Below are 72089 nucleotides of genomic sequence, written 5' to 3'. Positions count from 1 at the left end.
CAATGTTGTGAGTACCTACTATGAAGCTAGACCTGGTTTGGGACAATATTTTTCCTTGGAAAAAAATATGATAAATCATTTTTCGGCATCAACATTTTTTTGATTTTTTTTTTCTAGGTTTTTGATACAGAACCAAAAACATTAGTTTTGGGGTTTTGATCGCAATGGAAATTTTTGTGAAAATGAAGGAAACAGTCTGTGACAGGATGTATCAGTAGCATTCTGATCACTGACATTGTTGTACCCTGGGGAAGGCTGCAGAATAGCAACAGAGGCACCTCTAGTATTTTATGCCCTTATTAGAGAGCGCTAATAATAAATTTTTGAAGCCTTCTCCTCAGACTCAAAATAGGCTTTGGAAATCAAAAAGCAAATAACCTGCTGCTAAGGTGGCAGCCTGAGACTGTGGCTTCTTTCCTGCAAGAGTTCACATCTTGGACAGTAACAAACGAAAGTTTTATAAGAATAAAATAACCACAGCCACTCTATTCTGCCATTTATCTTTTCCCCATATGTATGGAGCTCTGGGAAGTCTGTCAGAGCAGTGGCAGAGCCAGATTTTGCAACCAGGGGAGAGATGAGTTATTGGTAGAGTTTTCCTATTCAGTGGGTGCTCGCCTCCACCGTTACCATCTCTATCGCCTCCTTTTTGCCGTGCCAAGAGGGCACCGACCACCCTCAGCAGCGCCCTCCACAACCCTAATCCCAGCCCCGTACAGAGGGGAGACCCTGGGGTGTGAGTGGGAGGCAAGAGAGCAACACTCCTCTCCCTCACTTGGCATCAGCAGCTCCTGTCCTGTGGGGCTGGGCCTGGCTCCCCACTCAGGGTGTTGTGACCTGCTGCAAGGGGTTGTAATGTCATTCAGGTTTGACCTGCCCCTCCCCCCATCATGACAGAGGAGCAGCAATGCCCAATTTGAGTGCATGGCCATGGCACATGGGATCACAGTGCCACGTGACCCCATGCACCCTGTTGCAATGCCCAGAGTGGGGAGCCAGGCCTAGTCCTAGCCCTACAGGACAGGAGCTGCCACTATTGGGTGAGTGTGGGCTGAGCTTACTTTTCAGCCCTGTGTAAAAATGCACGTTATATATCTCCTTTGGTCAATTGCATAATGTGCTTGAAAAGGTGCCACATGTACACCTAAAGGGCACCGGGGAGAGGTAGTTGCCCCCCTATTATCTCCACCACAATGTCAGAGTGTATGAATCCAAGGCTCGTGCAGTCTACACTCAGCCAGTCCACTGACTTCTCTTATCCTTACTGGTGACTTCAGTGTGAGTTTGCCTGAAGGAGTACGGCTGTATTGGGACCAAAATATAGAAACAGGAAAGGGACAATGACAATCTATTTATGCTACCAAATTTATCAATAAATCCCAGGCAGCATCTCTGTGAATGGATTTTACTACTTTACTGTAAACAAGCAATATATAGGCACCATTTAATGAAAAATATTGTTTAGGTCCAATCCTCATCCATAACAGTGTGTATGTGTGTGATTTCTCCCTGTTGTATTTATTCTATTCTCTTTCTCTGTCTCTAGTTTCCGCTTTCCTTGTGGGAGGGGGAGCGGAATTGCAGGGCAGGACTTGAACAACCCTACTGTTGCAGTCTGGAACAGACTGTCACTCATACTTTGTGCCAGATAGTTTGGAGGTTTTATGATCCTCAAAGGACTACATTTGATCAAATCAATGTTCACTTATCACCTGAGATGGTATTTAAACCCAGATTAATTTAAATGTTCTGTTTCTAGCCTCATAAAGTAATCTAACTCTCTCAGACCAAACTACTGCCTTTAAAACCATACTCTGAGCAGTGAGATATAGCTGTTCATTCACCCTTCTGTGGCACACAGCTGGAAGGGAGTGAGAAGGTTTGGTGTGCATGTGTATCATCACCTTTCCCTTAGTCGCCCACTAAGCAGCTTTACACTAGCATGGGGTTGTTTGAATTTACAATACTCCTTAGGAAACCTTTAGCTTGCATCACCAATTCATTGCTCTATCACTGTCCCATATACCCTCTCTCTTTCAAGCTATGCTACATTTTCAGATTCTGCCCATCCCCTTTGCCTACCTCTCTAACATTAGTAATCCTCACCTGAACATCCATTGGATTCTCTACAGGTGCAAGTTGCACCTTATGCATTAATAATTATTTTTACTGTACTTCAAAGTGTGCTAGGTGCCTTACAAAACAACAGAGACCTGGCCCATGCCCTGAACAGCCTGCAATCTAATCTGATGTGACACAAGGAATGAGGGTAACAGAGTAGAAGGGGAAGGGTTATAGCAGTGCAGATGATCGTGCAGTTACTCAGGCATGTGCTGAGGCTCAGTAAAAAGGTTTCATTATTAACTTGTTTCTTGCCAGCCTGGCAGATGAATTGAGTCTTAAGCAGAGATTTGAAAACAGGGCAGTTGCTTGGCAGTCTATACTTGGGAGGGGATCCATAGATGGGAAGTGGCATGGAAAAGGGCAGAGAGGGCTGTGGGAGAATAGATGAATGGGGCATTCTGTTCCTCTGAACATCACTTTAGTCAAGGATTTCTCTTCTCCTTCTACATCACTCCCAGATATGACAGATGGGAGGTGGCATCAGAGACCCTGCCTCTGAAGGAGCAGAGTGGCTATGTGACAGCTGTGATGGGTGTCCGTCCTGTTTTGGGATGCCATTTCTTCTCCGCAGCTGACTGCTAAGCTCAGCTAGACTCTAGAGGTCCTGAGGGTTTCATTCTGTAGAGGTGTTATGGGCAGGTTAATGTTCTATATCTCCTGAAGATAATTTTCTTTGTTATTCTTATTTTCCAGCTTTCCATCCTAAAAATGGTTCTTTTTCTGCAGGAAGCTGACTTTTCATCAAAAAAAATCAAGTTTTTGGTTTTTCAATGAAAAGCCATTTTTTCTTGTGGACAGAAGGCACCTTCTGCAGAAGTTTTACCTGAATCAAACCCCCAATTTTCCAATAAAAAACAGTTTTGATGGAAAATTTTCATCCAGCCCTACTGTGTATGCAGTAGGGGGCAGGGCTGGTTTCTTTTAACACAACTGGTCTATCTCTTCAAAACCTTCTGCAGTCCATCATGCTCCTTTACATTTATACATTACATAACCATTGTCAGTTATGCTAATAATTTTAAATATTCATTCTTAATGCTGATAATACTGTAATATTCATATTCTAATCCTGTCATATCCATATCTTGATTGATTGGTTTCATATTTTGTCATCCTCCAGTCTTTCTAAACCATGAATCCCTTTCCACACTTCCTTTTCTTTTGGGATTTTCCTGTGCTAAATCATGTGATGTGAGTACATCTTGACCTAGTTCTGTATATCTCTAACAGGTGTATTTCTTCTGTGGTTAGCTGCCCTGCTTGCTCCCTGGTGTCCCTTCCTTTTGCTTGTTGTTGTCTATATTCTTGTCTAGATCACTGCATTTATAAATCCTATTTTAAAAATGTTTTATTTACTAAGTGTTGTTTATGCTTATAGTTCAAGGAAATTGTTTCCTCTGACAGAGGCTACCCTACACAATACAGCCAGGCAACAATTTAACAAGCCATTTCACTATCGGTAGAAACTTGTTATATGCCACTTTGTTGATATTTCAAACAGAACTGTGAGAATAACTTATTTTGGTTCTCTGGCCAAACTGAAAAATCAGAAGGGAGAAAAAAAACCTGTTGGGTTGTCCCAAAACAATTTTTTTAAAATTTCAGTGAACTAAAAAGTCAAAATATTTCATTTTGGGTTGAAAAACATTTAATTTAACTCAAACCAAAACATGAGTTTTTTGAGATTTTGTAAACTTTTCCTTTTCTTAAATTAATTAAAATAAATTCTAAACAAATAGTTGTTGGATTGAAAAATCAAAGTCTCATTTTGATAATGTTAAAACAAATTGTTTGCATTTTTTGGATTTTTTTTTAAACAAAACAGTTTGGTGAATTTGAAACAAATTCACAAAATGTTTAGAACAACCTGAATCTGCATTTGTTTGGCAAAAAAAAAGTTTCATCTAAAAAACTCCACTCACCTCTAATTTAAGACTTGGACAATAGATTATGAAGGACTAGAAGCATAAAGGGAATTTAGGCTCAGCATTGTCACCCCCGTTTAGATATCCTGACTCTCAGTGGACTCCACAGCCCTGAGTTTGGTGCCCAAGCTCCCTATTCCATGCATGGGGAGAGTTAGGTGCCCAAAAGTGAGATTCCTAAAAGCTGGCATGCTGAGGTGGAAACTGCCTGATGGCAATATACTGTGGAGAGGGGTGACTTAAGGCCCCCTCAGGGACTTAGGCACCTCCATTATTCATGATTCACAGCTGGGAACTCTCTCCTGGAGTTAGGCACCTATACCAGGTCAGTCCTTTCCCACAGAAACCTGGGGAAGTGGAGGAGCCCCCTTCCCCAGCACTTTACAAAATTACCCAGCAGTTATCTGGGATTTGAGACACCCAGGTTCAAATCCCTCCTCTGCCCAATTTGGAGTAGGGACCTGGACCCAGTTCTTCTGTATCCCAGATGAGTGCCCTAACTAACCATTGGACAAGAGGGCAGTCTGTATGGGCCTTTCTCAGTCTCTCCTGTTGGAGCTGTTCCACTTTGCATAAATAATTAAAAATGAATTGGAACAGCAACTGGAATACAGGTCACCCCCTTCCCAGGCGGGTCCCTAACCATCTCTCTCTCTCTCTCTCTGACCTTATGAATATTTAATTATTTATACAAAGTGGAACAGCCTGATCCTGCTAAGTGCTGTGCATCTGCTGTTAGATGCTGCTGAATACCTTCAACTCCCATTGAAGTCCATGTTTGTTCCAGGAGCTCAGCACCTGGCAATTTGTCCTCTACATTTCCACCGTGTCTGAGATGCTCAAATGTATGGGCACTTTTAAAGACAATAATAAGCCATTTTAAATAGCCCTAATCTGATTCCAAAGTTGCATCATCTAAATGGTTTGTTCTGACAGACATTTCTCCTAATTGTAGCATATTGTCATTTACTATCTTTTATTTGGAAACAGTACCAGTATGTGACAAGTGATAAGAAACATTTACTTCCATAAAACCTTTCCACCATAAACTCTACAAATGTCTCTTTCCCTTTTGCCAGCAGACCTCATTATATTTGTCTTTTGTCAAGCTCGGCAGAGAATCTGCTATTTTTTTTCCTGCTGCATTGTACGGTGCTTCATTATGTATACAGTATGCTACCCATGCCTCTGCTGAATAACCTTGTGTACTGGATGTATAAAGTCATCTAAGGAATTCTGGACCACTTAAGAAGTTTGAACAAAATGTGTTTTTCAGATGAAACTGTCATAGAACAGCTACTCTGATTCTTTATCATCCTCTACCTAGTTCTAATGTGTGAACTCTTATTCCTTTTTTCTTATCTAAATTTAGGTATTTAATTGTTTACATCAAAAAAGTTCATACTTCATTTTAAAGCAGGAGTGGGTACAAATGAATTGTAGAACTAATGTGACAATGAGAATATTTGAGAACTGAGCATGAACAGAATAATTATAAAAAGTACTCGCTTCTTTGCCTTTAGCAAATGTAGTTGGCTGAGAACTTCAAGGGATGGAAAAAATATGCTGAGAGTGGAAGGCCCATAGGCAGCACATTTGTCTGTTGATTTCATTCCATAGGGGCTCTCTTATTGATTTTTTTTTTGTCTGTTTATGTCTTTGGAAACAGAAACTATGGATTTTGACTTATTTAAATGTTATACGGTATATTTCTACCAATGCGTTTTAAGAATAGTAACAAAAAGGGAAAAACCTAATATAATCCATAGTTACTCAGTGTAGCTCTTCGTCCCTTTTCAGATGCTGGAACACACAGATGTTTAGAGTCTGCTACAGCCTTTGACCTCATAGGGTAGCAAAGGCTCATGGTTTTAGATCCCTACTGTTGACAATCCATGTAGGAGTATTCCATTACCCTAAGATTGAGTCTGATTCTGCTCCTATTGGAGTAGGTTGTCCCAGTACTTTCTTAGATGTTTAGGGGAGTAAGACTTCTCATGCCTATTTGTTTGTGGATGTAATGGGGAGAGCGTCGGCTACTTCCCCAATGCTCAGCATTGAAGCTCCTGGATGGGGAGGAGGTAAAGAGGGGCAGGGAGTGAGAAAAGCCATAGCTCTTTCCCCACCATGCCAGCCAGACTTCAGTGGGATTTCTCATGTGCTGAAAGTTGAGCACATGCATAAGTATTTACAGGATCAGGGCCTAATTTATGATATAAGAATGTAGTTCTGTTCAGTGATAACATGAGAGCCAAAAACGACAGTTTAGCAATTTTCACCAAGACAGCACTTTTATATCCTATGGTATTCCCCCACCACTGGGAACACATTTTTTATTCTATTGATTTAAAATAAATTATAGATTCTTTTCCTTTGGCATATGCATTCTAGTTATTTTATATAATATATCTTTTCTAAACACAGTGAGAGCATCTTGTGATGGAGCATTCTACCAGGAAATAAAAGCTAAGCAACCAACCAATTAGGATTTCACAGCATTCTGAAAACTGCTCTAGCTGATGTGCTGAACAAAACTATATTCTGCCATTTCCACACGTGAGGTAGGGCTTTGCACACTGGGGGCTTGAGCCAAAGCTCATTGATATCAATGGGAATCTTCAACTTCAGGCCCCTGTAGTGGTGCATCTGCTTCTGCACTATGCAGTTTGATTGGGGATCAGTCCTCTTATGTGCTGTGCAGCTAAGTTATTGAACTCTTAACATTTGTAATACCTGACTTTTGATGTACAGATATGCTACCTTAACTTTGAATTAACCGAGGTTTTTACAATTTAACAATATAGCATCTGTACACTATACACTACATAGAGAATTATTTTGTGGTCTAGAGGTAATTGAGCCAATCCATCATTTTAATGCACCCAGCAATATTCCTTTCAGCATATTATTACATCCATTTGGTAGGTATTGATAACTTCAACCACTCATTTCCTTCATTTCCCCCCCTCGTTTCCCCCCTCCATATTTAGCTTCAAGATTCCACAAATCACTGGTGGTGGTTATAAAATATATTGGAGTATCACACTGGAATAATGTGACTACTCTAATTACTTGGGGGGGGTTACATCTATATACTGTACATGCAGTTCATAGAAACTGCAGCAAATCACCCAGTTGCCTCCATGAAAATGTTACCACATCAATATTTTTTTATTATTATTAAAGGACTCAGGCTGTTTTTGTCTCTTCATATTGTATTATACAGCAATATGTTTAGCATTTTGCTGTCTGATGTTTAGTCAGCAAATAATTTCTCCTAAAATAAGCAGCAAGTTAGCTATCTGTTGAAGACAGGCAGCAAACATTTTGTTCTTTGAGACATGAGAATTTAACAGAAAATTCTCAATATTTCCATATCCGTCCTCACCTTTTTTGTTGTGAGTGTTCTGCTCATGAAAGGTGCTGGATTGGCAACAGTGGCCTCGAAGAAGTCATTTTCATCCATCCACAGAACAGGTACAGCATGGGTAATGGCAGTACAGGCTTTCCTGCCAGTCTGCCCAATACCACATTCTTTGCACATCCAAAACCGCTATCTGTTTCAATGGAAAATTTTGGGAGCAGAAAGAAAGCAGATGCATGACAAACCTGCTTCAGTCCTGACCTAGAGAAGCCACCTTTAGCAGTGGGACAGCAGGGTTGAAGCAAATGACCACCCCACTTTGGGGTGTACTAATTAACCCTGACAGCAGGTTTTAGCAGAGAGGCCCCATAACAAAGCAGAATCTTGACCTCTCTGCTAAGGCTTGTCATCAAGGCTACTAATTAGAATATGCAGTAGTAGTCATTTTGTTATGTAGATCTCTGTCTAGCAGTACCATCAACTCATTTCACATGGCCTGTCAAAGAACTGTGGAACAGTGACAGTTCTTGGTTATCATCATCCCGGGCCAAACTGAAACAAGTACTGAAAGATTCTATATCCCATTACAAAGTTCCTGAGCTGGCTATTGACTCAAAGGTGTAGCTAATTGTTTGACTATAGTCACAGTTCATTCTTAAAAATGTTCAAAAAGACCAAATAACCAAACTTAGCCTAATTTATTGTCTAATGACAAAGCAATATAATAAGAAAAGAAAACATACATATCCTCCTTCCAGAAAGCAAATTCTCACAGCGTGTTCACCTTACACAGAAGGTGTGCTTCAGAGATATGCATTTCAGCTAGTAATATTTATAGTATGATTTTACAAATTCACTTACTTGTCACTAAAACCCAACTCACCAGTTTGTAACAGTTCCTTAACTTCTTGGTTTGTTCTGTACTTTTCTTATCTTTGTTTTGGATACTACATTCCAAATCAGTTGGCCATAGAGGTATATCCCAACCTGTGCTGGGACATACCCTTCATGTATCTTGGCTTTGACAGGCTTCCTATTTTGTGACCTCAGCTTTGCAAAGTGTTATGGGATACTTGACCTGGATGAACAATATTGTGGAGAGAGCATAATATATTCAGTTAACATAACTTCCCAACACTTATTTATATTTAATGTATATTTTTAATACCATGCACACAAAACCCATTGATGTGGTAGATGCTACACATAACATAAATGATGTCCCCCACTTGTCACTTTGATAATTATATCAGGGCACATCTTAGCCAAATTTATGAAGCAGAGGTAAGAGCATTTATGTGAGATTTATACTGTTTTAGCAAACTGCATTAGTAGCCACATGTAATTAATACAATTAAAACTATTATTCCTTACATTACAATAGGCATCAGCAGAGAGTGACCCACTACATGAGAAGTAAAAACAGAAATTTGGACTAATGACATCATAAGTGAGGTATCCAGACATAAATGTCTTATAGCTACCAAAAATGATTAGGGGTCTGGAGCACATGACTTATGAGGAGAGGCTGAGGGAACTGGGATTGTTTAGTCTCCAGAAGAGAAGAATGAGGGGGGATTTGATAGCTGCTTTCAACTACCTGAGGGGGGGTTCCAAAGAGGATGGAGCTCGGCTGTTCTCAGTGGTGGCAGGTGACAGAACAAGGAGCAATGGTCTCAAGTTGCAGTGAGGGAGGTCTAGGTTGGATATTAAGAAACACTATTTCACTAGGAGGATGGTGAAGCACTGGAATGCTTTACCTAGGGAGGTGGTGGAATCTCCTTCCTTGGAGGTTTTTAAGGCCCAGCTTGACAAAGCCCTGGCTGGGATGATTTAGTTGGGAATTGGTCCTGCTTTGAGCAGGGGGTTGGACTAGATGACCTCCTGAGGTCCCTTCCAACCCTGATATTCTATGATTCTACCACACATATTGTCCCTTCATGTTATAGGTCACCCTTACTGGTCATTGCCACTTGGTGAGCTTCATGAGGCAGGAGCAGACAGCATCTCTGTCTCATTATAATGGTCCAAGTCATCACAGCCACACACTGAAGTCACTATGTCAAAACATAATATTTACACACATCTTAATATCCTTTAATGGAACAGTGTGCAGTGCCCTTCATATTTGCATGGCTGAGTGATGAGCCAGTAGCTGAGGTAGCTTCAGATGTTCCTTGTAGATGTAGTATTCCAGGTAACCTGATGAATGGACAATTGCCAACTTATCAAATATTGTAGTGTCAGAATCCAATGTCGGTAAAGATACCATAAAGGAACTGAACCTTGTATCTAACATTGACCACAATTGTTTTAAATAACCTTGTACCTTGATTATGATGCAGTGTCACTGATCCCAAATTATGAATTTGCTATGTAGAATTTGCCTGCATAATTTAATACATTGCAAATTCACAATATCCTTTGTTATGCACTGAGGACAATACCATTTAGACAATTGCTTATCATTAATAAAATTAGGCAATTTCCTTTTTCTGATATTTCCTAATAAACAAGTTATAATAGTTAACACAGAAGTCCCATAAGCTGTGCAAATACTTTCTCTAGCTACATGATTTTCCTTGCTTTTTTATTGTTTGTTATGATTAACCAAACAAGTAAAAATGTATGTTAAACAATTTAGCAATGTTGTCTTGTTCAGTTATTGGCCTTTATGCACATTCCTAATAAGATGCTATTCTTTGTTAATTAATAGAAGTATACCACAATGATACATTTACTTTTACACTGTAACCAATTTTGGCTATATTCCAAGAAGAGAGATTTATTTTAAGACTGTACAGTTTACATAACAGTTAGACCTGACGTGGCTACGGGTCTTAATAATATTTCTGTAGTCAACTGCATATTCAGTTGTCCATATATGACAGGTTGAAGTGTAGTTGACCACTCAGTTAGTTATTAAAGCACTTTGTCTTTTCTTCTTCTGATACTCGAGGGCTCCTTCACTATGCACTGATATATTGTGGTTCTCCAGTCTGTGGGATGCACCCTTAATTAGCTTAAACTGGTTAGCTTCTTCAATTTTTTTTGTTTTGTTTCCAGTAACCCATATTTATACACAAATGAGCTCACTTTCTTCACAGTGTGATGGGGACCAAGCCATTACAACACAAGTTAAGTTTTGGTACAACAGCTTATAACAAACACAAACTGGTTTTCTACTCTTTAATTATTTTTCTTTTATTCCCTTGTTAAAATACATTTTTGTTTTTTTGTTTTGAATTTCCCAGTTCTTTAATACAAATGTACCTGTTTTAGATGCTTGTCCAATTTTTTCATGAAGACATTCATTTTTATTTCCTTAACATGTAAATTACTAGTTTACGATAATAAATATAGTGCTTGACTTCTAAGAGGGGTGCTCACAATCTTCTGAGAGAAGATTTATTACTCTGTTTCTCCCCTACCTCCCAAGCAGGAGAGCAACGGAATTTTTACCCAAGCTTTTTAGAGTTAATTTTTTATTGAATATTTGAAAGCACAAACTCTAATAACAATTTTTTTAACATAGGACAAAAGAGAGAGTATAAAAATTAAAGCAAAATGAACTTTAAATGCAGGTTTTATGCAAACACATAGAGGGTATTAAACTTTTGACAGTTTGTGTTTGGGAGACGGATAAAAATCTGTTTGTTTTGTTCTAGCATTTTGCTACAGAATCAGTCATAATATTTATTATATTTTAAATATTTTGGCTAATTATATATATATATATATATATATATATATATATATATATATATATATATATAATTAGCCAAAATATTTAAAATTACATATTTTATGTAAATATATATATATATTTAATAAAGGTGCAAGCAAGATTATAAACCCTAAAAAGCTTATGATTTTATTAATATAACCTTTGCTTTAAAGTTGATGTTTTTCCCCTATATTTTTTTCCTTTGGAAAAAAAAGGTTTTAATTAATGAAATTAATTAATTAATGGGAAAAAAACTTCTTTGTTTGCAGTTGAATGGTTTATTGAGGAAGAAACCTATGTACATGATACCTTCTTGAGTTTTGCAAAAAAAATTGAATTGGTATTGTGAAATATATTATAAAAATAGTATTGTACCACTGTTATTTTTATATCTTTTTATAATGATTTTTATTATATGAAGTAAAAGTTAAATTATAATGAATCCCAGGGGTCATTTTTATTCCTCATGTCTTGCATAAGTGAGCTTCCCCCATATCTAGTTATGTTTTCTTACAAAAGATTCAAGAGCTCCATTATTATTATTTTAGTCTGTTGTTATTGCTGGTTCTTGGGCTTTGGTGTTTCACCATTTTAGTCTTTGCTGTATCCAGGCATTTTGCCTAGAAATTGTTCAATGCAATATATTCCTTTATGGGCTCTATGCCCAGAAAAGCAGTTTGCCTTTACTAGTTACTGTAAATGGGGTACTTAATGCCTTTTGCTGAAGTACCACTTTTTACAAACTCCCTTCCCACAGGCTGGCCTGCTACAAGTGTACTTAGAACCCGTAGCCCCCAAAGTACTACTTCTATGAGATTACTATCCTGAACCCAAATGGACAGGTTATGACCCAGTGCCAAACTGATTCAGCTAATGGCTCCTGGCTGCCTTGCCAATTGTTTGACTACACTTGCGGTTCATTCTTTAAACTGTTCAAGAGACCAAATAACCCAACTTAGCCAAATGTATTGTCTGAAGACAAAGCAGTACAATATGAAAAGGAGACATACATGCCCTCCTTCTGGGAAGCAAATTCTCACAGTGAGTTCACCTTACACAGAAGGTGTGCTTCAAAGATCCACATTTAAGCTAGTAGTATTTTTAGTGTGATTTTACAAATTACAAAGCTCATTACATATCATTAAAATCAATCTCACCAGTTTGTAATAGTTCCTTAACTTCTTGGTTTGTTTTGTACCTTTCTTATCTTTTGTTTTGCATACTACATTCCAAACCAGCTGGGCATAGATGTACATCCCAGTCTGTGCTGGGACAGAGCATTTATGAACCTTGGCTTTGGCAGGCTTCCTATTTTCTAATGCCAAGGCTGCCTTCAGCTTTGCAAAGAGTGGTGGGATATCTGACATGCGTGAACAGAACTGTGAAGAGAGTTTAATATGTTCAGTTAACATAACTTCCAAACACTTATTTATATGTAGTGTATATTACATTAATACCATGCACATAATTCCCATTAATGTGATGTATACTATGCCTAATATAAATATTTAGCAGTGACCTTTGGTGTTTTTCCCCTTTCTCTGTAGCATGGGGTGCACATCACTTGCCAGAGTTATCTGGGTATATCTTTCTTAATCATTTCCCTGCCACTTTAGGGGGCCTCAGACACTGGTGCACCTCAGTCTCTCCTGTTCTCTGCCTGTGGCATGTGGTAGTCTAGTCTCTTGTGTGCTGTAATACTTTGGTGTAATTTGGGTTGTTAGCTTTAGCATGCAGGTGCTGGATGGTGCTGATAGCCTGTGATATACAGGAGGTCAGACTAGGGGATCTGGTGGTCCCTTCTGGCCTTAAACTCTATGACTCTGTCTATATGTATTGACTGTTCACGTGAATAGGCCCATTGATTTGAATGGGACAAGTAATGTGAGTGAGGGCTGCAGGACTGGCCCTAATCCAGCAATGTTACCAAATCCTAAAGCAGAAAATGATTTCTGAAGTCTAAAAAAAATTCCACTCTGGCTAATTCCCCTGGACATTTTAGAAATGCAGCTTTCCTATGTAAGGCTTTGGGGCAGTCAAGATTTTATCAGTAACTGGCATTTAATGAGAAAAATAATACATTCACTGCTTCTGTCATCAGTTTTTTCTAAATCTGATTCCTATTTTCTCAGAAAGTTACTTTCTTAAAAAAACAATCAAGGAGTCCAAGATTGAGTGTGTGTGAATATCCTCCAGCCTAGTGTTTGTGTTTCAGTCATGAAACTAGATCCTCCAGTGCATTGGGTTGTCATATCCTGTTCATTAATTCTTTTGGGGCTGGATTGGCACTTCACAATCCACCCTGAGTAAAGGGCAGTGTGTAGCTGAGCTGTTTCAGGAGCAGACTAGGAAACAGACTGTGACTTTTAGCAAGGGAGAAGCAGGGATGGAGTGTTGTGGCTTTAACAGTCACAATTGCTCCATGGGAGAAGTAAGCTGCACTAGCCCTTTTCCTGGCACATTTTCCGCTGGCTCACAGGGCTCCGCTGATTGGTTGACATGTTGTGGGGAAGGGTGAGCCATGGCTTCACCTGCTTCCTGTCCACCTGCATGGGAGAAGCAGTAGTGCCCCAAGAAAGGTTACTTTGTTACAGGACAGTTCTCTGGGTATAAGTAACTAGTTAGTTATAGATAAAGTGCCAATAGATGACACTTGAAAATATGTAGTATTGTCGTAGGTTTTGTAAAACCAGTAAACTTCTTGTTGTGCTCTACAGTTAGCTTCCTCTGTGCAACAGTTTTTATCAGCTATTAACAGTGTATGACCTCTGATGTCGGTAGTGCACACAGTGCAGTAAGAGGATGCCTCATGCCCCCTTACTTCCCAGCTCATGCATGTAAACAAGATTACAATTGAGCCTTAAATCTTGTACTAAAATTCCAGGTCTTTGGGACAGTCTCAGGGGAAATTGAATAAGTTGACATACAGGACACAAAAAAATGAAATAATTTTTGTAGAGGCCACTATTCTGGATTCATCTGTTGTCTACAAAACTATCACTACTTATTTTTAAGTCTTTAAATTTAAAACATTTGCTGCAGACTGGAATTGCATTGTACCTACCAAAGATTTTAAACAGAGACAGAATTCAAGGTCCCTTGGCTTCTTATTAAGAAAGCACTTGCACTGATGGAGAGAAGTTATTTCATGTGATAATGAAGGGAAAGGCTTATATTAGCAGTTATCTCTAAAGTGAAATCCTAAAATGTTTATCATTAATAAAAATTCCTACTGAAATCTGTCCCATGGACATTCATAGCATTGTAGTTGGGGAGAGCGGAGTGTTTCTCATGGCAATAGACAGGAGGTTTGGGTTTTTGTTTTATATCAAAATAATTTAAGAAAAATCAAATGTTTCAAAATATTTTTATTTAATAAAAACAAGAGCATACTTGAAGAACAGTTGTGTTTGAGGCAGTACCTCATTTCACCAGTGACTGAAGGCTCTTGGCCTTCAGGAGCACACTCCATAATTTTCATGAGCTGCTCAGCTGGTAAACCCCAGTGGCTCATACAATAATAGTGAAATGACAGATGTCTACAGGTAAGGCCTTGCCTACATTGAGAATTTGCCCTGATTTCAGCCATGAGTTTATAGCCATTGATGTAGCTGCACCAATGCAAACCTCCTAGTGGAAAGAAGGTTAGTCATGATTTGCATTGATGCAATTTATCCCTGCTTGAAACAACTCTAGTGTAAACTGCTTACCTTGTCTGCATTTGGGGTTTAGACTGCTGCAGCTTGCATTAATTGTTGGCCACCGTGGGGTTAAATCACCAGTATAGACAAAGCCTTAGATATAGGGATCTGTCTCTTGAACATGTTATAAACTACTATGATGTCGTTTCCTGTGCACCTCATAAGAATGACCTGGGGCTTGGGTATCAGTGATCTTTCCTTAGGATTTGCCATCGTAGCTGAAGGTCAGCTGAGGGGTTTGAGCTAACAATACTAAGATTTAAATTTGAGAGGGCTAATGGCAGGGTGTTTTCTGTAGAGGATCCTTGATATGGTATATGGCCCATCTCTTCTCTCAGGCATTTGCCTTTGACGAATAGGATGGAGAAATTCCTTGGGCCAAACACACCAGCTAATGTAAAGTGCCAGGGTGATACTGAAGTCAATGGAACTATACTGATGATTTATATCAGTTGAAAATCTGTCTCTTTGTTTGTAGTAGGTTACTTTGTCCACCTCTGAAAAAAGATGTAGCTGTTAATTTCATAAACACAGCTAAATAATGTACCTGAACCCTGACCGCAATAAGAAGGTGCATTAGATATATCAAATCAGTAAATAAATGAGAAACACTTTTCCTCTTTTCCCAATAATATGTTCCTCGGTTCCATTTACTCAGGTATGACTTTTCTTCTCCATCTTCAGATCATTATCATTTATTATTTTGCAACACACAAGAATGAATGTAATAGGCACCTCACAGTACAAATTGATAGCCAGGTCTCTGCCTCAAACAATTGTCAATCTTTTATTAGACATGACACAGTGAGTGGGGGTGACAAACAAGGAGAGGAAATCAGGTTTACAGTCTGTCATTTCAAAAGAATATTTTTGTGGTGGAAATTGACAGGTATGCAGCTTTTGGAAAGCTCAGTAGAGCCCCTCAGGAAAGATGCACAAACCAACCATCACCTGGAGAATTTGTGTTGCCTGTTCTTGATCAGAATTAAATACCTGCCAAAGCACATTAGGACTGCAGTGCTCCTGAGTTGCTGAGTACCACAATATTCAGAGCTGACTGAATCTTCCATGTATTGAGTGCTCTCGTGCTCATAAGCTATATGAACACAACAATGCCTTTATAGACTTGATGACCTTCTACTATCCTGCAGTCATGTTATAACGGTAACTTTTAAATAATTTATTACAAAAACAAACTTACATGTGTGTTAACATCCTAGACAATTAAAAATGGGGGTGGGGGAAATACAAATGTAACTTACCCATTCACTCTTCCTTTGGTTTGCTTTTGTTCTCCTTTTAGGCTGGACAACGAAACTACACTATATGTATTCCATTCAGTGTCAGTTTCTAATTGTCCTGCACCTGGGACCCAATCCTGTGAGAGTATTGAGTCCCACTGAAATCAATGGGGGTTGAAAGTGCTCATCACGTCAGAGGATCAGGCTCCAGCTGAGTGCTGCTGTCTCTGAGTTTCAAATACTGCAGAGGGATGTTTAAATTCGCCCCTGCAGCATGTTCAATATTGTTTAAGTCATGGAAGTATTTTTACTTTTTTTTTTTTTTTTTTAAGAAAACAAACCTCTTATTTTGTGCCTACATTAACTGACAATATTGTTTTACAGATTGAGGATCAACTGTATCTACTTGTGGGGGCCCTATTTTGCCTACTGCCCCACCACAATGAAGTATCATTTATGGAAGTCTTGGTTTCATCTCAGTGCTAGACTGTTAGAAATCTCCAGTGGTGATCAATAAGGTAGGGGACATTAAAATTGCCTCAGCACAACTAGACAGGACTAAAAACTGTCATGTGAAAGCTGTCTCCCTGCTTCTTGTGCTTTTTCAGAGAGTTCTGGTGATTGATTACTTATCAGGCACTACAGATAGATTCATGATCTTCTAAAATATCTGTGGAGTACCAGAAAATACCCACTTTTGTTGATAATTCTGCTAAAAGATCCTCATCAATTTTTGCCTGAATGTCATGAGGATTTTGAAATGGTGTCAAGGTAAAACACATGGTCCAGGCTGGCTATAAGCACAATCAGATAAAAGGATTGCTTGGGGCCAGACAGCAGCCTCACAACTCATACTTCTCCTCTGGCAGTGAGATCAGTGAGAGAGGTCCCATGCTTTTGGGTCCTTCTGTAGTTTCAATCATGTGCACCTGATCCCTCCCTGCAGCAGTTAGTATTGTATGCTTTTGTGTGGCCCTGTGGCGGGGCCAGGCAACCCCGCCTTAGCCGAGAAGGAGTTAAGCCCCAGGGACTAGAGGGAGGGGCCAGGCAACCCCGCCTTAACCCGGAAGGAGTTAAACCCCAGGGATTGACAGCGGAAGTCCCGCCTCCCTGGGCGGACTGGGCATGCTCCAAGTGCTATAGGAGTATAAAGGGAGGGAGACCGGCTCAGTCTGGGCTGGAGCCCGTAGGCGAAGGACCTGCCGGGGAAGCTCCTGCGGCAGACCAGCCACAGCCGGTGGCTACGCCGGGAAGAGACGCCGTCCACGGCCAGCCGGCGCCCCGGCGCTTAGAGGAGACCCAGGGGACGACCGAACTCGCCGAGCACCAAGGACCCGTCGACTCCTGGGAGACCCCAGTGGAGACTCTGGTAGGAAGGGACCCCGGGAGGGTGACAGAGTGGTACCTCCCCCCCCCCCCCCGGGGAAGCTCAGCGTGTTTCGGTCGGAACCCCCCCGCTGAGTTGGTAAAAAAGCATCACGCTACCCTCCTCCCGAGGGTTGCTTTTGGAACTCCGGCCGCTAGGCCACGCTACCCTCCTCCCGAGGGTTGCTTCCGGGACTCTGGCCGCTAGGCCACGCTACCCTCCTCCCGAGGGTTGCTTCCGGGACTCCGGCCGCTAGGCCACGCTACCCTCCTCCCAAGGGTTGCTTCCGGGACTCTGGCCTATAGGCCACGCTACCCTCCTCCCGAGGGTTGCTTCCGGGACTCTGGCCTATAGGCCATGCTACCCTCCTCCCGAGGGTTGCTTCCGGGACTCTGGCCTATAGGCCCTACCGCCCGGTAGCCACGGGCTGGGTTCCAGACTCTTGCCGTTAGGCTGCGTCCCCTTGAGGCAAAGGGGACGTCATAGACTTTGGCCGCTAGGCTATACGGGCCTGGATTAAAGGGCTATTTGACAGACGGTGGCGGATAGTCCACGCCGCCCGCAACCTTAGGGGCGTGGACCGTCACACTTGGTGGAGAATGTGGGCATCGCCCCGGACCTGCTAAGAGGTCCAATACTCGGAGTCTAGACGACGGAACCCCTCCCGCCGTCTACGATGGATGCCGAGAAACTTTTAAAGTGGTTGCTGGAGAACCAGCAAGAACAGGTGGCCCAACAGCGACAACAACAGGCACACCTGCTGCAACAGATGGCCAGCCAGCAGCAGCTACAGATGACCCAGCACTAGGAACAACAGCAGCAACTCCTTCAGGAGTTGGCCACCCAATACCAAGGACAACAAGAGCGCCTGGTCCAACAAATAGCTACGGTAATGGGACCGCCAGGAGTTCCCGCCCCCAACACCACAGGCGCGGGGCTTGTGGAGCACCTGGGGGGACTAACGGTTCGCCTCACAAAAATGGGACCAGGCGATGACCCTGAAGCATTCCTGGTTACATTCGAGCGGGTCGCCACTGCTGCTCGGTGGCCCCCAGAACACTGGGCCATGATGTTGGCCCCCTATTTAACGGGACCGGCGCAGATGGCCTACCGTAACCTGGATTCCCGAAAGGCCTTGGACTACCCCCGGGTGAAAGCGGCCATCTTAGACCAGACCGGCATTAACCCCGAGACGTACCGCCAGTGCCTCCGTAAAGAACGGTACCCTCCTGGAGCTCGGCCTCGGGCCGTGGCCCAACGGGTACGGGACCTCTGTTGGAGATAGTTGGAGCCTGAGGGCTTGAACGGGCCACACGTAGCGGAAAGGGTGGCCCTCGAACAGTTCACCCAGATCCTCCCAGAAGGAGGGAAAGCATGGGTACAGCGTCACCGACCGGCCACCCTGTCCGCGGCTGTGGGCCTGATGGAGGATTACGTAGCAGCTGAGGAAGCCCAGACTCACCCCCGTAGGTCCGGAAACCTGAACCGGAGAGAAGGCCCAGACAGAGGAAGCCCTCGGGGAGCGGGGGCTCGGGAACCTGTCCCCCCTATCCGACCCGCACCTACTAACCTCCACAATCCCGAACCCAGGCAGGAAGTCCCTCGGAGGCCGAGTCGAAGGGAACGGCCACCCCTAGGGGGACGAAGCCCAACAAGGGACGGCAACAGACCCGCGGAGGGCCGGAACCGCTGCTGGGAGTGCGGACAAGAGGGACATTTTCAGCGGGAATGTCCTTTTATGGATTGTAACTATGGACAAGTATGGGTTGCCGGTCATAGAGCCCGGAAAAGGGGCCCAGGGAAATTGGTGGTTCTGGTGCGGGTCGCGGGGATCCACACGAGGGCTCTCGTAGACTCAGGATGTAGTCAGACCGTCGTACGGGAGGGGCTGGTCCCGAACCTTAGACTGGCAGGGGATAAGATACACTTACAGTGTGTACATGGGGACATTCGCCCTTATCCCACCGCCTGGGTGAGGATTGGGATAGGGCAGCGGGAGGAAGTCCTCCACGTGGGCATAGCCCCCAGATTGGCCTACCCCGTAGTGCTGGGGCGGGATTGGCCCGAGTTTAGGGAGGTCCTCCGACAGTATCAACCATCAGCTCTGCAAATCGAAGGAGCTATGCCAGGGAAGGAACTCCTCGGACACACGCCAGAGACAGACCCCGGGGAGGGGACGTCTACAGCGGGACAAACGCCCGCCGAAGCCCAACGTCAACCCATGGAAGAGACTCAGAGGGAGTTGGAACAAGATATTGACTTTGTGAGGGAGCAGAGAGAGGACCCAACGCTGAGTCGGGCTTGGGAGCAGGCCGTTGTCCCCGGAGCGGGAGAGGACGTACCTCCAAGACTTCCGCAGGGGCCATGGTTCGAGGTCCAACAGGACCGCCTATATCGGGTGGTGCAGGAGCCACATATGCCTGAGGTCCTCCGACAGCTATTGGTTCCCCAGAGGTTGCGACGAGGCCTACTACACTTGGCACATGCCAACCCATGGGCTGGACATCTGGGGCGGGAGAAGACCCTTCAGAGGGTGGCCCGCCGTTTCTTTTGTCCGGCATTCACCAAGAAGTCCGAGAATATTGCGCATCCTGCCCAGAATGCCAACGGGCGGGACCAAAAGGTGTAACCCGAGCCCCGTTAATACCCATGCCGGTGGTCGGCGTACCCTTTGAACGTATTGGAATGGATTTAGTGGGACCCTTAGAAAGAAGCAAGACAGGGAATCGATTTTAGTAATCGTGGACTACGCGACCCGGTATCCCGAGGCTGTTCCCCTCCGAGCGGCCACGGCACCGGTGATTGCCACTGAACTCGTGAAGGTCTTCGCTAGGGTCGGGATACCCGCGGAGATCCTGACTGATCAGGGTACTAACGTATCCTCGAAATTGATAGCAGAATTGTGCCGCCTCCTGAATATACGGATGCTCCGAACGTCAGTGTACCATCCCCAGACAGACGGGCTGGTAGAGCGTTTTAATGGTACCCTGAAGTCCATGCTGCGGAAGTTCGTAGAGGAAGACCCCAGCCATTGGGATACATTATTGCCAGCCCTGCTGTTCGCCATAAGAGAAGTACCCCAAGCGTCAACTGGGTTCTCGCCCTTCGAACTTCTGTACGGCAGGCAGCCCCGAGGGATCCTGGACCTCTTAAGGGAAGACTGGGAGACTCCGAGACTCGCGTGCTCGGAACCACACAGTATGTGCTACGTCTGCGAGAACGGCTCCAAACCTTGGGGGTTTTTGCCCGGGAGCATTTGCGACAGGCCCAAGAGACGCAGGTTCGACTGTATAACAGAGGGGCTAAGGCACGTAGCTTTAACCCCGGGGACCGAGTGTTACTCTTGTTACCCTCGGCGGAATCAAAGCTCCTGGCCAAGTGGCAGGGACCATACGAGGTGATCCGACAGGTCGGACCCGTAGATTATGAAGTCCGGTTACCGGGACGACGGAGGGACACCCGGACTTACCATGTGAATCTCTTAAAGGCCTGGAAGGTTAGGGAATCCTTGTTCATCACCTTCTCGCCCCCAGACCCAGAATTGGGACCCCTAGCAGGGGAACCCTTAGACCACAAGCCAGCGACACTCGGGGCCGGCCTTACTCAGGCACAGCGAGACCAAATATTGCAGCTTGTAAAGGACTTCCCCGATGTGCTATCAACCCACCCGGGACAAACCAACCTGACGAGCCATCATATCGCGACGACGCCGGGCCAGAAGGTGAGAGATAATCATCGTCCCATACCACGGAAGATGTGGGCCACAGTGCGACAAGAGTTGGACACAATGCTTGAAATGGGTGTAGTCGGAGTCTAAGAGTGAATGGCGTAGCCCCATTGTTCTGGTCCCGAAGCCCGACGGGACCACTCGATTCTGTATCGATTTCCGGAAGGTTAATGCCATCTCTAGGTTCGACGCATACCCAATGCCCCGGGTAGAAGAACTCCTAGAACGACTCGGGGGAGCGAGGTATTTGTCGACCCTAGATTTAACCAAAGGATACTGGCAAATCCCCCTTACGCCCAATTCCCGAGAGAAAACGGCCTTCCCAACACCCTTCGGCCTCTTCCACTTTGTAACCATGCCATTCGGGTTACACGGCGCTGCAGCAACGTTTCAGCGGCTGATGAATAAGCTCTTGTTGCCTCACGATCAATACGCAGTGGCATATATAGATGACATCGTGATCTACAGTCGCAGCTGGAAAGACCACCTTCGCCACCTCAGGGGAGTCCTCCAGGCCCTCCGAGCAGCTGGGCTCACGGCCAATCCGGCGAAATGCCATCTCGGCCAGGAAGAGGTGACCTACCTTGGGTATGTCGGGGGGGGGGGAAGTTGCGCCCCCAAATCAATAAGGTACAAGCCCTTATGGACACAGCTACGCCCTTGACGAAGAAACAGGTACGCCAGTTCTTGGGACTAGCCGGGTACTATCGGCGCTTTGTACCGGACTTTGCGTCCATAGCTGCACCCCTATCGGACCTGACAAAAAACTCCCAGCCACAACAGGTACAATGGTCCGACCTGTGTGACAAGGCTTTCAGGACGCTGAAAGACCGACTCATGCAGGAGCCGGTCTTGCGACACCCCGATTTTTCAAAGGAGTTCATTCTCCAAACAGACGCGTCAGAGGTAGGCTTAGGGGCGGTCCTCTCCCAGGAATGGGAGGGGGAGGAACACCCAGTCCTATATCTAAGCCGAAAACTACTCCCTCGCGAGAAACACTACGCAACAATCGAGAAAGAGGCCCTGGCGGCGAAATGGGCCATTGATGCCCTGCGCTATTACTTACTGGGGAATACCTTCAAATTGATCACCGACCACGCCCCCCTCAGATGGATACACAGCATGAAGGATGCGAACCCCCGAATTATGCGCTGGTACCTGTCCCTCCAACCATACGACTTCCGCGTGTTTCACCGTCCGGGTAAGGCGCATGCTAACGCGGATTTCTTTTCTAGACAGGGAAAGGAGGTTGGGGAGGCGGACCTTCTTAAGGGGGAGGGTGTGTGGCGGGGCCAGGCAACCCCGCCTTAACCCGGAAGGAGTTAAGCCCCAGGGACTGACAGCGGACTGGGCATGCTCCAAGTGCTATAGGAGTATAAAGGGAGGGAGACCGGCTCAGTCTGGGCTGGAGCCCGTAGGCGAAGGACCTGCCGGGGAAGCTCCTGCGGCGGACCAGCCACAGCCGGTGGCTATGCCGGGAAGAGACGCCGTCCACGGCCAGCCGGCGCCCCGGCGGTTAGAGGAGACCCAGGGGATGACCGAACTCGCCGAGCACCAAGGACCCGTCGACTCCTGGGAGACCCCAGTGGAGACTCTGGTAGGAAGGGACCCCGGGAGGGTGACAGAGTGGTACCTCCCCCCTCCTCCCCCCGGGGAAGCTCAGCGTGTTTCGGTCGGAACCCCCCCCGCTGAGTTGGTAAAAAAGCCTCACGCTACCCTCCTCCCGAGGGTTGCTTTTGGGACTCCGGCCGCCAGGCCACGCTACCCTCCTCCCGAGGGTTGCTTTTGGGACTCCGGCCGCCAGGCCACGCTACCCTCCTCCCGAGGGTTGCTTTTGGGACTCCGGCCGCCAGGCCACGCTACCCTCCTCCCGAGGGTTGCTTTTGGGACTCCGGCCGCCAGGCCACGCTACCCTCCTCCCGAGGGTTGCTTCCGGGACTCCGGCCGCCAGGCCACGCTACCCTCATCCCGAGGGTTGCTTTTGGGACTCCGGCCGCCAGGCCACGCTACCCTCCTCCCGAGGGTTGCTTCCGGGACTCTGGCCTATAGGCCCTACCGCCCGGTAGCCACGGGCTGGGTTCCAGACTCTTGCCGTTAGGCTGCGTCCCCTTGAGGCAAAGGGGACGTCATAGACTTTGGCCGCTAGGCTATACGGCCCTGGATTAAAGGGCTATTTGACAGACGGTGGCGGATAGTCCACGCCGCCCGCAACCTTAGGGGTGTGGACCGTCACAGGCCCCAAGGTAACTTTCTTACTTGGATTCCTGCAAATGAGTGGCTGATGTAATTAGTGTTCCCTCCAACCACTCTGTCAAGGCTAGATTAAAAATCCTGCCTGAAATGTAGTTGTGACTGCAGAAGGTTTCACCTCACTAGGATTACTTTTTTCTGTTCCTTATCTTTTCTGTCTCTCATTTTACTTACCAGCCCTAGGCTGACAGGAATCTGCAAGAGCCACACAGGTAACCAAAAGAGAAGCAATTAGAGGGGCTGGACAATGTCTGACCTTCTCTAGAGACCACAGGGCAATTCACTGTAAGGCATAGTTCTGGAGACATATACATTCAGATTCTTCATATAATAAGGTACTTTATTTAAATCATGTTCTGTTGGGGAATTAGGCTGAGGATTTTGAATAGATGGAATTACTGGGAAGTATTTTTATTTACCTGGCTTTTGCAATGAAAAAAGATTCATTTGCATTGACTGGTAAGAAATAAAATGTTCTCTGCTGAGTGAGATAAATTCACATGAACCACTGAAAGCCAGTGCTGGACTTGGACTCCTAAATCTCTCAGGTACTTTTGAAGATCTTCTCCGGACTGTTCATAGAAGCTGATACTTATGCATCTACGGTTTGCATATGGCACCAATCGCCAGAGTATTTAGGTGTGGTAAATACTTCTGGATGCAAATATTCATACACAATGAAATGCAGAGATTATTTGAATGACAACTATCGAAAGTCAACGTTCCCTCAAGCCAGTGGCTCTTCAGGCTGGTACAGTTAAGGCACATCAGTTGCATAGCCAAAGGCAGTGTGGCCAGCATCACATCCAGCCACCTTTGACTGCCTGGACCCAATGGATCAGGTGACTATGCTATGGCCTCTTCCCCTCATTTTAACAGTCTTTATAGGTCTGTTTGAGAATTACATTAAAAGGGAAGTCCTGCTGTGATAGAGTTGTAGCTCTGTTTGCAGTGGTTGTTTTTTTCCTGCTGTTTAAATGTCAGTAGATTTGGAAAGATGTAGTGCTCTAACAATGATACAGTACATATCAGTAAATTTATAGATCTTAGGAGCAAAACTGTTTCATGAATTTGGGGAAGTGGGAATCTCTGTTTTTCAAGTCCACTGTAGTACAATCAACATCATCACCATCACAAAATGCTACTGTATCTGGCTTGCTGACAATGAGTGCACTGAGCAGGAGATTCTACAGTGTGAGAAACAACTTTGAACACCAAGGGGCAAGAACAGAAATCTACAAAGTAGGCATTAATAAATAAATAGCTTTCTTTAGTCAAACTTCAACACCTTTCAATGAGGAGTAGGAAGGGATGTAGCTAGAGGCAGGCCTGAGTCCTCCCCCTGGAATGCTAGCATATGTGCTCTTGTATGTGTTTTTTGTCATGTTGCCTACTCTTTATTCTTTTGCATAGATTGTTGTTTTAAATAATTGTTGGGGGCCTGCAGCCTGCAATATTTCAATCAAAATAAGTAGTCTACAGCCATACTAACAAAAGGCTGTGATGTTCTACATAACACTTTGGTAAGAGACACTACATCACCATATATAAAATCTCATAGAAAATCACTGAGCTGCCATTTCTATTTCACAGGAGTAATAAGCTAAGCAATAAACATGAAGGATTATATACTTTTTATAGATTATGAGTACTGTGCCCTAGCAGCCCAGAATACATTGAAAGAGGGGCCTGGAAGGAGCTTAAACTGTCACATTTACTCATCCCACAGATTGTGAACAGGTGTTGCAGGAACAAAAGTGGTATTATATATGAAATGGGTCAGAGGCGGTTACCTTCCCTGATTTTAGTCCTACGAACCAAGCCAGAAGAAAAGAATTATAAAGTACTCTAGACAGCAGTTTATGGCAGAATATACCAGCCAGATAATGTTTCTCGCTACCGGTAATTTGAAAGAAAGTAGACCTATTTTAACATGGGGAGGGCAATGGAGTTTTTTCACCTCTAGGAGATTCTCAGTCAGAGTTAGAAGGGGAACAGTTATGAATGAGAACTATAAACCTACAGAAATTCTCGGTACTATGTAGTTTGCCTTTTGAATGTGTTGAAGATTTGTTTGTTTCACCTTTTCCTTTCATATTATATACTTGTGGTCATTTATAAGCAAAGCTTGGATAGTAGTTTTCCTTCTACATTGTTAGAACTAAGAAAGCAGATGAATTAGGTTGTTAAACTTATTGAGTTCCTGTCCTCTTTTTTTTTTTTTTTATTCACTCTTTGATTACAGATAACTATGTAAACTATGAAATTGCATCTACAAAACAATCAAACTGTAGACAACAAGCCCTCCCCTATTATATTCTGACCTCTTTCCTCATCTGTAGTACTGGTAGTTGTTGCTGCAATTATTTATGTGGCTTAGGATGAGACTCTCAAGATCTCAATAATATAGACCAAAACTATTCTGCTGTGCTGTCCAAAGCATTTCCAATCAGCTAAGGAAACAGTCTTTAATTAGATAGCTGGTGTGCTGTGACTCTGGCTTATCATTCTAACCAGTATGAGCTCATTGCTTCCTGGTGTCCCCCTGTCTGTCCTTCAACTTATACTTAACTTGTAAGATCTTGGGGCAGAGGTTCTTTGTTACCTGTTTATAGTTCCTAGCACAATGCTACCATAATACAAATAAATAATAAAAAAATAAATAATAATCAAGCTGGTGGTGTAGGCAGCAGAACCCTAGTGTATTGGGTTTTCATGTTTCTGATCCCTATTCCTGTGGTCTAGATGTTAGAACCAGGGGGATAGGGTGAGCTGCGAGTCACAAGATATGGGTTCATAGATTCCAAGACCAGAATGGTCCACTGTGATCATCTAGTCTGACCTCCTGTATAACACAGGTTATCGAATTTCCTCAGAGTAATTCCCATAGCATATGTTAGAAAAATATCCACTCAACTTTAAAATTGCCAGTTATGGAGAATCCAACACAACCCTTGCTGAATTAATCCAATGGTTAATTACCCTCGTTACAAATTTACACCTTATTCCCAGTCTGAATTTGTCCAGCTATTGGATCATGTTATACCTTTCTCTGCTCGACTGAAGAGCCCTTTATCAAATATTTGTTTCCCATGTAGGTACTCAAAGACTGTTATCAAACCATCCCTTAACCTTCCATTTGTTAAGCTAAATAGATAGACTCAAGGAGCTCAATCACTATAAGTCATGTTTTCTAATCTTGTCCTCATTCTTGTGGTTCTTCTCTGAACCCTCTCCACTTTATCAGCATCTTTCCTGAATTGTAGACACCAGAACTGGACACAGTATTTCAGCAGCGGTTGCACCAGTGCCAAATACAAAGGTAAAATACTCTCTCTACTCCTAGTCAAGATTCAACTCAGCCACTGGTTCACTGGTCACGTTATTGGCTGTGCTTCAGTTTTCCCATCTGTAAAATGGGGCTGAAAATGCTTATCCATCTTTGTAAATAGTCTTGAGAGCTTTGGATGAAAAGCATTATATAAGTGCAAAGAATTATTATTACTCCTGCTTCCCAGAAGTGGAGGGAAGCACTAGATTGATGGCTAGTATCCCAGAGAATAGTGGCCTAGTTAATGCCTCCAACCTAAATTTTTCAGTTATGTGCTACTGTCAAAGCATGTGATAAATATTCCTACAGTATGGACAAGCAGGTGAATAATTGGGTTTAAACAGACTGGTGTGAAATACAGCATAAACTATGACCAATATGAAATGCCTTGACCAAATCTCTGCCTAGCATTTAGATCCTTTGCTTTACTGTAAGATCCCCATTATTTTCCACAATATTATTCTACAATTTAAAATGAAGTTTCTCCAAAGATCTGTTTCCCTCAAAGTTCTGACTAATATTACATTTAGTAAGGCATTCATATAGGAAGAAGTGATTAATTTTAATACCTCAATCCTGTGAGGTTGTGCTTGTGTGCTGTGCCTTAGCTAAAAGACTCCTAAATAAATGGAAAGCAGATAAAACCTATTCATGTTCTAATTTTTTTTTAAAAAGCTTCAGAGTAATTGAAAAATAAATCTTCTACTTTCATTAAACAGCATCCCTCTAATCTTAGGTATGAAATCTTCTTTATTTTCAGAGCCTCCCCTAGCTGATAATATAATTGTCACAAAATGTGGCATCCAGGCTGAAACTTATTTTTATATATGGACCAATTTCGAAATAATCAGCCAGTAGTTGTTTTATCCTAAATCTTGATAAAATGTGTGAACGCACAAAGTGCTTTTTTGGTACGGCACAAGCAGTGGCAGGTCCTTGCATTCAAGAAATGCTCCCCTATTTGTTCATGATCCTTCACAGTTTGAAATGAACTCCCATTGAGTGCTGGGAAATAATTAGCTCCTCTGCTTGAGACAGCAGAGACAAGATTGCAAAAAGTGGTAAAAAATCTGAATTTGTCTGGCCAACAGAAGGGTATTACTTGGATTTTTAAAAGAAGCCCACAGAGCTGAGCTTTCCAGCTTATAGATGTATGTCGCGGAGGTGGGGAGCCTAACGGGGTGCGGCAGGGATTGATTGTCGTGTGTGGAAGCTCTTGCGAGCTAATTTTTTCAAATGATTAATTTCTCTGACTGAAGCGATAGATGGAAGGTGCACACCCTTTAGTTTCTGCAAAAGAACACTAATAACACTGGTCTACAATTTTTGATAAGTCGTCTGCTTCAGAGATAAAATGTGCTATTTATTATGTATTTTGATGTGCTGAATTCAAATATGACAATTAAAACAACTGATTGGCTACTGTTTCTAAGGCCTGGTCTACACTAGGCGTTTATGTCGAATTTAGCGCCGTTACATCGAATTAACCCTGCACCCGTCCACACCACGAGGCTATTTAGTTCGACATAGAGGTCTCTTAAATTCGACTTCTGTACTCCTCCCCAACGAGGGGAGTAGCGCTAAATTCGACATGGCCATATCGAATTAGGCTTGGTGTGGATGGAAATCGACGCTAATAGCTCCGGGAGCTATCCCACAGTGCACCACTCTGTTGACGCTCTGGACAGCAGTCCGAGCTCGGATGCTCTGACCAGCCACACAGGAAAAGCCCCGGGAAAATTTGAATTCCTTTTCCTGTCTGGGCAGTTTGAATCTCATTTCCTGTTTGGACAGCGTGGCGAGCTCAGCAGCAGTGGCAACGATGCAGAGCTCTCCAGCCGAGATGGCCGTGCAATCCCAGAATAGAAAGAGGGCCCCAGCATGGACTGATCGGGAAGTCTTGGATCTCATCGCTGTGTGGGGCGATGAGTCCGTGCTTTCCGAGCTGCGCTCCAAAAGACGGAACGCAAAGATCTATGAGAAGATCTCTAAAGCCATGGGAGAGAGGATACAGCCGGGATGCAACGCAGTGCCGCATGAAAATCAAGGAGCTGAGACAAGGCTACCAGAAGACCAAAGAGGCAAACGGACGATCCGGATCCCAACCCCACACATCCCGTTTCTACGAGGCACTGCATTCCATCCTAGGTGCGGCCGCCACCACTACCCCACCACTGACCGTGGACTCTGAGGATGGGATATTGTCCACGGCCGGTTCCTCGGACATGTTAGCAGACGGGGAAGATGAGGAAGGAGATGAGGAGGACGAGGCAGTCGACAGCGCTTACCAAGCTGATTTCCCCGACAGCCAGGAGCTCTTCATCACCCTTACAGAGATCCCCTACCAACCCTCCCCAGCATGTAACCCGGACACAGATTGAGGGGAAGGATCAAGCGGTAAGTGCTTTAAACATCTAAACATTTATTTTTTACAAAACTGGAATATTAAGAATAAGAACAATATGTGCTTCATGATTTCTTTACCCTGGGCGCTTAAGTAATCAGTTCCAACTATTTAAAAAAAATCAAACAATGTCCGGTTGTGCATGATTCTGCTGCCCAAGCTGCTCCACTCTATAGTCCCTGCAACTGCAGCTATATGAAAATCCGGTCTATATGTCCGGGGATAGAGCAATAATCCTCCACTGACATCTCAACGAAGCTCTCCTGCAGGTAATGGGAAAGCCTGTTCATCAGGTTCCTGGGGAGAGCGGCCTTACTGGGTCCTCCGAAGTAGGAGACATTCCCGCGCCAGGAGACGAGCAAGTACTCCGGTATCATTGCCTTGCACAGCATGGCAGCATAGGGCCCTGGTCTTTGCAGGCTTTCTCGAAACATCCTTTCCTTCTCGGTGTCCGAGATCCTCAGGATAGTTATGTCGCTCATGATGACCTGCTTTGAATTAGGTAGGGGACTGTTAGTATTGGGACTGCTTGCAAGTTCCTTTACAGAACTGTAACCGCTGGTTTGCAGCCACGCGGTGGATGCGGGAGAGGGGCAGCATACAGGGATCTTTCCCTGGGACATCCGCGAGGGGGTGGGACAGGGCCAGAGTTCATGCTTGGCCGATTGCTGGCAGCAGAGACTGGCATTGCTTTCAATGTGAAAGGAGGCCAGTGGTACTACTAAAGTTTTAAGCAGCCATAAGTCTACGGCTTACCATCTTTGCCTGCTACAGAGATTACGGTGTCCTGCCACGCTTCCCAGATCTGCAGTGCAAAACCCCAGGCACTGAAGGCGAGGTCCGAAAATTCGACCTTGTCCTGAGTGCGCATGTGAAAGGTGCGGTGCATGGTCTTGTTCACAGAGAAAGACTATGTTCTTTGTTCACAACTACATTTATCTTTCGGAGGAATTCACTACCTTTTTCTCATTCCCACAGCCACATCTGCGACTGTCTCCCAACCAAGCCTGGCATCACACTCCCAGAGGCTAGCGCACATTAGGCGGAGGAAGAAGAAGACGCGAGAGGACATGTTCTCAGAACTAATGGGCTGCTCCCGAGCCCAGGCAGCACAGCAGAACCATTGGAGGGAGAATTTGTCCCAAATGCACCGGACACACATGGAACGTGAGGAGAGGTGGCGGCAGGAAGACCAGCAGGCGACTCAAACGCTGCTTGGACTTCTGAGGGAGCAAACGGACACGCTCCGGCGCCTTGTTGATGTTCTGCAGGAACGGAGGCAGGAGGACAGAGCCCCACTGCAGTCTATCAGTAACCGCACTCCCCCGCCACCGAGTCCCATACCCCCCTCGCCCAAAGTCCAAAGAAGGAGGGGCGGCAGAGTCCGTGAAAACTCTCACTCCACCCCTGCAGACTGCTCAAGCACCAGAAGGCTGTCATTCCCCAAAATTTGAAAAGTCCTTTCCTGCCCGCCTCACCCAAGCCCCCGTCCAAGTTTCACCCCCCAGTTTCATGTGTGGTTGTTAATAAAAAATACGTTTCTGTTCATTACTGTTTCAGTCATGTTCTTTTGAGGGAGAGTCTGTCTGAAGGGGGGGAAGGGGCTTGGGAATTGGACAAGACAGTCACCTTTAGCAGGGTACAGAGGCGGGGGCAGGTCCAGCAGCAGGGCACATACACAGTGCAGTGACTAGTTACCCTGGTCAGTCTGGGAGGTGGTTTTCATGTTCTGTGCGTGGGGGGGGGGTTGCACTGTGACTTTGTTGCGGGGGAGGGCAGTTACAAATCTTATGCAGCGGTCCTTGTCCTGGATCACAGAGCCACGCAGCAGGGGATCTGTAACCCTCCTCCCCCTGCCATAAACTCACATAGCCCCCACATACACGCAGCTCCGCTCAGGAGGGCTGGCAGGCTCCGTTGAAACAACCAGTCCACCACTGCGAATCCTGTCATTCCTGGAGTTTAGAAGGATCATTTGCATCAGTACACTACACCCGCTCCCCACCACAGTCTGCGTCCCAGGTTTCAAACATTCCCGCGAAAACAGTACTAAAGACAACGGTGTTCATTAACAAAATAAAACTGATTTTATTTTTTTGGAAGGAGGTGGAGGGGGTCTGTAACTGGAGAGGATAGTCAACATTAACTGGGTAAAGAAACGGTCGCAGGTTCAGCTTCTCTGTACAGAAACTTAAAAGTCACTGGTTACCCTGCTCACTGTGGAACCTAGCTTTCAAAGCCTCCCGGATGCACAGCGCGTCCCGCTGGGCTCTTCTAATCGCCCGGCTGTCTGGCTGGGCGTAATCAGATGCCAGGCTATTTGCCTCAACCTCCCACCCCGCCATAAAGGTCTCCCCCTTGCTCTCACACAGATTGTGGAGCACACAGCAAGCTGCTATAACAATGGGGATATTGGTTTCGCTGAGATCACAGCGAGTCAGTAAGCTTCTCCATCTCCCCTTGAGACGGCCAAAAGCACACTCCACCACCATTCTGCACTTGCTCAGCCGGTAGTTGAACAGTTCTTTTTCAGTGTCTATGGCTCCAGTGTAGGGCTTCATGAGCCAGGGCATTAGCGGGTAGGCTGGGTCCCCAAGGATCACTGTAGGCATCTCCACATCCCCAACAGTTATTTTGTGGTCCGGGAAGTAAATACCTTCCTGCAGCCGTCTAAACAGACCAGAGTTCCTGAAGACGCGAGCGTCATGAACCTTGCCCGGCCATCCGACGTTGATGTTTGTAAAACGTCCCCGATGGTCCACCAGTGCTTGCAGCACCATTGAAAAGTAGCCCTTTCGGTTGATGTACTGGCTGGCCTGGTGGTCCGGTCCCAGGATAGGGATGTGAGTTCCATCTATAGCCCCACCGCAGTTTGGGAATCCCATCGCGGCGAAGCCATCTATGATGACCTCCACGTTTCCCAGGGTCACTACCTTTGAGAGCAGTACCTTGACGATTGCATTGGCTACTTGCATCACAACAACCCCCACGGTAGATTTGCCCACGCCAAAGTGGTTCGCGACAGACCGGTAGCTGTCCGGCGTTGCAAGCTTCCAGAGGGCTATGGCCACTCGCTTCTGGACAGTCAGGGCTGCTCGCATCCGGGTGTCATTGCGCTTCAGGGCAGGGGACAGCAACTCACAAAGTTCCATGAAAGTCCCCTTCCGCATGCGAAAGTTTCGCAGCCACTGGGATTCATCCCAGACCTGCAGCACTATGCGGTCCCACCAGTCCGTGCTTGTTTCCCGTGCCCAGAATCGCCGTTCCACAATATCCACATGACCCATTGTCACCGTGATGTCCTCGGCGCTGGGTCCTGTGCTTTGTGACAGGTCTGTGCCACTCTCAGACTTCAGGCCCTCACCGCGGTGCCGTAGCCTCCTCGCCTGGTTTATCTGCATCTGCCTCTGGGAAAGGTGGATGATAAGCTGCGAGGCGTTGACAACGGCCACAACTGCAGCGATGGTTGCAGCGGGATCCATGCTCGCAGTGCTGTGGCATCCGCACTGTCACTGACCGGAAAAGTGCGTGAACTGATTTCCCGCCGGCGCTTTCAGGGAGGGAGGGAGGGCGGTAGTGACGGACGGATGACTACAATTACCCAAAAGCACCCTCTACCCTTTTTTTTACCCAGAAGGCATTGGCGGCTCGACCCAGAATTCCAATGGGCAGCGGGGACTGTGGGAACTGTGGGATAGCTGCCCACAGTGCACCGCTTCCAATGTCGACGCTTTCCCCGTTAGTGTGGACTCACAAAGTCGAATTACTGTCCTTAGTGTGGACACACACGTTCGACTTCGCAATATCGATTCCACAAATTCGATTTAAGAGAAATCGAACTACCCTCGTAGTGTAGACATACCCTAAGATATTTAAGTTTTTACATTTTATGTCTATGTATATTGTGTAGATAGTAGAGTTTTAATCATAAATTGTAAACCTAGGTCTTTTCATGTGTTTATGGTTGCTTTACATGATAATATTTCACCTGTCCTGTTTATGTAACACTTTAAAAATCAGCAAAAGGGTGATATAAATAAAATTTATTATGAAACAAAAGGCAAAAAACTATTATGTACCTAGTTTAGTCCTATTCAGTGTCTACCCGGCGCTTCTTGGCTTGTCTCTTGTATTCATTAAATGGAGCATCTCTTGTCACTGTCCAGCAATAGTCTGCAAGCATTGATGGGCTCCATTTGCCCTGATAGCGTTTCTCCATTGTTGCAATGTCCTGGTGAAATCGCTCGCCGTGCTCGTCGCTCACTGCTCCGCAGTTCGGTGGAAAAAAATCTAGATGAGAGTGCAAAAAATGTATCTTTAGTGACATGTTGCAACCAAGGCTTTTGTATGCCTTGAGGAGGTCCACCAACAACCTGTAGTTGTCTGCCTTGTTGTTTCCAAGAAAATTTATTGCCACTAACTGGAAGACTTTCCATGCCGCCTTTTCCTTGCCACGCAGTGCATGGTCACTCGAAGAAGTTCACGAATCTGAGGACCAACAAAGACACCTTCCTTTATCTTAGCTTCACTTAACCTTGGAAATTTTCCACGTAGGTACTTGAAAGCTGCTTGTGTTTTGTCAATGGCCTTGACAAAGTTCTTTATCAGTCCCAGCTTGATGTGTAAGGGTGGTAACAAAATCTTCCTTGATTCAACAAGTGGTGGATGCTGAACACTTTTCCTCCCAGGCTCCAATGACTGTTGGAGTGGCCAATCTTTCTTGATGTAGTGGGAATCTCTTGCACGACTATCCCATTCGCAGAGAAAACAGCAGTACTTTGTGTATCCAGTCTGCAGACCAAGCAAGAGAGCAACAACCTTCAAATCGCCACAAAGCTGCCACTGATGTTGGTCATAGTTTATGCACCTCAAAAGTTGTTTCATGTTGTCATAGGTTTCCTTCATATGGACTGCATGACCAACTGGAATTGATGGCAAAACACTGCCATTATGCAGTAAAACAGCTTTAAGACTCGTCTTCGATGAATCAATGAACAGTCTCCACACATCTGGATCGTGAACGATGTTGAGGGCTGCCATCACACCATCGATGTTGTTGCAGGCTACAAGATCACCTTCCATGAAGAAGAATGGGACAAGATCCTTTTGACGGTCACGGAACATGGAAACCCTAACATCACCTGCTAGGAGATTCCACTGCTGTAGTCTGGAGCCCAACAGCTCTGCCTTACTCTTGAGTAGTTCCAAATCTCTGACAAGGTCATTCAGTTCACCTTGTGTTATGAGGTGTGGTTCAGAGGAGGAGGGTGGGAGAAAATGTGGGTCCTGTGACATTGATGGTTCAGGACCAGAAGTTTCATCCTCTTCCTCTTCCTCGTCTGACTCAATGATTCTGGTGCATCAGGAACCGGCAGTCCTTCTCCGTGGGGTACTGGGCGTATAGCTGATGGAATGTTTGGATAATGCACAGTCCACTTTTTCTTCTTTGACTCACCTTTCCCAACTGGAGGCACCATGCAGAAGTAACAATTGCTGGTATGATCTGTTGGCTCTCTCCAAATCATTGGCACTGCAAAAGGCATAGATTTCCTTTTCCTGTTCAACCACTGACGAAGATTTGTTGCACAAGTGTTGCAGCATATGTGTGGGGCCCACCTCTTGTCCTGATCTCCAATTTTGCAGCCAAAATAAAGGTGATTGGTTAAAAAAGCCTTAGTGGTTATACTGCGCTTTTGTGATGCAAAAGTCACTTCACCACAAACATAGCAGAAGTTATCTGCACTGTTCACACAAGTACGAGGCATCTCTGCTCACTTTGGCTAAACAGAAATGTGTCCCTTTGCAAAATCAAACACTGACAAATAAGAGAGCACGACACTGTATGATTTCTAGAGCTGATCTAGGGCAATTTGTTCAGCAGAGTGATGTAAGCTTCGTTATGATTGCATCATCCATGACTTCTAGGAATAACATGATGCAATTCATATCATGTATGATGCAATACCAGCTTCAGATTGCATTATTCATTGTTTTGCCTAAAAAGCAAGTACTGTCCAATCCCAGTCATAGATTTATTCATAGATCCAGTCAAAGATGTATTTTAGTCATTTCTGGTTTAAATTGAGATCCCTTCCCTTTATAACTCACTTATCCTCCGCCATTCCCAAGTCAAGGGTCGTATATACTGACCCAATAGCATATCTTAAAAACTAGAGCCAATCAACAATTTTAAGCATCATTTTCGTTCTCAGTGACCCAGAATTAGTAACGTTTGACTACATTTATTTCAGAAGCATTTTGGCTGTAGAGCAGTGTAATGGGCAGAAGCAAGGGAGTTGAGATTTCTTTATCTCCAGAGTCTGGTGTGAGTGACTCAGCCACCCCTTTCCCCAGCTGAGACTGAAATCATGATTAACCAGGAAAGCTCCCGAAATTCTAGACAGAAGTGTGTCCAATCTGATCAGAGTGGCCATAACATCTGTGTAAATGAGACTGAAAAGCTTGACATGAACTGTTTTGACAAATGAGTGGAAAGGCTGAAAGGACAACAGAGAGATGTGCAAATCAGCTGCAACCCCATGGTGCGGTTGTTGAGAAGAACAGTGACTTACTTCTTTAGTCCTGAAGTTTCAAGTGTCAGAATATTGGAATAATTGGAAGTTACAAGTGTCAGAATAAGAGCCAAGAATACCAATGTTTGATGACTCCTAGGATGCCTGAATTTTAATACCAACCTTGAGCAGTCCAACATAGACACTACTGAAGTAGGTAGGTAGCATGGTCCAGCAGAATGAACACAGAAATGGGAGTCTCAAATTCTAATCCATCTCTCCTACTGGCTCACCATGTGACTTTCTGTAGCTCTCTGCCTCAGTTTGCCCATCTTTAAAATGGGCAATCATAGAGCTACCTGGCCCAGGTATCAATTCATTAATGTGTGTACCGAGCTTTGAAAATGTCATGTGCTAAATCTACTGACAGGAAATGGAGCTCAGAAACCCACTTTGTGGAAAGCAACACAGAGTCCTGTGGCACCTTTAAGATTAACAGATGTATTGGAGCATAAGCTTTCGTGGGTGAATACCCACTTCGAAGTGTCCCATGAGTCTGACGAAGTGGGTATTCACCCACGAAAGCTTATGCTCCAATACATCTGTTAATCTTAAAGGTGCCACAGGACTCTGTGTTGCTTTTTACAGATCCAGACTAACACGGCTACCCCTCTGATACTTGCCACTTTGTGGACTCGCTGTGGCTTTCAGATCTGGAGACAAATACAACATTTACAAAGCTGCCAGACTAAAGCGTGCTTTTACCTCAAAAGGACAGAAAACCTTGTCTCTTCCCAAAGTAGAACCAAACAAAAGAGATGAAGTTAAAACAGACTTCTGGCATGAAGAAACAGATGCAGCTGTCCAGTAATAGCCAAGTGATACTATATAGTGCCTAACAGCCAAAAGTCCTTCTATTCTGCATCAAGTCCATTGCTACCAACTTTGTTTCAAAAATTAAAATTAAAAAAACCAAGCAGAAGATTTGGATACTTAATTATAATACTGGAGGGCACAACAGCCCTTTTTCCTAAAAGACTTTTCTTTCTTAAATTACTTCGTATGGGTACTGTGTATCTAAATACTCCTATGTGAAAAATATCATTGCGTCAAAATAAGCTTGATTGTAAACTGATTAACTTCTTTAAAATGTTCATTATAGCTAGACCTAAATATTATAATGGATGTGATCCTTTTTATTTGCCTTTCAATAGACAGTAAAGGCCTGATTTTTAAAGGTATTTAAGTGCCTAAAGATGCAGATTGGTCTTCAAGCACTTTTGAAAACCCCCTAGCTGCCTATCTGCATCTTCAGGTGACTAAACACCATTAAAAAATCTGGCCCTTAGAGAGAGAGAGAAGCCTGCTTCCCCTCTCAGTTACATTAGGTTTACACCACTGTAATTTCATGGAGGTCAACAGTTACTCCTAAGCTACACCACTGAAATGTAAAAAAGAATTAGGCCTCTGTCTGTATTTTGTTTTGTGATGCTTGATACTCGGGTAGCTAAATGCAAAATCCATCCCTGCGGGTCACCATCTGGATTTATACAGTAAAAGTCTCTGAGGGAATTTTTTGAGTCCATAAAGCAATGAATGGATTACACTAATCCGTATGTGCAGCATTCATTTTCATGTTTGACAGATATAATACAGTTTTCATTGAATTACTAATCCAAGTGTAATTTAATGCAAATCACTAATATATTGGAAATATCTGCATTTTATTAGACTTTTACATAGAAGACATGACTATACAAGGCGCAGGCCAATGGAGAATCAGGGTATGTCTACACTGCAATATAAGCCCAGGGTTAGTGGGACTCGAGTCAGCTCACGCAGGTTAGAAAAACCTGGGCCTGTGCGTCTATGCTGATTCTTAACCCAATGTTAAGATTTTTCTAACCAGGGCTCAAACCTGTGGCTCTGACATCCACATTTAAGCATGGAGTCAAGCTAACCAGATTCCCTAGCACCTCAGCCTTTCTGCAGCCCCTCAGCATGCCATTGTACCAATCTTACATCCCTCTGCTTCTGATGTTGGACCTGCTTGACAGCCCTCCCAACCATACCTTCATCAAGGAAATGCTTCCTCTTGGAATGGTCCACGAAGGTATGTTGGACCAGAGGTGGAGTTCTGGCAGTACAGCTGCCAACAGAGGTGGAGGGGCCTAAAATAGGACAAGAAACAGAGTTATCATCTAAAGTAGCTCAGTGCGGTAGCACAGAATTAATTCTTGTGGAATCTCAAGGACATAAAATGTTACATTTCAAAACTGAACCAACATACCGGGTATATTGGGAAAGGGATGTTTCAGTCTATAGACCGTCCCAGATACATCCCATAGGTGTAGTTTGACTGCTATAGTTGGGGGACACGTGCACGCTGAGACCAGTTTCCTTGGCTCACTGACTCTCTCCCCTCATCTGGAGTGGTAGCTGGGCTGCCGGTGCTGAGGGTGCGGGGGACAAGCCAGCTTAATGGGGGAGCCCGTTACTGCTGCCAGCCACTCCGGCACGGCCTGCTATGTCACTGTGCTGCTGCGGCCAACTCCCTACTGGGGCTGCTGGAGAGGGCACACCACAGGCTGGGCTCCTGCTTCCCATTCCCATATCTACTTCTCTTCCCCCTGCCCTATCCCACTGTCTTTTCTCCACACCGCTCTTCCCCCAACCCCATCCCATCCCCCTTGCTCTGCCCCCCTACCATGGGCACTCACCATCGTACAGGAAACAGGCAAGCACTAGGACCAAAGAGGCGGTGTCCAGCTGCCGAGGCAGGGACGCAGAGCGCAGAACAGCTGCCCCCTCCGTTCCCTGTGAGCTGAAAGGTGTGTGTGGTGCAGGGAGCAGGTGCAGCATGGGAAGGACAAAGCCCTCCTCCTCTTCTTCCCCCACCCCACCGGAAGACCCTAGCAGAGCAACCCCTGCAGGGAAGCTTGGACCCTCGGTCAGCATGTTTTGTGTGTAGTCAGAAGCGGGGTTAGACTTGAGTGTGAGTCTGAGCCTGGGCTTACACTGAGTGAAGACATACCCTCAGTTCCTATATTCTTATCCCCAGCCCTATACAGCTATGTAATTTTTGTGCAGCTCTACAGCACAACAGAAAATGACACATCTGAAAAAGTACTATCAGCCTCTTGTGCATAACTAGACCCCCTATTTTAATTGCATATAATGTCATAACTATTTTTTTCAAATTCACACACACATTTCCTGTTCATTCATATTTTGGCTGAACGATATGGAGACTGCAGTTCTAGGTAAAAACTGTTTAATTCTCATTAATGCCAATCTCATTTACAATGCTGGTCTCGGATTGTCCAGTGGTTAGCGCACTATCCTACTACTTAGGAAACCCAGGTTTAAGTTCCTGCTCTACTAGAGACTTCTTGTGTGACCCTGGCAAGTCACTCAGAGCATGTCTACATGTGCAGTGGCGCAGCTGTACTGATGCAGCTGCAGCACATCTGGTGAATACACTATACTGACGGGAGAGAGCTCTCCCATCAGCATAACAAAATCACATCCGTGAATGGCAAACGCTGTGTTGGCAGGAGAAGCTCTCCCGCTGACATAGCAGTGTGCACACAAGCGCTTTTGTCAGAGTAACTTATGTCGCTTAGGGGGGTGGAATATTCACACCCGAATGACACAAGATATGCCAACAAAGGCTGTAGTGTAGAAATAGCCTTAGTCCCAGTCCCACTGAATGCAATGGGAGTTAGTCAACTAGGTACTTTTGAGGATCTGGGTCTTAACCGCTCTCTTCCTCAGTTTCCCACCTATAAAATAGGAATAACAACACTTCACTATTTTACAGGAGTATTGTGAGAATACATACATTAAAAGATTTGAGATACTCAGATTTACAGTAATAGGGGCAATAGAGAAGTACCACAGATAGATAATACATCAGTAAATAAAAGATTAGGATACCCCTTCTGAATTTGACATGAATGAAGCACATGATAAGCAAAAACATGTACTTAGTTAAGTATACAGGGTAAAAATCGATCATATTTGGCAGATGCAGTTGGATCTACACAGAGAGACCTGCCAGAATAAATTGCAATAGATAAGGGATTGATCCTGAAATCCTCATATACTCATCAGTGGGAGCTTTAGATGCACCAGGAAAACAGGATTGGGCTGATAGAAACTGTGGCATAGCCTTCCCATGGGAACAGAGCATTGTGGGGCAGATTCTTATTGACACTACAGCTGCTTTACACCTCTCTGGTAAGGTAAAGGTGCTTTGAAATGGATGCCAATGTAATTTATACCCAGTTTGAGGCCCCTTCACCAGGTGATGTAAAGCAGCCATAATGTAACTGAAAATCAGGCCTTCAACTGTAGATTTAGCACAACACAGTCATAGTTACTTTAAAACTGTCTATATATAAAGCTCAAGAGATTTGAGTCAGAACATTTATCTAAAGAGTTGTGGGGCTGAAGGCTTTTTGAGGGCAGGATAAACATTTTAATGTGTTTTTTCATAAACAGCTCACACACTTGACTGTAAATGAATTATACTGCTGTCTATAATAATAATTATACATCATAGGTTTGAAACTTCAGTAATCTCTCCCAGTAATTCCTTGCCTGTAACTTTTTTTTAAACAGCGTGGGCTAACTACAAACATTCTGGGCACTGTTATCACTGAGACAAAAATTGATTTGGTGAAGATTTGTAAAAGTGATGCATACCTTTCCTTAAATGCCAGTTTAGTCCCTCTTTCTTGCCCCCTCCTTCTCTGATTGTGAAGATATACATCTGAATGATTTCACAGCAGTGTAAGAAACAAGGGCAGGATGCCGTATCTATCTATCTATCTATATATATAAAGATGAATCTCCCCACATGATAAAGATCTGTGATGTAATGACATCTCACACTAAAATACTAAATAGATCATATGTAATAAAAAAGTTCACAAACAATTTAGAGGACCATGAAAAATAGAAAAATTAAGGAATTTGAGTGAATTTAGCTATGGAGAATCTCTCTGAGAAGTAGAAAGTATCACAGTTTGTTGGGGTTCCTTTCCCCCCTCCCCCCCCCCCCCCAAGCTAGGCAGCAAAATTAGCTTGGAAAAAAGTGGTTGAAATTAGCTTGAACTCTTTAACTTTAATGAGCTCAATGAGGCTAGACAAAGACACAGAAAAGTTGCACGTTGCCATGTACAATACAGTAAACAGAGTCGAGTTTTCTACCTGAGCCAAAGAAATGTAACTAACTATTACTATAACATGCAGAGTTCACTGGTTAATATATATAAACTGAGCATACTGTTACTAGGTTACACTTCATTCAGATATTTTTAATCTTATAGTGGCTGATGATGGGAAAAGATCCAAGGCAGGATGTGTGTGACACAAAACCACAAACACTGAAAAGCACATTAATATTTAGCAACCTTTCTAAAGGATCAAATTTTGTCCTACTTTATTATGTAGGAATAAAGCAGGAATAATTCAAAACCCGTAGAGTTAATGGTACTTCAGACACTGGAGCTGTGCCTAGAAGTTCAAGCACTAGCGGTTCCCTCAACTTAAGAAGTGCTCACAAAAGACCTGAGTCTGCATTCACTACCTGCTCCAAATTCCCTTTTAAGTGTGCTGGCCTATTTAGCGATCTCTAATGCTAAATGAAAGCTCTAGGTATGTTGTGAATACAGGATCAGGCCCCAAATTTGTATTTTTCTCCCCAGCATAACTGTGGCTGAGTCATAAGGAATTATTTATTACTCCACTTGTTTTAGCAGATTACAAATTAGGTAGAAACTTTAACTTTCCTGACCTAAATGCTCTAGTAGTAGCAGTTTGATTTTAGGAATTATTCTATGGTAACAATATTCATATTACTTAAATGAGGCAAAAATGGTGGTGTATCTTCTCCTTAAGGAAACCCACATTTTGCAGAGTAGTTGCAGTGGGGAAGAGATGGAAAGTATGAGCTTCACTGATCCCCAGCCTCACTCTTAGAGCATGCTTTAAGCTTCTGAAGGAGTCCCTATTTGCAGCATACAACGTCCACACTGCCAACTTCCAGTTTTGAGGCTCTTGAGGAACAATTAATCTATTCATCCTCTTTAGGGCAAGAATGGCAAACACTTTCCTTGCCTTTGTCATTACTGCTGCCTTAGCAAAAGGTTGGGACAGAGACTTCTTTCCAACCACAATACAGACAGCCATAAATGAAATATCTTTTATATTTCTTTGAAGTTGTGTAATTGTATATGGTTGATGGCAACCAACTCTCTCTGGAATCATAGAACAGACACTTTAACTTGCTGGTTTTCTTCCATCTTATTTGATTAAAACTATGTATAAAAAGTGCATCTGTCAAAACGGATCTCTCTCTGGCCAGAGTGTATTCCTTTTTTCTTCTATGCCTGACATTCTTAGACATTGGTAGGGGTTCCCGTGCAATGATTCTTTTTTGCTTCCAAGTTCTTCTTGGCTTTGAATGCTCCTGATACCTCAGGGTGAATGGAATCCAGTCGCTGCTCGCATTGAAAGGCTGCGAGGAAGGCTGTCCTGTAGTTGTTGTTCATCCAGCCATAAAGAAGGGGGTTAACAAAGGTTGAGCACATGGCAATGACATGAAACACTGTGTAGATTAGCTTGTACTCCTTCAGATCTAACACCTTACTGTCAATGTCACTGACGAGCTGGAAAGTGTGAAAGGGCAGCCAGCTTACAGCAAACACCACAACCACGCACACCAGCATCTTAGTGGTCTTCCGCCGCCGATGGTGGTAGTTGTCATTCCCAGCCCCGGGGCTGATATGGTTCTTTAGTTTGGTCCAAATACGGGTGTAGGCATAGGAGATGATTGCCAGAGGCAAAACGTATTGGATCAGGAGCATAGACACACTGTAGATGGTGCCATAGTTGAGTTGCCCCTCACCAGGCCACTTCTCAGAGCAGACCACAATCTTGAAATCAGGAATGATCTCAATCAGAGAGTACTCACGGAAGATGGCCAGGGGACTAGCCAGTAGCGCACTGACAGCCCAGGCCACTCCAATGATCAGAAAGCTTATTCGCTTGGAGATTTTGCTCTCCAAGTGATAGACAATGCAGCGGTGCCGGTCCAAGGCAATCACAGTCAAGGTGACAGTAGACACGTGCACTGCAAGGCCCTGGGCATAAGGCACCAGGTGGCACAGCACTGGGCCCAGCTTCCATTCTCCCAACAGTGTGTAAACTAAGGTGAAAGGCAGGCACAGGGTATTCACCAGCAGATCAGCTACAGCCAGGTTGGCAATGAAAAAGTTAGTCACGGTGCGCATGCTCTTGAACTTAATGACCACATGGATCACCAGGGAATTGCCCATCACACCCAGCAGGATGATGAAGCAATAGGCAATGATGAGGACTATCTGCACCTCGACCAGGTTGGTACTGTCTTTCAGTTCTGGTTTGGGGTCAGATGCCAGCTCACTGAGTGGTGTGGTGAGGCCTGGCAAGTATAGCCTGGTGTACAGCTCCATTTTCACTTCATTTGTGTGGTTCTCTTCACCCAGTACTCCTATAGGGCCCATGGTTGCAGTTATCTGGACTATTCCAAAATAAACAGTGGAGCTTTCTCTGAAACACAGCAAAAACACACAGCAAATTGGAGTAAACCAAAGATTGTGTATGCAGACTTCATCTGAAACATACAAAAAATTAAAGTTAAATTAGAACAAACTAAGTAGAATTAGCAGTAGGGTTTATTTTAGTTAATAAAGTCTGGTTTCAAAAGAAGGTTAGACTTTCAGATGAGTGACAGTATCATCTGAAGTTACAATAACTAAATTAAGACCACAAGAGATATTTGGTTAGGCTGTGGGGCATAAACGCCACCGGCTGGGTTCAGCAAGAAGTTTCCCCAAAGTTACAGTATTTCCTTCCTCTGAAGCTGGGGGCATTGGCCACTACCAGAGGTGAGATATTGGACTTCAGAAGATGGACCAATGATCTGTGCCAAGATAGCACTTGGTACGTCCACACTTTCTCACTCATTCATTTGAAGCCCAATCCTTTAATCTTTATTCAGACATAACTGTTTGCCAGAAGCTGGAATTGGGTGACAGGGCATGGATCACTTGACGATAACCTGTCTGTTCATTCCCTTTGGGGCACCTACCATTGGCAACTCTCAAGAGGACAGATACTGGGCTTGATGGACCTTTGGTCTGACCCAGTATGGCCGTTCTTATGTTCCTGCTGAAAATTTGAGATACAGCTCAAATGCAGTTTGAAGACAGTGGAGTATATTTACTTGGGCAAAGGAAGGATTTGGATCCTGCTGAGCAACACATCCTTTGTCACAAACTAATACCCCAAACCACTATTGATTTTTGCACAAAACTGCCATTGATACCAATGGGAATTTTACAAGTGGATCTGTATATCTGTGGATCAATACAGCCCTAAGTAAACACAATGATCTTCCAAACTTTCCTCAAAGTATTTTCAATATTCAAGTTTTTATTCATATAATCTTAGCTAGTAAATACAAACTTGCTGCTCTAAACCATTAGGGCCAATTCCTGACATTTTTCTTTAATAAAGCCAGTATCACAAGGCAGCTACAAACACCACTTCAACTGCATACCGCAATAAGAAGCAGAATAGCTGAAAAACATTACTAATGTTCTGGATTGTCTATGTAACCCATTAATTTCTAATTTAAACCAAGAAATAAAAAGTATGTAATGTTTCTTTTATTGTGGAAGAATACCACCATTTTTCTCAGCGGAAGTTGCCAACCAAGTTTCTGACTACAGTGAAAGAGAACAGCAGGTCACATCCTCCTCCCTTTGAGGATAATGGGACTTTTGGCACTCATATCAAAATCATATTGTTGTCTTCCTTGCACATATTGAGCCAAATTCTACTCAGCTACACCAATGCAACCCTATGATTTCGACAAGCTTGCATGGATATAACTGAGTGCTCTGTATTTAAAGCATTTTAATGTTGGTGCTCTGTATTTAAAGCATTTTAGGGTTAATTTGTAACTTGCACTATAATACTGTGCAAAGTGTGTAAGGACAAGTAAGGGCTGTAAAGCTAATTCTGTGTGAGCTGACCAGATCGATGAAAGAGCAAGTGAGCACTGTGCACCTGCTTACTCCTCCTCCTGGAGTAGGTAAGTAGTGTTGGATGAGGAACAAGCAGAGCCTTGGCTCTACTCTGCAATGCACTGGACAGCACAAGTGAACCAGTGTGGGGGTGTCAGAATTTGCTGCTGGTAGAGGCCAATTGCAAATTATTAATTCTTCCTCCCACTCCCACCCCCTACCTTTTCAGAATTGGGGGAAGCAGAGAAGGAACTGTGCTTCATAGGGGATGTCTCTGAGAAACAATGCCTCCTGGGGCTACTCCTTCACTCCTGGGATGGTGCAAATTATGCCCTACCCCTCAGTCAGGTCTCTGCCTAAAGACATAATCTTGCTATTAATGTCTGAGATTTAATATTGCTTTTATTTACATAAGGTTTACTGTAGACATTTTTTTTTTTTAATTTACAGGGGGAAAGTGTTTTAACATATAACTGAATGTCTTTGATGGGATTTCCTACACTAGTTGGATTGTCTTTACATTTGCAGTTGTTTCTGGTTATTGGGGTCTGGACACTATATCAGGCTTCTACAACTAGTGTTGTCCCCCAGCAGGCGACTAGGCCTTCTGTGCTATGGGTACATCCCATACAATATCACAAGCAAAATTTGAATGAAGGATCTTGTGGATTAAAAGCAACAGTTTGACTACATGAGCTGAAAAGTAACTTCCTTCAGGCTAAGCCAGTAAGAATTGTGTTATCCTCTACATACTGTGCAACAAAAGGAGGTTTAGGCCTGATCTACATGGCATTATTCAGACAGCAGCTCATTGGGCTTCATCCTGCAACTCTTATTTACATGATCAGTCCCAAGACTTCAGAGACCCTACTTCCTGAACAAGGGTGGGAGGGCTAGGTCCCTAATTACCATATTTTTTGTCAATATTGTTGAAAAATACAGGTGATGTTTTTATAATCTACAAAGATAATGCTACGCAAAACCTCGGAACTGCCTTTTCCTTCTCACTGTGTCCTGATAACTGAGAACTACCTGTATCTGTTATTACAGTGGAGATTTGATAAGACTCCAATACTGCTAGACTCCCAAAGATCTCAGAATTATGTATTGGAGAATAGAGTAGATAATGTTTACAAATAACAGCAGGAGAATTACCGTTTGATGGGGTCGCAGGGTTCCAACCCTTTGCATCGTGAGACATTGGCCAGACCTTGGAGGAAAACATACACTATCAAATCATTTATCCTTCCTTTGCTCAAAATATGTCTCCCTATTTTTTCTCTATTCCCTTCCCTTCTCCTGCCTCCTTTCACCTTCTTTTAAGCAAAAAAGCAATTAGCTTTCATCCTGCCACTTTTTTTCTTTGTTCCTGTACTGTGTGGAGTTTGCTCCTTTTGAAGGTAGTATTTCTTGTTAACACAGCACAGTTGGAAGAGGAGGTTTGAAACTCCAGCAGAGAAGAAATAATGTTCAGTTAACAAATGAGATAAACTGGACAAGTTCTACAATATTAACTTGCACAGCTGGTGACGAATCAAGCTCTCCCACAGTACTATAGAAACTACACGTCTCTCTGATCTATACTATCTACTGTGTCCCATCTATTCTTTCCCACTGTAAGCTCTTCAGTTGTGATAGTGTGTTGATTGGCAAACTGTATCTATTACACAGCATTGTGTGTTGTGATAAATAATTTTTAGAATATCTAATCACTCAGTTCCTTTAGAGCTCTGTACGTAACTTTATATGAATGATGGAATGTAGAGGATTTACAGAGATGTCATGAGAAAAGGAGAATCAAAAGGGAATAATACATTACATTTATAAACAATCTAATCTATTATTAATATTCCTGCATTTGTAAAGCACTTGGAATTTGGCTGAGGTGAACTTGGATGTAAAAAAATGTTTAATACATGCACCACATTCCCTAATCTTAATTAAAAATCCTCTGTGCACTTTTCTAGGGATGCTGCCCCCTTACTAATTCATGACCACCTTGCTCCTCCTGATTAACAGGATCTAAAAATTTGTACTAAAGTCAGAGCCATGTATGTAAGATTGTGCCTATGGAAAATTAAAGATTAGAAGCCAAGGCTTCCCTAGTGTGTCTCTTTCTACATTTGGTGAGGTGACATTAAAAGACAGGCTCTGAGTTTGTCACTTTCGCCTGCCCATTTTCAGTCACCCAGCATCTGAAGTTAAAGGCTTTGTTGAGGCCAGCAGCGATCCAGAGGGCAAGGGCTGGTTACCCCGACTGGCGATGGGTGCTGAGGATTACAAGGGCTGAGGAGTAGCCAGTGTAAAGAAAAAGCCTCCTTGCTCCTTTGCCAGCCTCTACTGCTGGCTTGGGAAACCTGGGCTCAATAACAGGTCGCCTTGGTCGCTGCAGGGGCTGCTTTCCTGGTGCCGAGCAGCTCCGTGCCCGAAGAGGGAAGGAAGGGGGAGAATCCGCCCTGCCACGGCCAAATCCGGAGCGAGCGGGGAACAAAAGGCTCAATGGGGGGAGGCGGTGACGGGCAGGAAGGTTCCGGGCAGGAATCTCCTACCAACTGTAGCCCTAGCGCGGCTCTGTCCCCGGCCCCCTCCAGACTTACCGAGCCAGCTGCGAGCGGCGCCTCTCTCCGCCGAGCCGTGCCCCGGGAGCGATGCGCCGCTCTGGCGGGGAGGCGAGCCCGCTGCGCTCCGAGCGGGATCGCTCAAAGTTTGGCGCCGCCGCCCAGCGCCCGCATCTCCGGACTCCGTCTGCTCGGCTGGCGGCGGGGACTCGGGGCGGGGCGGGAGAGCTGCTCACCTGGCAGAGCCCGGCAGGACGGGCAGCGCCGAGCTGCCGGCACAGGGACGCGGGTGCCTCTGGGCAGCTTGCCTGCAGCCAGCCCAGCTCGGGCGGCCTCCCGCGCGTGGGGAGGGGGCGGCTCCGCCCCAGCTCGCTCCGGGTCACGGGTTGTGGGGGCTGCGGGGATGTCGGAGCCGGCTACTGCAGGGGCAGGGGCGGGGGCGGGCGCTGGCGCTGCTCAGGGAGCTGGGGCGGGGCGCTGCGTAACAGCTGGAATCCGTTGGGTTTGGAACTGAACCAAGCCCCCCCACTGGGGCCACCTGCCTGGCTAGCGATGCTGTGTAGCGGGGTCTGCAACACCCTAGAAACTAGGGTCAGTCATGCCCCAGGCTGCAAAAACTCAGCTCCAGCGGGTGACCCCGGCAGAGCTTGTCACTCCCCCCAAAGGCTGGAACAATTTGTGTAGTGGGGGGTGCAGATAGCCACTGAACCACACTGTAAACCCTGGATATAAGGGAAACCACTTCAAGCCACTGGGTGCTGCTGCATCCCTAGTTCCAACACCTATGCACGCCCCCCCCCCCCCCAAGCAGTCTTACCTCTAAAATAAATGTGGCTTCTCCTCACCCGCCAACAAAAGCCGGTCCCAGCTCCATGTGGGTGCTTTAGTGGTACTTGGCAGCCTGGAAGGGAAAAAAGGAGCAAGTCAGGCCCCAGATCCCCAAAGGTACTGGTAGTTAAGCACATACCTACCTTTGAGGAGTTGGGCCCAGGTGCTGGATGTAGGGTTTTGTGGGGCTGTTGCCCCAGAATTCATTGGCATCTGGAGTATGAACAGCTAACCCTGTTCTCTGTCCAGGCGCTGGGAACTGGAATCAAAAATCAGTAGGGGGGGGGGGGGAGGATTCAGGTAGCCCAAGTGCCCCCTTGTCTCCTCCGAGGATCCGTCTCTGGTGGTTGGGAGGAAAGGGGAGGAGGAGGGAGAGCCTGAAGGGAGGCAAGGACTGCCTCTCCTGGCAGTAGCACTTTGTTTACTCAGGAAACAAATGTTTTAGGATTTTTCTTGGCTAGGAATAAAAGGTGCATTATAAGAAATTGTTAGCTAATGTGCTAAATAACCCATTCTGACAGTCTAGTATAGACAACACAGAGTATGCGTTTAACATGTGCTAGCTGGTCAAGTCAAAGCCTGGAGTTGTACAACATGCTGGAAAATGCACTAGCTAACATCTTCAACTAACAAACAGACCTTTAAATCCCAGTCAAAACTAACCCTTAGGGCGACTTCGGACTTCCTAGCTGGGCTCACTGATCCAACCTCCTTCTCTACCCCGCCACCCTCCCCAATGTAATGACGAGGGTACTACTCAATGGGAACAATAAATCTTTATGTGTAGCATGTCATCAGATAAGTTCTTTAGTCAAAATGCAGCCAACATTGAGGGCAGGAGAAATACTAGACTGGATTTAATGGTCTAATCATTTACTTTTTTCAAGCTATGCAAATATGAGAAACAGTTATGAAACACAGGCCATGTAACTTAAATTAGCTTCTTCACTATTGATTGTGTTAGAATTAAAAGAAATAGCAGTGTGTGTATAATAGGTATATAATGAGCATACTGCTAAGGGCTGCTCCTACATCGGTTTAATGATTTTCCCATCAACCCATGCAGATTTTCTCTTACACTGTACTACTTTTAGTAGGAAATGCATATGCTTTCAGGCACAACTAAAAATATATGTGGCAACATTTTCCTATAAATAACAGGAAATATTATGGTCTGTTAGGGAGCTGCCTCAAAACCCAAGCACTGATAGCAGAGAGAGTCAGTAGACTGGACCTGTTGCAGAACATACAATATCTGCTGAGTCTCTGCCTGTAAAACAGCCCTGAACACCTTTCTTTGTGAGTGCCCGACTTACAGTATTATCCAGGTTACACTCATGCTGCAGCAGTTACTTGGTAAGGCTCATTTTATCTGTGAATTCATAGTATAAACAGTATTTCTGCACCAAGTAAATACTACTACTGCTATAGCACCAGATTCTGACCCTCTTACTCTTACATCTTAATATCTGTGACTTCAATGGGACTAATCATAGAGTAAGACTGGTCCTGAAAACCCAAAAACAATTGAAAGTGCACAAAAAAGCCTGTGTTTAAATAAACTATGTAATTATTCTCGGCCAGATCACAACACCCTTATTCTCATTGGCCAGCAGTTATTCACACAACTAGTCCCTCAGATATTGCTGACGACAATGTTCACTCAAATACGAATAACTGATGGCCAGCGTGAGGAAGTGTTTCATGATCTGGCCTCAATTTGGGGTGACGTATGAGACATGTATGAGCCATTGCTTTTGACTTCTGCACCCCTTGTACGTAGACTATGTTAGTAAATGGGGTGTAGGTGCTTCTGAAAATTTTACCCATAATGCTTAAAATGGGATCTCAAATTATAAAATTATTTAAATAAAGTATCATGAATTATCCCACACCCTGGTTGCTAGATAACAGGCCCAATCCAGTCTTCACTCAGGCCAAACTCCCAAATGAAGTAAGTGGGAAATTTTGCCTGACTAAAAACTGCCAGATCAAGACTACAAAATATTGTAAAATTTTTCAAACATTTGATTGCACGTTACCCCACCGGAAGGCAAAGCTAAGTCATGTGGAAACAGAAAATAGTTGTTAATAAATATATATTGCACTCTATTGTTAAGGCACTTACAATATATTTAGATTTTAAAATTTTAGATAAAAATTACTCCAACTATATTGTATATCTGTGGGAGAGAGGGCTTGTCATGGAAGACCACTCTGGCACTTCAAGTGCAGAAGGTGGGGCCCGAAGGATTCTAAAAATTAATACTTGCCACTTCGGGCTTGTATTAAACTCCCAAGGTTACTGCTTTTCTCTGACCTTGGATTTGTAGATGCTGCCACCATCCAGGAAGGCGCACTTGGCAATTATTTCCTGTGGGGTACCCTCAAGCCCTTTCATACACACACCCTCGGGGGAAGAGCTGAGAAGAAAACAAAGGAAATTAGCTGTTGCCACCAGCTAATTAAACATGTGCACAACCTCTTAGGACACAAAAATCCAATTTTGGTCTTTAAAAAGGCAAATTTTATTAATAAAAAAAGAAGAAAATACATCTGGGACTTAGGTGTTTGCTAGATTAAAAAAAACAATTACAAGGATTAAGCATCAAGAATAGCTCTCTTGAGGTCCAGCTTAAAGGTTACAAGCAAAACAAAAGCACCTGGGATTAGCACAGAGGAATCCACAAGCCATAAAGAAATAAAAGGGATAAATCATGTCTTCCTAGACATTTCCTGATCTACTTACATATCTGGAGTTTTCGATGAGTAGTTCTAGGTATGGTACTGATATTTTTTTATACCTGGCCCAAGCTTCTCACAGCATAACTGCTCCCTGTCTGCCTCTCCCTGAGAACGACAACAGACAGACAAAAGGGGAGTCTTGTTTTAATTTTTAAAAGTTCTAGCCTTCCCATTGGCTCTTTTGGCCAGGTGCCCACTCACTTCCTTCTACCTATGCATAGCAGTGAGACTTTTTAACCCTTTACAGGTAGAGCAATTCGAGAACAGCTACTAAGAGGGATTTTATAGCTACTGGCTGGCTGAGTGTCCATAAAAGGGAGTGCCCCCCCCCCCACTTTCATTTATCACAGAGCTTTACTGATTTTATTTTTTGTTAGATTAATTAAGGAGTGTAACATTTTTATAACCATTATATCTTTCAATGTTAATTTACAGGAGAACATAAAAGAAAGCAATTTAAGAGTACTTTAAATGTAAATGATTTATAAAGTTTACACTAACAGAGAGGGGTATTTTTAATGAGAAATTCACAATGCAATGCAGTGGAAACCTTCAACAGATTACTTGAAATATGTTGCTTCAGAAATCAAAGAAGTGCATTCTGTTAATTTAAGTGATTTCATGCATTAAATATTTACTAGTGAAAGGAAACATAATATAGATGAGATTGTAAACTCTTTGTGGCATGGGCCATCTTTTTGTTCTGTTTGTAAATAATATTTTGTTCTGTGTTTGGAAAATGAATGTTACTTGTGGAGTGGCTCATATCAAATGACTTACATGAAATCAGTCCCGTTCCTATTGTTTTATTTATTTTTATTTATAATAATAATGCCAAACTGTACTAGACACCAAAACAAACAAAGTCTCTGCTGAAGACCTTTAAACAATTTGTCATGATATGACAAACGTCACTAACAGAGGAGGAGGGCAGGATAAGGGCAACAACAATATGATTGTGCATTTACATGGTGGGACATGCACTTCTTGATGGTTCAGATAAAGATGGTGGTTTGTTTGTTTTTTATTTCATCTGCTTTCCTGTAGCGTACAGGAGTCCATCTCACATACCACCAGAGTTGGCACAGCAGTCTCAGTAAAGAGGCTAAAGACTGAATCAGCCATGGTGGTTCTATCAGGTCTGCACTGAGCTAGTGTGGGAAAGTTTAAACATTTACTGTCCATTGCATTCTTACTGTATGGATAGAGAAAGGACTTCGTTTTCCAGTACTGATGGTCTTTGGAAGTCAGTGGAGTTTACCTGCTTATGTCAGCAGTGAATTTGGCCCCAGATTAAAATGCTAAAAAATGAAGTTGATAGTTTGTCCTTGGTTTCTGTGTATAGACACCCATATTCACCGTTGGTGTAATTTCACCGAAGTGAATGGAGTTACAGCAGAATTTGATTTGTCAGTATCACAGAACCACCACAGTTGGCAGACTTTGTTCAGAAAATGCCCAGAATCAGAACATCAGGAGTGTAGGATCAGACCTGAGATACATTGGCAGAGATGAGTAAGGAAGTTTGAATAATGCCTGCTCACACTGTGCCTTGTTCAAGCCAATTTTATTTTTCTTTCACTTACACTAAATTTACTTTGAGATTGGAAAACTATTACACCCATCAGAGCTGAGTGAAATTTTTTGACCAAAAAAACTTTACAGCAAAAAATGTAAATTCAAGTCAACCAAAACACTGAGCAAATTCATGTCAATTTTGCCAAACCGTTTTTGGGCTGGAAAACTTTTTTTAAGATTCAAAAATCTGAAACATTTAATTTTGACATTTTCAAAATGAACCATTTCTATTTTTTCTTTCATTATATTAAAAAGAATCTGTTAACACTCAAAAGCTGAATAAAACTTTTAGTTTAACCTGAAATGAATTTTTTCCAACTTTTCAATTTGCCAAAAAAAAAACAAAACAAAAAAAAAAAACTTTTTTTTTCTGCTCAACCCAAAAAATGTTTGGCTCAGGACTGCCAACAAACTGAAGAAGAAAAAGGGGAGGAAAAAAATCTATGTTGGAGCACTAACCTTTAAAAGTAAGGAGTGTTCTGTAGCATGCAAATTTGGTCCAAATCCCTCAAATTCTTATTCATACATGAGTGAGGATTTGCAAAATGGAGCTTTATATATAACGCTGGTAGACCTGTTTAAAACACACACACACACACACACGCACGCACAGCATTCCCTGAAAGTGTGACCTTGAGAAAACAAATTTGTCTTATCTAAGATTTTTCACATAGTGCCTGTCACCATGGTATCTAGTCACTGCACAAAATTTAAAGCCCAGGAAAAAAAGTTTTATGACTGAAGTATCCAGTCACTTAGATTTGTAATAAAATAGTGTGTGTATATATATATATATATATATATATATATATATATATATATATATATATATATATATATATATATATATATATATATATAAACCCATTTTTTCCTATTCCCTCTTATGAGATTCAGTATGAAATATCTGATTCTCTATATATTTTTCAACCTAAAATAGGGTATAGCTTTAACTGTATGTACACACAGGTAAAGTATAATTGCCTTGGAAGATTATGACGCTATTACAAGCAAATGGGAATGGGAATAACTGGTAGACCTTCATGGGTACCAATTTCAGATTGCTAACAATACACAGAGATTCCAGCTAAAGCCCACCAGTTAACAATCACCAACCAGCTCAAAAACCACTCAGCTTGCTAAAGGCTTGATTCTGTAGCCTGTTTGTCTGCAAACTATGATTAAATTCAACAGGAGTTCAATGCACTGAACAGCTGTGGAACTGAGCACTTTGTTTTCCAATACAGTCCTTTCAAAGTATAACTTACAAAAATACTACATTCTAAGAATTCTAAGGTTGCAAAGTGAAGCACTCAAAAGTTGGGCAACCTTAATTCAGGGATTTCCTATGTGACCTTAATTCAACCTCCCTTGAGTATATGTATTAAGATAGGAAGCGATTACGTAAGTAAAGACTATTTTTTTCCCCACAGGATCCCTGCCTCATTCAGTGCACAGACTGGATAATGCTTAATTAATGGATAGCTTTTCAATATTTCTCTATCATTTGATGTGTGGCCTCATGCATTCTTTACTGCACACTATCCTAATCAACTTTTTTATTGTGCTCTAATTCTAGCACTTTACAAACGTTAATACATTTCTCTTCACAATGCCCCTGTGAGGTGCAGTTATAGGGTCGACCCCCATTTTACTGTTGGTGAGCTAAGGACTTGTCTATGTGGGGGAATTGATTGAAATAACTCCTTGTGTGGACACACTTTTCTGGAATAAAAATAATTTCTTTGTGTAGACAAGTATTGAGGCACAGAGATTAAAGTCAAAAGTGTCCACTAACTTTGAAAAGATCATATTTAGCACTCAGAGTATTCAGCATTTAATAACACTTTATATTGTGAGCACAGCTCCCATTGACCTCAGCTGCAGCTGAGAGTTCTCAGCATTTCTGCAAGTCAGATCCCAGACATCTCAAGTTGAGTACCCAGAAAACAAGGAACACACAGTGGCCAACTGTGAAAAAGTTAGTTTACATGACTTGCCTAGCATCACACAGGAATTTTGTGCAGAGGCAGGGGTATAATCAAATTCTCCAGAGTAGCATTCAACTGCCTTAGCCACATGATCAATTCTTTCTCTTCTTGCAGTTCCCTGCCTCATTCACCACACACCTTCCAACTTCTGCAATAAACAATGCAGGTGTCTCCTTCACAATTCATTCCCAGAGCATTATCTGTCCTGTGCAATACACAACCAACCTTAACTCTGGCATTTCCTAACTTTTGAGTGCTTGACTGTTCCAAATTAATGGGGTTTTTTTGTAGGTTTTATTATGTAATTTCATAAGTTTAAAAAGAAACCTTAAACACTAGAAAAAAACAATTTCATCATGTGGAACCATTTTGACCCTTCATTTCAGTCATCAGCATGGCTAGGATCCTCTACCACTTGAGCTGATGGAGTACAGTAGAACCTCAGAGTTATGAACACCAGAGTTGTGAACTGACCAGTCAACCACACACCTCATTTGGAACCGGAAGTACACAATCAGGCAGACGCAGAGACAAAAAAAAAAAAAAAAAAAAAGCAAATATAGTACAGTACTGTGTTAAATGTAATATACTAAAAAAATAAAAGGCAAGCAGCATTTTTCTTCTTCATAGTAAAGTTTCAAAGCTCTATTAAGTCAATGTTCACTTGTAAACTTTTGAAAGAACAAACATAATGTTTTGTTCAGAGTTGTGAACATGTCACAGTTACAAAGAACCTGCGTTCCCAAGCTGTTCATAACTCCGAGGTTCTACTGAATTGCTAGCAGTAGAAGGCTGTTATTGTGTATGCAAACCTGCCACTAGAGAAGGATAGAGATGCATACTAGATCAGTGCTGAGATTCAGGAATAAAGGGTTCAATTGCAGGTTTTGTAGGGGAGTGTGATCTAATAGTTAGACCCTTCTGATTGTATTCCCCCCTTGCCCAACTCCTGCCCTGCCCCACCCCCACTGTCTCCTTCAATTCTATGTCCCGTCCCTAGCTCCTGACCATGCCCTCCCCTAGCCTCCCCCATTCCATGGTTCCTGCCCTCTCTCTCTCCCCCCTTCCCCCCCCGGCTATTGCCCTCGTTCCCACCTCTGCTTCTTCCTGCCCTCTAATCCCTATTCAACCCTCTGTCTTCTGCCTATCCTCTGCCCCTGCCCTTAGCACTGTGCCGATCACTGAATTTTTAGTTTGCTGGCAGTTCTTGGAGGCGAGAGGGTAGGGGTTGGTTTGGGTCAAACTGAAACAATTTTTTTTTTTTTAATTTTTGGTGAATTGAAAAAGTAGGAAACATTTCCTTTTGGGTCAAATGAAACATTTTGTTTCCAGTCATTTAAAAAAAATAAAAGGTAATGAAGATCTCAATTCACAGCTGAGGCAGCAGGGTTTCTCCCTTAGTCCAGTGGTCAGGGCCTTGTCTTAGAATGTGGGAGACCCAAGTTTGAATTTCTGCTGTAGAGCAGGGACTGGAACCCAGGTCTCTATCTTCCCAGGAGAGTGCTCCAACCACTGGGATATAGTCAGTCATTCACTCTACTGCTCTCTGTCTGGCCCAATGGCTATTCATGTATTTTTATACAAAGTGAGACAGCTTTAAGAGGAGGGATTGAGAGACCCACCCCAGAATAGCCCATCAGCGGGTGGTAGGGCACTCTCCTGGGATGCAGGGGAAGCTAATTGTTCCAGTTGCTGCTCCAGAGCAGAGGTTTGAAGCGGAGTCTCCCATATGTCAGGACCGTGCCCTAAGCACTGGGATAAAGACTGTGAGGGAGAACTCCCTCCCCCTAAAATTCCTTTGGCCAAATCTACATTTTTTTGGCAAATAAACTGTTCATCTGAAAAATTTCACCCTGCTCTCACCCCATCTCAAAAAGATATATTGGAATTGGAAAAGCTTCAGAAAAGGGCAACAAAAATGATTAGGGGTATGGAACGGAGAGATTAATAAGACTGGGACGTTTCAGCTTAGAAAAGAAATGACTAAGGGGGGATATGATAGAGGTCTATAAAGTCATGACTGGTGTGGAGAATGTGGAGAAAGTAAATAAGGAAGTGTTATTTATTCCTTCTCATAACACAAGAACTAGGGGTCACCAATATGAAATTAATAGGCAGCAGATTTAAAACAAACAAAAGTAAGTATTTCTTCACACAATGCAGTCAACCTGTGGAACTCCTTGGCCTTCACATCATCCTCTGGCAAGGTAACAGGGTTCAAAAAAGAACTAGATAAATTCATGGAGGATAGGTCCATCAATGATTATTAGTCAGGATGGGCAGGGATGGTGTCCCTAGCCTCTGTTTGCCAGAAGCTGGGAATGGGCGAGGGGATGGAACACTTGATGATTACCTGTTCTGTTCATTCCCTCTGGGGCACCTGGCATTGGCCATTGTCGGAAGAAAGGATACTGGGCTAGATAGACCTTTGTTCTGACCCAGTATAGCCGTTCTTATGCTCTCTCCTGACTCATGCCTCTGCTATACAACCCCACAGGTTCTTATCCCCCTCTCTCTGAGCTCCTGTTCTCCTTATTCTTGTTCAGCATGAGAACAGAAGAAAGTGACTTTTCCTGTGATTCCTTACCATTATCCCATCACAGTAAATAAGGGTGGAATTTGGATCTCTGCCTCTTCATTTAGCTACTCAGAGCTGACGAATGACCAGGCAGTTTCACATGGCCCTAATTTACTGGTAATATTCTATGCAGTGCAAATGTATTATGGTCTGTTTAGTGGCAGAACAATGAATATCTGTAATAGGGGTTTATAATGACTCATAATTTTGTTGGTTTGCTACCTCGTCTCAGACTTTTATAATGAAGTTGTAGGTTATGCAAAAATCAATTGTCTAATTGAATTTACTTGGCAAAGGAAATAAAACAGGAAAATCAAACAGACCAGCCTGCAGTGTTTATTCCTTCTCCCACAAAAATCCAGCACACTTTATCTGAAATTATACTGCTAGATGGTGTCTCTTTATGACCTTTACCCCAAAAACTTGCATGGTGTGGTTTTCAGAAGAACCTAAGGAAACTAGGTGCCCATCACCTATTAAAAGCTAACAGGAGTTGGGTGCATAACATGCTTAGCCTCCTTTAAAAAGCCCAGCCACAAAGTTGTAAATCCATTATACTGTATCCAAGCCATGCACACATAAGTATTATTGCTGGCTATTCAGCAAGTAACATCTCTGTCAAGGAATGAGTCAGAAAACCCAGAAAGCGCTATATAGCTCAAGGGTTTGATTCATCACAGAAAATACTTAACTTTAGTAATTTACATCATTTTCCTCAGATCTTATAAATAAAGTCAATTTATGATGTATTTGGGACACCTAGTATGAAAATAACCCAGGTATGGAATGCAGTTTGGTTAAAAATAATAAGCACTGTTCTGCCCAGCCCAGGAATGGGGGTGGGGAAGTAGACTGCAGTGGAGGTTGGATACCAGCTTTGTGCTCTATTTCCAGGGAAGGGTGTCACTGCATACCCTAAAACTTCACAGAAAAACATTAAATAAAGCTAAGACAGACATGTTTATTGGCCCACACTTACTTGCCCTTTTGAGGTCATCTGCAGTTCTGAGGGATGGGGGCTGTACAGCTACCAAGGTTCCTTGAAGTGCCCGTTACTTCCTGGAAGCTGCTGAGCCGCTCTCAACTCCCACTGCAATATATAGTAGTTAAAGACCACATCTTGCTCCCACTGAAGTTAAGGGGTAACACTTGCATTGACTTCAATGGGAGAGGGATTGGGCTATTAGACTGTAAGTTCTTTTTGTCCAGGAACTTTGCTCAGGAGTTATTTGCTTTTCTTTGTACTTCTCTGTAAAGCACTTAGCATGTTGCTGCCACTGTGTAATGATCCTTGGGTTTGATATTTTGTAGGTACACCAGGAATATATTGCTGCCCCTTGCTGAGCAGTAGCAGCTGTTGAGGCCTTGCAGGAAACTTGGCAGTTGACTATTCAAGGAAAAATTGGTGACGCAGAGTTGGGGTATTTTCTTGGGGCAATTGGTTTATTTATAAAATGTACACCACTCTTGATTCCTCGAACAGACGTGGTCACAAACTGCAAACATGCAACTCCCTTTTGCAGAAATCTCAAGTAGGACATTGCTACCTTATCACCAAGACACAGAAGTCTTTGGCCTCCAGACTCTCATAGTTTAAACATACTATTATATGTTCCTCCCTCAACCCCTGTGCTTTTCACCTGGGAATACCCCTAACCCAAAAGCAGGTCACTAGGACCAAAAAGTGATCTTAGGCAACAAACATCCTTCTGTGCAGATGCTTTGCATAGGTACCTCAGAAAAGCTTTGGCTGTCCAGACAAAGGACGCTTTACCCTGCACAATCCCCTTAACTGTTTAAGTGTGATGCATCTTGAATGTATATACAGCAGTGACTTATAACATGTATGATATTGTCACCTGTTGCATTACCATGAGGCGAACTGAGTCGGCCGCCTCAGGTGCCAGACTGTGTGGGGGGGTGCCCCTAGGACCCAGAGTATAGAAAATGTGTCTGCTGCTTTTGCATATATATTCTCTCTGCTCTAGATGCACAGAGATGGTGGAGTGCTGTGCTGGAGGAGGGAGGGCTCAAGAGACATAACAGGCAGGCAGGAGAAAAGGTGAGAGGGAATAACAGAAAGCAGCAGGAGCTGCAAGGAGAGAGAGGAGGAGGAGCCTCTAATGTACCTCTCTAGCACCCCCAGGAGCCTGGACTGATTAACAGCAGCTTCTCAGGGAGCTTCCTGTTTCCTGCTGCTTCCTTGAACCCACTTGAGGAGAACAGGCAGTCAACTGAAGTAGTAGGAGCCAGTTAGGCCCTTAAGACGTTGATATCTTCCCTCACTGAGGCCCTGCTACCAGCCTGCTTATTTGTCCCCTTCAATTGAGTGTTGAGAGCCACTATAGCTGGCACAGAACCGCAGTCCTGAGTGAAAGAAGAAAATGCCCCTCTGGGGCAGCATTCAGAAAAAGAAAGAAAGCAAAGGAAGCTTTTCTATCTAAGCAGGAAGGAGCTCTCCTGAGATACATAGACACAAATGTTCATGGTGAGCCTTCCGGCCCCAGTGAGGATGTGAGTGGTGAGGAGATGCCTGATCTTCCAGTTAGTCAGAGTGCAGGTGACCTGGCAGCTACTGCAGCATCCATATCTCCATCTCAAATGGATGTAACCATGCACATTCCTGAAGAAAAGTGTAGATCAGAGAAGAGTGTGGTGGAGGCACAAGAAACAGCTGCTGCTGAGTTTAGTTTCTTAAGTCTAGATGATACAGGACTGTGGACCCACTTGAGCAGTAGCCAGAGGGACTTCCTTGTACTGCATGGGCCACAGCAAGTGAAAAACGTCATGTTCCCCAAAGACAATTAAAATAGAAGTTTCCATCCAGCACATTACTGGCATGAAATCCCCAATGGTGACAAAGTGGAGAGGCCAAGGCTTATGTACTCAAAACCCCAGAATGCTGCATACTGCTTTTGTTGCAAACTCTTCCATCTAATGTTCCAGCCACATTGGGTTCTACAGGAACAAAGGACTGGAAAAATCTGGCATGCCATGACAAGGCAGCAAATCACCAGAGAGCATTCCATAGGTGGAAAGAGCTTGAGATGAGACTAAGGTTAAAGGCCACCATAGATGATCAGCATCAAGAGAAGATTGCATCAGAATCTCTTTACTGGCAAAATGTTCTGAAAAGGCTCATTGCCATTGTGAGAATGCTTGCTACCCAGAACCTAGCACTGTGTGGTACTTCAGATCAGCTGTATGTGCCAAACAATGGAAACTTCCTTAAAATTGTGGAGCTGATGGCTGAGTTTGATGCTGTACTACAGAAGCATCTAAGCATCACCACCCAAGAAATGTACACACACCACTACCTTGGAAAAACAATTCAAAATGAGATCATACAGTTACTGGCAACAAAAGTCAAACAGAAGATTGTGGCAGATCTGAAGTCAGCAAGATATTACTCTGTTATTCTGGACTGCACACCTGACATCAGCCATACGGAACAAATGACTTTAATGGTGTATTTTGTAACAACAACAGAACCTAGTGAAAATGTCCCTGCAGGGGTAAATGTCAGAGAGCATTTTCTAGAATTTATTGACATTGATGATACTACAGGAGCTGATGTGCTTCTTAAAAAGCTGGAAGATACGGGAATTGCAATAGCTGACATGAGAGGTCATGGCTACGATAATGGTGCCAACATGAGAGGAAAGAACAGAGGAGTGCAGACACGGATCCAAGAGTTAAACCCTCGAGCTTTTTTTGTCCCATGCAGTTCTCATTCATTGAATTTGGTGGTAAGTGATGCAGCATCAGCTTGTAGTGAGGCTGCTGATTTTTTAAATGTAATTCAAAGCATCTATGTATTTTTCTCTGCATCAACTCATCGATGGCAAATTTTGAAACATCTGGGAACATCCTCTCTGACACTGAAACCACTGAGTGCTACACAATGGGAAAGTCGAGTGGAGGCGATAAAGCCTATCAAACACCAAATTGGAAAGATAGATGATGCCATAGTTGCCATTATGGAGGATAATCTATGACAGGAACTGTTCGTGGGAGAACAGTGGCAGAGGGAAATGGAATCACCAGAAACATACATATCTTCAAATTTCTGTGTGGCTTAGTGTTGTGGCATGACACATTGTTTGAAATAAATGTTGTAAGCAAGAGACTCCAAGGTGTTGACCTTGATATATCTGGAGCAATGGAACAACTGGACAAAGCAAAGTCTTACCTACAGTCTTACCGGTCAGATGAGGGATTTCAAAACGTTTTGAAGAGTGCACAGAAGTTGGCAGAGGATCTTCACACTGAAGCTATTTTCCCCACCCATTCAAGAATACAAGAGTCACCGAAGACGACATTTTGATTACGAGGCACGGGATAATCCCATAAGAGACCCCAAACAACAATTCAAAGTTTAATTCTTTAACCAGGTGCTAGATTGTGCAATATAGTCAGTTGAAGAATGTTTCATGCAGCTCAAGGAACACAGTAGTATATTTGGGATGTTGTGTGATATTCCAAAACTCCTCACTATACCTGAAGACCTACACCAGCAATGCAGGGCACTAGAGATAGTGTTGACAAATGATGACGTGCACGATATTGATGCGAGTGATTTAGGTGATGAATTGAAAGCCCTTTCAAGATACATTTCAGCAGGATCAACTCCAAAGGCTGTTCTGGAATATATGTGCACAAATAAGATGACCACCCTCTTTCCAAATGCTTTTGTTGCTCTGCACATACTTCTAACACTTCCTGTAACAGTTGCCAGTGGAGAACGCAGCTTCTCCAAGCTGAAGTTAATAAAAACATATCTACGCTCCACAATGACACAGGAGAGGCTGGTCGGCCTTGCAACCATCTCAATAGAGCATGAGCTGGTCCAGACCATGGACCTTCAGGAAGCAGTTCAAATCTTTGCAGCCAAGAAGGCACGGAAAGCACCACTTTGATTATTCAAACAGATAAAAATGCCAGTGTTTACTATGCAGACAAGAAAAGTTACATTTGCTGTTCAGGCATTTGAAAGTTAAGTGTTACTTAACATTTTTGAACAAGGCATTTTAAGTTGTTAGTTCTCCTTTATTGGGGTAGGTAGCAGAGCAGTACCATGAGAGGAGTAGAACAGGAAGAAGGCAGAATTGAGACCTTTCAAAGTTTTGACCCAAGCGAGGGGGAATGGGGGCGTCATTTGAGCTCCCAGCCTCAGGTGCCAAAATGTTGTGAGCCGGCCCTGTAAACCTATACATTGTAGGCAGTGAAAATTGAGTCATGTGCTGTAATTTAAGTGTGAGCATGTTTAATTCTTTTAGTGACCTTTCCAGATTTGTCTCGTTTTCATTGTTAAGTTAACAGGTTTAGTATTCAAGCTGGAGAGAACTAAGCTCCTTTTTCATACTGCACAATGTTGAGAGGAATAACAGAGCATGGGTCACCATTTATACATGAGAAAAAAAATGTTGGTTTAATAGAGAGGACACATTTAGAAGCATTGCACTCACACCTTTCCGCTAGTAAACTCAGTAGAACTGGTGCATTAATGCCATGTTTCTCATTTATGGCCAAGTGTCGGAGCATAAGGTGATGAAACAATGTTCAAACATCTCCCATGCTGAAGATTGCTTTTCTATGGAAGGCATCCATTTGTACTGGAGGGGTCCATGTTAAAAAACAATCTTCAGATGAACTTAATACAAGCTTTTAAATTCAGCTCAATACAGAAGATCACTGCAAACCCTTAACAATCAGGCAGGTGGCAGCCTCATCTATGCCATACTCCTGGTCATTTTGTTTTATTCACAGCAGGGCTGATCCCACCCACCTATAGGACAAAGCTGGGGCTGTATAAACAATCACTAGTGAGCCTGCCATTCTTTGAACTTTTATTGATGCAGGAACTGGCCCAAACTTTGCCAAAAGGTGAACAAAACAAGCTCATGATATCACTGTAAAAAGGTGAAACCATGGCAGGCCAAGTTAAAAACCGAGGGCCATATGCTTTGCTACCCTTACTCATGTTGTGTAGCAATTCACTCCAAGACTAGTCCCATTGGTTTGAATAAGATGCCATTCATTTCTCAAGTACTGCAATTATCCAGCTCCTTGTCCAGAACATGGCCCTGCCCTCCTCCAAGGAAGGAAGCCCTGTGCTGAGACACATTGCATGAGCTTCCTTTTACCCAGTTTTCCCCAAATCATCCCACAGGGGTGCCCCACAAGCCCTGTGGAACCAATGGGGCAGGGCCAGAGTACCCTAGAAATTGTGTTGATTCTGGGATCTACAGCAGGTTAAGGCCATCCACTCAAAGGCCCTGTAGTGCCTCGTCACTGGCTTGGAGAACACTGGACCTCATTCCCTGATTTGTGGTTCATATGGGAACTATGCTGCCAAGGTTTCCCACACTAGCAGCTGGCCCTGGAGCCCATGATGAAGAAGATTTTCCACAGTACAGAGTGTGATCCACAGAAAAGATAATGTGACCTTTGGTTGTATTAGCCTTACTATGGATCCCCTACAGGGCTGGTGGTGCATGTTCTATATTGTGCTCTGAAACTTTGGGATGCAGGGGCTTGGGGTAGTCAAACACAGGGCAGGGGAATATGGTACCATGGAGGTAGCTGAAACATATTGCTACGTGGAGCCGGGCGTGGAATGCGAGTGTCTAGTGGGCCACTTTTGGTAAGCAGAACTGGCGCTGCGGGATGAACCAAACGCTGGGTTAAGGCGCCCGATGCCGACGCTCATCAAACCCCAGAAAAGGTGTTGGTTGATATAGACAGCAGGACGGTGGCCATGGAAGTTGGATCCGGTGGCACAAGGCTTTCCTGGCTGCCTTCGGGCGGTGGTTGCTGCTGGCCTCCTGGTACCCCAAGCAGAAAAGATTACTTTAGGCCATTCAATGACCCTATGGACCCCACATGTGGCCCAACAACTGCTGGTCCAAAAAGGCACTCAACATTTAATCTCCCAGAGACTGACACACTTGGACATTTCTTTATTGTCCAGGACCAACTTAAAAATTGAACAATGCCATACCTTGTCCGGGAAAGGTAAAAGGGTTGCAGGGTTCAACGACCATAAACCCTCACATGATTGTCTTCAAGTAGTGCATCATCAGGCAAAACCTCGGCCAGATCTTTCAGATGTGCCCATTCCAAATGCTGAACTGGAGCTGTATACAGATGGCTCGGCACGGGTCGTGGAGGGTCAGCGGATATCTGGATTTGCAGTAACTACCCAGTTTGAGGTATTACAGTCTGCGCCTCTGGGACCCTCCACCTCGGCCCAGGCGGCAGAATTGGTAGCCCTCACCCGAGCATGTGAGCTGGCAGCAGGTCAGTCTGTAAATATATATACTGACTCGAAATATGCCTTTGGTGTTTGCCACGCCACGGGCCAACTCTGGGCAGAGCGTGGGTTTATTACCTCCAGTGGCACTAAAATAGCACATGGGCCCTTAATCCTGGAACTATTAAAAGCCATACACCTGCCATCCGAGGTTGCCATCATCCATGTTCGGGCTCATCAGAAGGGAAACAATCCCACCATTCGTGGGAACAGATTGGCAGATACAGCATCAAAAGCGGCCTCTCTACAACCTTATGTTGCCAATCAAATGGTGCTCACGTCCTCTCCCTCACCAACACCAGTCCCTTTTGTCCCTGAACCATCAGAGGTATGCAGCTCAATTTCAGTCCCTACCTGCTGATGTACCTGCTCACCAGATCAAGCCGGGGGATTGGGTCTATGTAAAGGAGTGGAGAAACGAGCCTCTCCAACCCCGGTGGGCTGGTCCTTTTCAAGTCCTTCTTACCTCCCACACTGCCATTCGAGTAAGGGACCGGGATACCTGGATCCACCACACCCGGGTCAAGCTAGCCCCTAGGCCGGGGCCAGAAGCAGACGACACCGGACTTTGAGGGAGCCCCGCCAGCTCTTCCCACCGCGACCCAGAGGAGCCAGAAGCAGACGACACCTGGAAAGCTGAACCTCTCAAGGGACTAAAACTTTTGTTCCGACAAGCAAAATCCTGAGACTTTGTGACTATGGGTTCGCAGACGGTGCTGCGGTGGCTATTATTTCTGTGCCTGCCCCTTGTACAAGCCAACCCGCACCCAGCAGCCAGATCCCTTCAGCGACTGGTCACTTTGGGACACTTATCTGACTGCTGGTTGTGTCACCAGACTCGTTCTGAGGAAGGAATAGGACTGTGGGCTGTACCTGTAAATCTCTCTGAAGCACTCTCCCTACAGATAGTACGGAAAACTGAATGGTGGTGGGATGGGGAGTACCAGTCCGATAAATATGGGAAAATGTCTGAGGTTTGGCATTATAGTTGGGAGGCCAAGGGGGTCCCTCTCTTTAATATTCTTGGGATCGGATACAAGTTGGCCCTATGTTTCGAGGCTACTGATGGAACCGGGAGGGAAATGGGTTACCTCCCCCTGGAAGCCTGTAACCAAACCCTTCAGTTTAGTGTTAGGAATGGGACCCTTTACCCCTTAAGAATTGTTGGAGACGCCCAGAGACCTCCCTGTCAGTTTCAGAAGGCCTATATTGCAGCATTGACAGGCGAGCGTTATCGGGGGAGTGGATTCTTTCATTCCTTTGTTCGTGTGCTTATTCCTGGGCTGGGAGTAGCAGAGTTGGAAAGGGCGGTAGTAAATATTTCTGCAGAGCTTGAAAAGGCAGCTAATGCCTCCTTAGATGCTTTTCAAAGGTTACAACGAGAAATCGATGAGATAGCAGAAGTAACACTGCAAAATAGGCGTGTGTTAGATGCCATGAATGCTGAAGTAGGAGGGGCTTGTGCTCGCATTGGGGAAAAATGCTGTTTTTATATTAATCGCTCTGGCTTAATTGAGGAGGATTTGCAAGCTATTAAGAATGCTGCTGTTGTTTTTCATGCTGTATCCCTTGATCATACCTTTAGCTTTGCGGACCTCCTCCCAGACCTTGGGTCATGGTTTACGGGGCTCTTCCGAAAAATTGTCAAGTGGATTATTCTTCTTCTTTTCTTTCTATGTGTCATTTGGATAATGTTACAATGTGCAAAATGTTTGTGTAGTGCTGTTACTAAGGGCTCTGCTGTCCGTGGGAAAACACAGCATCTTTCCCTCCAGCTTGATTGCAAGTTGCGCCACGGGCCTGACAATTTGGGTTTGTCAGGCCCAAAGGGGGGACTGTGACAGTCAGCAGCGACCCCCTCCCCTAACAGCTAGCAGCCTTTATGGCAGCCAGCGGCCAGTAGGCGGAAACAGACACCTTACGTACACAGCAGCCTGAACTTTTAAACTGTCTTCCCTTCTCTGCCTTGAGGCAGTGGGAGCTGGTCCCAAACCAGTTCTCACTGACCAGATAGCAGAAGTGCAGGGTTTGTTAACCACCAATCAAATGTTAACACAACCAGGGCCCGTGTTTTAGTGTGTATAAAAGATCTTTGGTTTTTGTATGAGTTAGAGTTTTTGTACTAAGGTGCAAAGCTCTCCTTTCTTCTGCAGAATAAAGCAACCTCTTCCTTATCCCTGTCTGGCTGTTATTGGCTCTCAGCTAGGCGGACCCAATATTTCGGTAACACTATGGATCCCCTACAGGGCTGGTGGTGCATGTTCTATATTGTGCCCTGAAACTTTGGGATGCAGGGGCTTGGGGTAGTCAAACACAGGGCAAGGGAATATGGTACCATGGAGGTAGCTGAAACACATTGCTACATGGGAAGGGCCAGATCCATGCAAAAAGGGATGCTCCTCCCAGTGTTACTGATCTAAACTGGCTTCATAGCGCCAATCCTTGGAATAGCACTAAGCCATCTGAACAGATTTTCTATGCTTTTTTAAATATACATATACACACAGCTGAATATGCAGTGGTTGTCAGTGGACTGACAAACTAAGAAAAACTTACCAAGGACACATCCCATTCAAAAGCCTTGCCTTCTTCATGTAAAGATTGTGGCCTACACTCTATGACCTAGACCATTACTTTGCATAGTCTAATATAGCCTGGAAAGCAGAAGTCTCCTTGGTTAAAGCTTAAAGCAGCTATTTCAGGGTAATTTCCACTCACTTCTTTTTGATTGTATTTCAGCAGGCAGTTAATGGTGAAGGGTATTTCTTGACTAGAAGATCTCTGCTGTAATTACCAAGAACAGGTTTTGGATTTGTTTGTTTTGATGGTGTCATTTTTTTCCCAACAGACCTAGGGAAAATATGAATCTCTGCCAAAAAAAAGAAGCTTTAAATAGATTCCAGTCTTCTTTTTAAATACATAGAATAGTGATGTGATGGGGGGGGGACAAATTAACATGTTGATCAGAAGGAACTGGATCAACAACAAGGCTGGCACATACCCACAAGTACAACTCACCTACTGTATGGGCCAGGTTCGGGTACCCTCACTCAAAAGGTACCAGATTGTGGCCTGGATTGTGCATCTTCATAAGGGAATAACAGGACATACTTGGGTAGCTACACACGGAAGGACAGCAGCTTTCACAGGCCACTGTGTGTCTGTCACCTAATCATCCTGCACCTGAGGGTTGGAATGGACACTAAAGGGAAGTGGAACCTTAGTTCCACCCCCTCAACATGCCAGCCAGTACTGCACTGGTATGCTGGAACAGGTGTGGTGTGCCAGCCATGGCTGTAGCCTAAGGCTTGGTCTACACTTACCCCCCAATTCGAACTAAGGTACGCAACTTCAGCTACGTGAATAACGTAGCTGAAGTTCGAAGTACCTTAGTTCGAATTTACCTCGGTCCACACGCGGCAGGCAGGCTCCCCCGTCGACGCCGCGGTTCCCCCGTCGACGCCGCGGTACTCCTCTCGTCTAGCTGGAGTACCGCAGTCGACGGCGATCACTTCCTGGTTCGACTTATCGCGTCCAGACAAGACGCGATAAGTCGAACCCAGAACTTCGATTCCCAGCCGCCGAACTAGCGGCTGGGTGTAGACATACCCTAAGTTGTTCCAGCCGTAGAGTGGACAAGACTTTTGAGAGATTGGATCCACATCCTAGGAAGTGTCTTAGAACAGGCCTTATTAGGAAGAGCACAATCTAAACATAAAGCATTTGGTTGGGATTGTCTTCCATTTTGGAGATTTCATGGGAAGTGACTGTAAGGTTTATCTCTTCTCCCTATCTAATCTTTTCCATACTGCTTAGTTTTATTTCACTGTCTACTATCTAGTTCTAAATACCCAGTGGACCAGAATGCTCTTTGGCTCCTCCCCTCCCCCCATTCCCTTTCTCCTCTAAGAGAAGAGATTGCAAAGGTTGCTAATTTCACTACACCTCACCAGATGTTTTTAAAGACTGGGGGAGGGGAGGCACCCCAACACTATACTTACCTTTAATATGCATTACATTTGTTTTTCTAAAACAAGATGCTTATGGCCACTCATTCATACTCATCAGGTGTCATACCATACCCGGCCAGTTCTCAGGCTTTGTTTTTAATGTCTATTTGCTGTGTCCTAATGCAGAGAAGAGGCATGTCAAATCATGTTGTCTGGGAATGTTAGTGCTTCAACCTTTTGATGAAATGTACTTTTTTTCTCCATGCTGGAGATTAGGAAAGCAAATAGCTAATCAAAGGGAAGAAACGATCTGACAGACTGGTTATCTGGGAGAAGCTGACATTTGAATTAATTTCTGGCTATCTGCTGTGCAAATAACTTACCAGTCATATATCCCTATATATAATAGTAGTATTAAAAAAACAAAATCAATCACTTTCTTAATGCTGTTAGATTTGGTTTGCTTTAGATTGATTCAAGCTTGACTTTCCCTGGGGCTATTATCTAACCTGCAGCACGTTGTTGTGCTGCCCAAAAGCAGACCTGGAGGGAGACTGTGACTCCAAGCTTCACCTTTGCTCCAGGATGCAGGGGGAAGTAAACTGCATCAGGTCTGTATCTGGCACAGCATATGTCCCTTGGAGCATCAGCGCAGCTATGCTATTCATGTACTTTGGAGACTGCGCCAAGGCTACACCCATTTCCACACCTCTTACCATCTACTCATCTCTACATGTATGGAAGGAACGTAGCCGTCTTGCAGAGGTTGTGCTCCCCACATTGCTGCTACCCACAGTATCAGTAGTTCACACAGCTCAGTAAGTGAGCACCTTACTCTCCTCACTCCCCTGCACATGAGCCAGGCCACAATTTGGCCCAAAGTGACAACAGCGTGTAATCTAAGGTGTGACAAATAAAAACTTATCATCCCAAGAGAGCACATGAGATCAGGCTGCTGAAGTTGCCATTGTTGCTTGTCTCTTTAGGTGAGCAAAAAAACCATAGATACAGTATTTTAAAATGCTACAATGACTTTCACCAGCAACATAAGCAGCAATCACTGTCCTTCGTAAGGTCTATGGATGGGAGAGGGAGGAGAGCCTGAATCATGATGTATCTTAATATATATATATATAGATCCTGATGGAAACTGCAGAGAAAAAACGAGCTACTTTTTTAGTAAAAACCCATAAATAAAGCCAATCATGATATATGACTGTGTACTACAAAAGAACAGAAACAAAGCAATGGAAAATTAGAAATACAGATATGTTCTTCTCTTCTATTTATGTTGACATTAGATGGTTATGTTACACTTCCACATATTGCTGCCAGACTGGGGGGAAGGAGGAGTGGAAAAGCTGGTTTGGGTGGAGATATTTACAGTGTTGTCTTTTTTTGTTGTTTTAGTGGAAGTCTTATTATTTTAAATGTTTTTTCTTAAAGCCCCAGCTTTTGGAATCAGGAGACTGCAGAGGAATCCAAGCTTTTGTGGGGGGTTTAAAAAGTCAGTTTTGAGCCCTCATGATTGCAGGGGAAAGCTTGAAAAAGTGACCCAAGTGCACCATAAAGGCAAAATACCAAAAGCAATATGAAAAGAACCCAACAATTATTTTTTAATCTCAATTTTTAAGACAATCTCATGATTTTGGGGGGCAGACATGGTTTTTGAGCATCTGGGGTTGGCAACATTTCATACCATCACTTTGGCCCTGATTCAGGAAGACATCCGTATTCAGGACAGCATTTAACATGTACTTAATGCTGTCCTGCATAGGAATGGATTTAAGCATATACTTAAGTGCTTTCCTGAATCAGGGCCTTTGTTTCCAATCTGAGCAATTCCACCCCAGTCCTGATTTAGGATTGTATGAGAGCAGGGCTCCAAACACAAGTTATTTACCTTGAAAAACTAAAAGTTACATGCACAAAATTCACTCCACCACTGAGACTTTATCTGCCAAGTTTATGCCTAGAACAGATTTTTACAGCTGAATTAGAACAGCCTAAAATGGAGTTTATAATGGAAATAGTGAGCCAGCCTCAATAATAGTAGTGACACTTTAATATAGCAATTCATCTTTCTTTTAATAACCTTTTATTGATCTGTAATACCTGTGTGATTGATTTATTTGTTTCAGAAGCAAAGAAAATTATTAACATGTTTAATAGTTGTGGAACCATTATTACTGTGCAAAAGGACAGAATCTAGGATCTAGAATATGTCAATACAAAATTTCTGTTTTGCAAGCCATGTGCAAACTGTTCATTGATTGAAAAGAGCATGAGATTAAACCATCAGCCTGAATTATTGCAAAGTGCAGCTTTCATATTAAAACACAGTGATTACATCTTAGATAGTATAAAGAGTGCACCACAATGTATACCAGAACAAACTGTAAGAGCAGTTTGATACAGGTTTGTCAGAGGGGCCCTGTCAATCTTTGCCAGGCTAGGATAATCATAAATTCCAGTAAATGCACTGCTCTTTTTATATAGAAATATCCCTATGTAGTACTCAGGAGAGAGCTGCCAATCAAATACTACAACTCAGAGCCTCCCTACATAACTGTTCTCCTGTGGACAGGATGGGTTGACATTAAACATTCAGCTGGGCTGTTTCCCAGTTTTTTTTTTCTCTCTCCAAGTGTCAGAGCTATTTATGAAATAAATCATTCTCTAAGCTGCCACATAACTTATTAGTTTTCTTTTGAATGATAGTACCAGGAAGCCTACCCATCATGTTGTTTTCACAGGTATTTTAGTAGTCTTCATTCTGCTCTTATTTTTGGAAGCTTGGCACTTGTCGTCGTTTCATTTAAACACACACGTGCCTGATCCTGCAAACCCTTCCTATCCCAGCTATTCTTACTCTTGCAGTTTGTCCAACTGAATCAATGGGATACTGCATATGTGAACAAGTGTTTGCAGGCTAACACTCTGTGTCAGTTAATTTCAATGCTTGTCATACATATTAAAGGAAAGATCTTATATACTGGACCAAAATTCTGAAAGTGGAGCTACTTCAAACTTATATCTGTGTGGTTAACATCTGTCTCTAGCACACTATATATAGGTACCTGCCTCTCTTCAAAATATCTAGCTGAACATTTTTAAACATGCTCAAACTCTCTGCAGTCACAGCAGTTGGATGTAAGAGGTTTGTGATTATTTCTCTTATATTTCTGTCTGATCTTCCAGCTGTTGATTTCCACACTTCCATTGATTTCAATAGGACCAGGATTTCACCCAATACTTGTATTTATATTTATATAGGTATGATCAAAACAAGCCCTACAAAATGGAGGAAGAATTTCAAAAATTAGTCAACACAGGAAAACAATTGATTGACTGTACTTTATGATGTCCAAGCACAATGATTAAAAATCAATACTAAAATTATTCACAAAAGACCGAAGATGGATTTATTCATTTCCATGGAGGAAATGACTATATTAGTTGTCAGCATAACTTTCAAGGGCCCTGTCTAACAGTCTTTACTCAGGCAAAACCTCCATTGACTTAAATTGGATAAAGTTCATAGAATTAGCCCATAATTACAAAAACAAATCCTTAAGAAACCACTCACGGGACCAGCAAAAATAAGTCACCTAACAGAGATGGTCTTTAACTAGAGGTCATACTGAAATGATTACAAACTACAAAGGAATCTACTGAATTTCAAGCAAAAGTCAAGAGCAGTACTTATTTGATTCCACAAGAATTTATAATTAAACTATATGTAACTGAACACAATGTTCATAAAATTAAAATACTTTATTAAAAATAAAACC

The 72089-nt window shown here is 43.8% G+C and overlaps 1 protein-coding gene across 1 annotated transcript; it reads right to left on the bottom strand.

Annotated features, from left to right (window-relative positions):
• Window positions 1-42079: 42079 nt before the first annotated feature.
• Window positions 42080-48351, bottom strand: NPY2R (neuropeptide Y receptor Y2). The gene is made up of 4 exons (XM_065405780.1): window positions 48282-48351; window positions 48128-48211; window positions 45908-45962; window positions 42080-43271 (listed from the first exon to the last, which is right to left on the bottom strand). The coding sequence occupies exons 1-4, from the start codon at window positions 48349-48351 to the stop codon at window positions 42080-42082; spliced, it is 1401 nt and encodes a 466-aa protein (XP_065261852.1).
• Window positions 48352-72089: the final 23738 nt, after the last annotated feature.

Source organism: Emys orbicularis, chromosome 5 (genome assembly GCF_028017835.1).
Source record: "Emys orbicularis isolate rEmyOrb1 chromosome 5, rEmyOrb1.hap1, whole genome shotgun sequence".
Taxonomy (NCBI): Eukaryota; Metazoa; Chordata; order Testudines; family Emydidae; genus Emys; species Emys orbicularis.
The sequence above is the reverse complement of the archived record's forward strand: the minus strand, read 5'-3'. Positions and strand labels throughout refer to the sequence as shown.

Bases quoted from the DNA above. Each gene is read 5' to 3' on its own strand.
- NPY2R (XM_065405780.1), bottom strand. From the start codon at position 48,351: ATGCCAATGAATTCTGGGGCAACAGCCCCACAAAACCCTACATCCAGC. The intron at 48,212-48,281 runs GTAGGTATGTGC...TTTCCCTTCCAG, and splicing joins CTGGGCCCAACTCCTCAAAG to GCTGCCAAGTACCACTAAAG. The intron at 43,272-45,907 runs GTAATTCTCCTG...GCTGTGTTTCAG, and splicing joins CCCTGCGACCCCATCAAACG to AGAAAGCTCCACTGTTTATT.